The 71,564-nt window shown below is 46.3% G+C and overlaps 3 protein-coding genes across 3 annotated transcripts; 2 read left to right on the top strand and 1 right to left on the bottom strand.

Annotated features, from left to right (window-relative positions):
* The first annotated feature begins 44,100 nt into the window (after nt 1-44,100).
* LOC123113589 (syntaxin-121) lies at nt 44,101-45,560 on the top strand. The gene has a single exon (XM_044534880.1). The coding sequence runs from the start codon at nt 44,428-44,430 to the stop codon at nt 45,388-45,390; it is 963 nt and encodes a 320-aa protein (XP_044390815.1). The 5' UTR covers nt 44,101-44,427; the 3' UTR covers nt 45,391-45,560.
* A 2,621-nt stretch (nt 45,561-48,181) lies between these two features.
* Nucleotides 48,182-66,791, bottom strand: LOC123113587 (trafficking protein particle complex subunit 8). The gene is made up of 28 exons (XM_044534877.1): nt 66,434-66,791; nt 66,225-66,319; nt 66,041-66,140; nt 65,498-65,602; nt 65,253-65,415; nt 63,869-63,989; nt 63,713-63,775; nt 63,272-63,352; nt 63,114-63,205; nt 62,879-63,029; nt 62,438-62,524; nt 61,616-61,735; nt 61,393-61,524; nt 61,209-61,306; nt 61,018-61,141; nt 60,831-60,938; nt 60,467-60,608; nt 53,159-53,263; nt 52,991-53,054; nt 52,816-52,888; nt 51,598-51,774; nt 51,411-51,521; nt 51,083-51,250; nt 50,839-50,994; nt 49,939-50,172; nt 49,647-49,805; nt 49,322-49,422; nt 48,182-49,233 (listed from the first exon to the last, which is right to left on the bottom strand). Exons 1-28 carry the CDS (start codon nt 66,591-66,593, stop codon nt 48,705-48,707), a joined length of 3,819 nt encoding a protein of 1,272 aa, XP_044390812.1. The 5' UTR covers nt 66,594-66,791; the 3' UTR covers nt 48,182-48,704.
* Nucleotides 66,792-67,041: 250 nt separating this feature from the next.
* On the top strand, nt 67,042-69,704 carry LOC123113588 (mitochondrial metalloendopeptidase OMA1-like). The gene is made up of 3 exons (XM_044534878.1): nt 67,042-67,753; nt 67,840-67,925; nt 69,137-69,704. The coding sequence occupies exons 1-3, from the start codon at nt 67,055-67,057 to the stop codon at nt 69,483-69,485; spliced, it is 1,134 nt and encodes a 377-aa protein (XP_044390813.1). The 5' UTR covers nt 67,042-67,054; the 3' UTR covers nt 69,486-69,704.
* The last annotated feature ends 1,860 nt before the right edge of the window (nt 69,705-71,564 follow it).

Here is a 71,564-nt window from a genome sequence, read left to right as displayed (position 1 = left end):
AGTTCATGTCGATGCAAAACATGGCTAACTATGGGAGACGCAGGATGCCCAAGCCGGGCATGCCAATGGGACGTCAACGTGCGAACAGCAGTGAAGGCCTCCGGAAGAGATGGCGCCTCCAACGCATACAGGCCCTAATGGATGCGACCTCTAAGCAGAACCTCTCGTGTGGCTTGATCCTTAACGAAGAGATGAAACGGGTGAAATTCACAAAACACATCATTATCATAAGTAAACTTACGAACAGATAGTAATGGACGAGTGACATGCGGGACGTGAAGGACATTACGAAGACGAAGGCGACGAGAGGAACTAGACAGAAGGGAGGCCTGACCAACATGAGTAATGGGCATACCTGAACCATCAGCGGTGCGGACCTTGTCACGGCCGCGGTAGGGCTCCTGCGCCTGGAGATGACCAGCCTCATTGGTCATGTGCTCCGTGGCACCCGTGTCGAAGTACCACGCGGGGTCGATCGGACACGACGGCGTGTACCCGCCTCCGCCGGGGTGGCTGGTGGAACTCTGTTCGGCGATGGCAGCTTGCTTCTCGTTGCCGCGCCCGTCGTTGCCGATGCCAAGGAAATCCCTCTTGAAGCGACGGTGGCAGCGGGAGGCATAGTGCCCGTGGATGCCACATAGCTGGCAGTCGACGTTGGGGCGGCCGCGGCGATCGATGGTCACAGGAGGACCACGTGACGGCTGCGATGGAGGAGGCTGGCGGCCACCACCTCCCGTGGACGGGCCAGCACTAGGGCGAGGTGGACGATGGCCACCAGTAGAAGCACCACGGTAGGCGGCGTGGGCCTGAGGATCGTTCAGCTGCATCGCGGCATGGCGGGCATCAACATGTTGCTCGGTGGAGAGGAGGCGTGCATACAAGTCCCGAGAGGACAGGGGCGTCTCACGACCCCGCACCGCCTCAACCAGATTGTCATAGTCCTGATCGAGACCTCGAAGAACGAAGTCAGTGAACTCCGTGTCACGAAGCGGCTCCCCGATAGCGGACAGGGTGTCGGCGATCGTCTTGATCTTGTTGAAGTAGACGTGCGCAGAGGAGTCGAGCTTCTTGCACCCAAGGAGTTGTTGACGAAGAGCCGACGCGCGAGCGGAGGAGTTAGCCGAGAAGCTGTCCACCATCGTCGCCCAGACGTCAAGAGACGTGGCGGCGAACACCACCAGGCCAGCAACTCCTTCCGTCAGGGAGGACTGAAGTGCGGACAGAATCGTCTGGTCCTGCGCGACCCAGGCGCGGTACGCCGGATTCTCGGCCGAGACCCGGGCTCCGGTGGCCGTGACCGTAGGGACGAGGCTGGGCGGACACGGGAGGCTCCCGTCGACGTAGTCTTTGAGGTGACGGCTGCGAAGGAGCGGCAAGATCTGCGCCCGCCAATACAGGTAATTGTCCTGCGTGAGACGCACCATGATGAGGTGCGTGAGCTGACAGGGGTCAGTGCCCGGGCCGTCGGCGACCGTGGATCCAGCAGGGGCGGCGACATCGGCCGCGGTGGAGTTGATCGAGGCCGAGGGCGCCGATGGAGCCGGTGGTGGCGCCGCACCAAAGGGCACCCGGGGGGCCGATGCGTAGGCCGGCGACGTAGGGAAGAACCCTGGGGCGAACTGCGACGAGCCGAGGTACAAGGGGCGCGAGGTGGTGGACGCGGCCATCTGGCTCGTGGTGCTGGCGGCGAGGAGCGCCGCAAGCTGAGGCGGGATGAAGGGCGCCGCTGCAGGTGAGGATGCAGAGGCGGGCAAGGCAGCGGAAAAGGCCGAGGGAGCGCCGGAGGAGCTCATGGCGAGAGGGATCTTGGCGGCGGCGCGGCGATCAAAAGAGGCGGCGGCGGCGGCCAAGGACTGGGAGCGGTGGCTAGGGTTGAGGAAACCTAGTCTGATACCATGTTAAATTGTGGTTTGATGAAAACTGGCTCAACGCATCTGGTGCGTGGCCTATCACTTTATATAAGATACCAAGAGGTATAATATAGATACAAATACAGTTATAGTATAATATACAGTCTAACAGCGAGGGACCGAACCAACATACCTACCTGCCTATTCGGCAATTAGGCGCTTGCTCGTCTTCTTGTACGCTTGGCGCAGCGCTTTCATGCGATCAGCAGACCGAGCACCTCCATGCCAAAAAAAAAAAAAGCAGACCGAGCACCTGTGGAGTATCCATGTGTCCAACTTTTCTTTTCATTTCTCATAATGCGTGACAGAAAGACAAAAGAAGTGTTCTAGTCAAGCTGGACACGTGCTCCTCTGCTTGCTTCGACGAATGATCGGGTCAAACACGACCAACCGTACATATGTATGAATATAATGAACGACGATGGCTCCGTCATTAGGAGACGGCCACCGGATTTACCGCCACCCAATCCAATCCCATCCAATCCCAGCAGTTCACGTAGAATTTGCCGCCACAACCTACGATTTTTACTCATACCAAATTTTTACCCCGCGTGGAGATGGTTTGTCCGGCGCGGTGCGCGGCAGAAATGGAATCCGTTGCACGGTAAAGTCTGAAAAAAAACCCTTTAAACTCGTAAAGCCAGTCGGAATTGAAGCTCGAACTTTCAATCCCTGAAGTTGGTACCTTGTACTTTGTGATCCCAGTCAATTTTAACCCTAAACCGAGGCAGTTTGTCGCATCGGAAAAGGCTCGATCCCGGCTGGGATTGTCTCTTCTTTGACTGACTGTGCGGTCCTACTTGTCATATTATCTTCTTTCCCCAATCTCCTTCATTTTTTCTTGCTCACGAGGTGTCTGTCTCCACCACGCGCGACATAATACAGAACCCCTTGTGTCGCATGTCCACAGCCGATATGACTCAGCTAGGAAGGGCGGACATTGTTGTCGCCATCGTCGTTATCATCATCGCTGGGATTGGGAATTAGAAACACGTTGGCGAAGAGCTCTTGCTGAAAGCCGTCGCTGGTACGACTCCGGCTTCGTCATGTCCATGGCGCTCAAATGCGCCATAGAGCTCGGCATTCTCGGCGCCATCCACGGCTGCGGCGGCACCGCCGCGCTCAGCGAGCTGGCCACCATTATTGCGCTCATTTCTTCCAGGCTCCCGCGCCTGCGCCGCCTCATGCACGCGCTCGGCGTCTTCGGCGTCTGCTCTCCGTGCAACACCAGCAGCTAGACGACTCCGCGGGCAGCGACACCACTGCCTTCCGCCTGCGAGCGCGTTGTCTTCTGCGGGATGCGCTCGATGTCTTCCGTGAGGAGTGGTTCGTCACCAGCGATATATTCGAGTACCTCCCTCCCCCCGGCCAATGCTGTTCTGCTTGCTGAATGTGCCAGGCTCGTACGTGATTAATAGCTTCAGCAAGACGTGCAAGTGGAAGAAGCTAACCAAGCAAGCAGCTGGATTGATTCCCAAGCTAGCCACGGAATTTGGTTGTGAGTTTACGGGACAAGTTGCTCCGATATAAACATAGCCGTCGCAGCAGGCTGCGCGGCCGCGGACACCAGATGGATCAGGTGGATGCAAGCGACTCGATGTGCTCGAGCGCGGTGTCAACGGCGTTGAGGCGCCTGGTCGCCTTGGAGTTGGAGGCAGTGGCAGGGCCGGCCCTGAGGGGGGCAGGGGGGGCGGCCGCCCCGGGCCCCCAAATTTCAGGGCCCCCCGCCCAGGTATGTAGGTAGGTTAGGCCTATGGCCCATAATGCAGGCAGACGCGCGCAGGGAGTAGCACAGGTCGATCGCCTGATCCCAGCGAGCGATTCGTTTTCTTAGAAAAGCACCAGGCAGCGATCTATTCCGATTTCCTTCGCATAAAAAAGGAGAGCGATCACGTAAAAAGGAAAAGAAAAGGAGCGATCAGCGCTCAATCCGAATCTGACGGTTCACTTCCTATTCTGTTCCATCATGCAGACGCCGCCCTATGCCGCCGACGCCCTACGCCGTACATGTATTCCAGCCTCGCCGTCGTCCCTTGGTAATTGCCTTACTAATCCGATTATGTCAGCCGCCTATTTCAATTCTGGGGCACCATCGTCAACAATAATTTGACCTTTGCTCAATTGCTCTTCTCTCAATCCTCTGCAAACTCGCGCTGCGCTGCTGCCGCGCTGTATAGGCAGACAAGCCGCACCGAAGTTTGACCATCAGGATCAGGAATTGAGGTATATTCATATAATATTGATACAATAATTTTCTTGGTTGCATAGCTGGCACCGTTCAACGATTGATGCAACAAACTGTTTTGTTTTCAACATTGTGTTGTTATCATGTCGTCCAGCAAATAGGACATATCCATCGGGTAGCCACCAAAGGAAAAGGAAAAAAGGAAGTGGATAACTCGATGCATCAAAAAATTTCAAGAAATTATAGAAGTTGAGAAGGCTTTCCGAGTTAAATATTTTAATGTTTTGATTGATATGGCGAAGGATAGATTTAAAGAACTCATGGTGTTTAAAGATATATTTGGATTTTTACTGAGCTCGGGCACCCTGAAGTCACTAAGTGATAATGAATTTGAAGAGTGTTGCACAAAACCTGCGGAAACTTTCTCTCTTGATGGTTCATCTGATGTTGACGTATATGATCTTATTTCCGAATTGAAGATTATGAGATTTACATCGAGAAGAAATTATTGGATGAGATTGACATCTACCCCAGCATAAGTGACTTTGCATCGAGGAGTGTTATAAGAAAATTTTAAGGTAATTTTGACGTATAAATTATTTGATACACGTACTGATTTTGGATGCATTTAAATATTATTGATAACACTATATATATACGTATATCATTTGCTATTACTATGATGTGTATATTAAGGGCCCCGAGTTGTACGTTCGCCCCGGGCCCCCAAAACCTTAGGACCGGCCCTGGGCAGTGGATGAGAACCCTCCCTGATTTGAGGAGAACGAGAGAGAAAAGGACTGGGAAGAAGATAGCTATGACATGTGGGGTAGGGATGTCAGTGGGAGCAGTCTACGCCGGGCGGGATGAATCTTTTCCCGGTGCGCCAAACAAGTTCAAGGTTTAGATTGACCGGGATCAACAAGTACAGAGTGTCGATTTCAGGGATTAAAAGTTTGAGGTTTAATTCTGACGAGCTATAAGAATTCAAGGTTTAAAATAGACTTCACTCTCCGTTGCACATGCCTGGTGAACTTTGTACAGCCAGCTGCCTGCCGCACTTACGCGGTTAGGTTCGAGATTTCCGTTTTCCAGACATGGGTAGCCGACGCAAAGACCGCGTGATCCAAAGACCGAACCTGGGCCCCCGGCGCTTGAAATATCGTCGTCTAATGATGAAACGACGTAAAAATCGGCTTGGGGCTGGTCGGGTTCCAGCCAACGCCACCGGACTCGGTTTTTGAAAAATAAAACTGGCCAAAACACATTGATGAGACGATTTCATTGATATTTTACAAAAACTTAAAAACACACAAAAAAAACTGAAACCACGCTTAGCTACCGCCGCCGCCCGCCTTCTACATGTCGAGGAGCCTGTAGAATCGGGTGTAGTCGCCACCGTCGTCATCGCCATCATCGTTGCCGTCGTGCTGGGTTCCGCCGCCGTCCCTGCTGCACCCCTCACCGGCGTAGCCGATGCGCGGGTGGCTAGATGGCTCCAGCGCATCCTCGTCATCGCTGTCGAGGACGATCACGCCGACCTCCTCGCGTCTGCGGCGCCAAGCGGCGATTTCGTCGAAGGCCCGGCGCTAGCGCTCCATTTGCTCGTGGACGTAGTCCTCCTTCGCCCACCTGAGGGCGGTTTCGTCATCGACGGCCATGGCCTGGTGCTCCTCCTTCATGGGGAGCAGACCCGGCTCGGGCTTCGGGCGGACGAGGTGGAAGGAACAAGGAGACGGGCGTCCGCCCTCGTTGATGACGAGGGTGCCGCTGCGGGCGCGGCGCCCAAGTTGCGTCTTGGGCGTCTCCTGTGGCTCCGGCTTTACGGGGCGAAGCGCCGGCGAGCCGGAGGACATGGAGCCGGAGCCCGACGACGTCGCTGTCTCCATTTGGCGCGGCGTGTTGCCGGCCTCGATATGCTCGAGAACGGCTTCGAGAGTGTGGCCTGGGACACCCCGCCAAAGGCGCCGTCCGTCGGAGTTGTGGCGGCCGCGGGGCTCGACGCTGTTGGTGGCGACCACCTGCTCCTCATGTCGCCGCTCGAAGTAGGATGTCCACAGGGGATTGTTGTCGGGGGCGAACCTCGGCTGGTTCCGCTGCGGATCCGACAAGGAAGACCAGATGCGTGTGATTTCGGCACGCCGGGCCGCTCCGGTGGGCGCGGGCGGCACTGGGATCCCGCCGACGCCGAGCCTCCAGGTACCCGACACCCGCATGTCCGGGGGCGCCGGGTAGTCTGCCTCGTAGAGGAGGCGTGTATCATCCTCGCGGAGGTGGCAATGGTTGAAGCCATTCGCCGGTGCGCCGTCACCTGGGAAGCGTTCGGCCTTTTTTTGTCGGCGGGGAGAGGGTAGGAGAGAGAAGGGCGTCGGTGATAGTGTGGAGAAGGCGAGCTTGTGCGTTCACCGGCGAGGGAGGACGCCTTTTATAGCCGCAGATGGGCGGTGGGAGAGCTGCCGCTGCGTGCCGCGGGGCGGGAGCGGGCGGGACGCGAGTCGGCGCGCCTTCACTGCGCCGCCCATGAGGCATCAATGGAAGGTTGACCGGCGCGACAGCGCAGCAGTCTTGGCATTGATTCCCGTGGGAACCGAGGCGATGAGGATGACGAAGCGGCGTGTTGCTGACTCAGCGAGCCCATTCCTGTTCGCGCCAAAATCAGTTTCCCCGATGCCCCCAACGCGCCGGGTTCGGCCTAGGTCCGTCGGCGCCAGTTTTGGCCCAAAACTGGTGAAAAACGGGCTCCTGGGGACACGACTGGGCTGATTTTTCGATGTCGGTGCTAAAAAATGGCCTGGGGCCCTGTTGGGGGCGCGGCTCGAGTTGCTCTAACTATTTGATCCACTTGCCGTAGGAAGATGGGTCTGGGTCGCCGTCTCCTTCATCCCACCTTCCAAGAGCCTCGCACGAGACGAGACGGTAGACCCCTTCAACCCCCAACTCCGCGTCCTTGCCCCGAACAATACCAGTTAAGTAACTAACCTCTTCTTCCTCCCTTGTCCACTCTGGTTCTCCCCATCCAAGAAACCGTGCCAGGACCTCCACCGATCTAGGAGAATCAAGAAGCCAGCGTACAGATCGATCGATCGACCCTTGCCGCCGACAGCAGCAGCCATGAACAACCACTTCTCGAGCTTGTGGAAGCGCGCGGGCGCGGGGGGCGACGGCGGGGACCTCGATTCGGGCGGCGTGGAGATGACGGCGCCACCGGGATATCTGGATCGGATAGAATCTGGTGGTGTGTGTCCATATCAACCTACACGGCTCCATGAGGGCGTGTCGTGAAGCACTATTGTTTGTTGACACCATGGGGCATGTCCGTATCTCGATTTTCATGGCGCAAACAGCGGTGAGGAAAAGTCATGGTGGCTGAGATCGGCAGATCAGTAAGGCGGAGGGGGCTTTGTAGGTGATGGAGTCAGCCAAGTGTTTGATAATATTCAAAAGTAGTCGTGACCCTTCAGGGTGAAAACCTAATGTCTAAGCTTTATTGGTTGTGTCTGGCAATTGCTTTGCCGAAGGTATTGTTTTGAGAGCTCGTACTTTCTCCGGGGTGAAAAACTAAGATCTTGGATCGGGTGATGATGACGTTCGTGCACTGTTTTCTTTTTGAAGGCGCAGTTTTTGCAGACCTAATACATTTTTGGGTGTTGTCTTTGGTGATGGTTTGTGTGCTGCTGTTTAGAGGAGTTGATCATTGTGGTGGGGCCTTTGTTTTTTTTCCAGGTTGTGTGCATCCTGAATGTCTCTGTGGCATTTTGTTGGTGCAAAGGCGGAGTGTAGTTGACACCTAGCCACATGGTTTCCATACTGGTCCCTCCCGCATCGGATCCTGCGGTGGGGGCGTTTTGGCGGGATTGGAGGATTTGGCAGCAGGGGCCCCGGATGGGTCCATTCCGCAGTCCGCGCCGGATCTGGGGCCACCAATGATTGCTGATATTCTGCCTCTAGGTGGTGATACTTGCGACCTTGGACAAGTGACTAGCGTGGAGGTGCGCACTGGAGTTCGGGATGATTCGCACGTACAGTTGGCCATGCAAAGGGAGTTCCAGGCATGCACGAGCAGTATGAAACCCCAGGAGGCAGCGGCGTTTGGGAAGCTTAAGTGGTTTTGCAACGCACTTGTGCGTAAGCTAGCGCCCCCACTCCTCTTGGAGGTTCAATCCACGTTGAGGCCGGAGGGGGAGCCTTTCACTCCAAAGCGTACGAATATTTTTTTCTATTATAGATTGAATATTTTGGAAATACATGGTTAAAGTTTTCTAATGACAAGATGAACATTTTCAATATGTGTTAATATTTCCACGTTCAAGCAGCTAATCAGTAAATGACTTCTCCGTAACAGGGGCTCCAAGCGCGCCCCGGCGAGCAAACCGTCCAAGGCAACCCAAGCGGAAAATGTGCTTATGAGAGCACTTGGGATAGTGCCGGAGGATTTGGAGGGCAATGAGGATAACATCGCGGAGGTGGCTGAAATCTTTGATTCGCCTTTAAGGGAGCAACATATAAGGGTCATAGCTGCCCTATTTGGCAAGGAAGTGCCACCGGAGTGCGAGATGACCACCGGGACGACGGTGGCGGTTGCTTGATCATCCCGTTTGGTTGTGGTTGTGGGCGGTTCCTTTGGTTATGGATAGGAACTCACAAATTCTGTGCTGGAACGTGAGGGGGTTAAACAACCCTGCCAAAAGAAGCGTGGCTAGGGAGTTCGTTGTGTCGGCGAAGGTGAACCTGATACGTCTCCAACGTATCTACTTTTCCAAACACTTTTGCCCTTGGTTTGGACTCTAACTAGCATGATTTGAATGAAACTAACCCGTACTGACGCTGTTTTTAGCAGAACTGCTATGATGTTGTTTTATGTGTAGAAAAGAAAAGTTCTCGAAATGTCCTGAAAATCCACGGAGGCACTTTTTGGAATTAATAACAATTATTGGGCGAAAGAAATACACCAGGGGCCCCACACCCTATCCACGAGACAAGGGGGCACGCCCCCCTATCTCGTGGGCCCCCTGGACCTCCACCGACCTCAACTCCAACTCCATATATTCACGTTCGGGGAGAAAAAAAATCAGAGAGAAAGTTTCTTCGCGTTTTACGACACGGAGCCGCCGCCAAGTCCTAATCTCTCTCGGGAGGGTTGATCTGGAGTCCGTTCGGGGCTCTAGAGAGGGGGATTCATCGCCGTCATCATCATCAACCATCCTCCATCACCAATTTCATGATGCTCACCGCCGTGCGTGAGTAATTCCATCGTAGGCTTGCTGGACTGTGATGGGTTGGATGAGATTTACCATGTAATCAAGTTAGTTTTGTTAGGGTTTGATCCCTAGTATCCACTATGTTCTGAGATTGATGTTGCTATGACTTTGCTATGCTTAATGCTTGTCACTAGGGCCCGAGTGCCATGATTTCAGATCTGAACCTATTATGTTTTCATGAATATATGTGTGTTCTTGATCCTATCTTGCAAGTCTATAGTCACCTATTATGTGTTATGATCTGACAACCCCGAAGTGACAATGATCAGGATACTTCTCGATGATGACCGTAGTTTGAGGAGTTCATGTATTCACTATGTGCTAATGCTTTGTTCCGGTTCTCTATTAAAAGGAGGCCTTAATATCCCTTAGTTTCCAATAGGACTCCGCTGCCACGGGAGGGTAGGAGAAAAGATGTCATGCAAGTTCTTTTCCATAAGCACGTATGACTATTTACGGAATACATGCCTACATTACATTGATGAACTGGAGCTAGTTCTGTGTCACCCTATGTTATAGCTATTACATGAGGAATCGCATTCGGCATAATTATCCATCACTGATCCATTACCTACGAGCTTTTCACATACTGTTCTTCACTTATTTACTTTTCCGTTGCTACTGTTACAACTACTACAAAAAACCCAAAAACTATTATCTTTACTTTTGCTACTGTTACCTTTATTATCATACTACTTTGCTACTAAATACTTTGCTGCAGATACTAAGTTATCCAGGTGTGGCTGAATTGACAACTCAACTGCTAATACTCAAGAATATTCTTTGGCTCCCCTTGTGTCGAATCAATAAATTTGGGTTGAACACTTTACCCTCGAAAGCTGTTGCGATCCCCTACACTTGTGGGTTATCAAGACTAATTTATGGCGCCGTTGACGGGGAGCATAGCTCTATTCTGTGAGTCACTTGGGATTTATATCTGTTGATCACTATGAAGAACTTGAAAGATGACAGAACTAAGATTTTGCCCTCAGCTATGAGGGGAGGTAAGGAACTGCCATCTAGCTCTGCACTAGATTCTCCTTCCGTTATTAGTAACCTTGCGACACCTAAACCTGCTACTGCTATGAATTCTGATATGTCGCATGTTATTGATGATGCCACTTCTGCTATGCATGATGAAACTACTTCTGTGCGTGATACTAATTTGTCATTAGGTGAATTTCTTGATGAACAAGTTGCTAGAGTTAGGGGGAATGAAAATATTGAAGATGCTATTATTGATGATAGTGATGATGAAAATTCTCCCACTGATTGTTCCTGAGGGTTATGTTATGAATGAAGAAGCTGCTAGAGCTATCTTTGCTTGCAATGATAGATATGATCTTAAGAAATTATTAGCTAAATGGAAGCAGCAGTCTCTTAATGCTAGAATGAAACTGACCCTGCTTTTGCTACCTCACCTCTTTGTGTACTGATAAGGATTATGAATTCTCTGTTGACCCTGAGATTATTACTTTAGTTGAATCTGATCCTTTTTATGGCCTTGAATCTGAAACTGTTGTGGCACATCTTACCAAGTTGAATGATATAGCTACCCTGTTTACTCATGATGAGAAGTCTCGCTATTATTATATCCTTAAGATATTTCCGTTCTCATTAAAGGGTGATGCTAAGACTTGGTATAATTCTCTTGCTCCTGGTTGTGTGCGTAGTCCCCAGGATATGATTTATTACTTCTCTGCTAAATATTTCCCTGCTCATAAGAAACAAGCTGCCTTACGAAAAAAATATAATTTTGTGCAAATCAAAGAAGAGAGTCTCCCACAAGCTTGGGGGAGGCTTCTCCGGTTACTTAATGCTTTGCCTGATCATCCTCTTAAGAAAAATGAAATACTTGATATCTTTTATAATGGACTAACCGATGCTTCCAAGGACTACTTGGATAGTTGTGCTGGTTGTGTTTTCAGGGAAAGAACAGTCGACGAAGCTGAATTACTATTGAATAATATGTTGACTAATGAAAATAATTGGACTCTTCCTGAGCCAATTCCTGAACCAATTGAGCCAACTCATGTGCCTATTCCTAAACCCACTCCGAAGAAGAGAGGTGTTTATTTCTCAGTCCTGAAGATATGCAAGAGGAAAAGAAGTCAATGAAAGAAAAAGGTATTAAAGCTGAAGATGTTAAGAATTTACCTCCTATTGAAGAAACACATGGTCTTAATATACCGCCTATTGAAGAACCACATTGTCTTGATAACCCGACACAGGTAGTAAAGGTAAAGTCTCTCTATAGATATGATAAAGTTGAAATCCCCTCTACTAAATTTCATAGCCCATGCTTAGATGAATTTGATGACTTTATGGCTAGACAAGAAAGTTTTAATGCTTATGTTGGTAGAGAGTTAAAGAATAATGCTTTCGAGATAGGACGTGTGAGCGATAACATGGCTAGAGTTAATGGTGAACTCAAACTCATTAGCAAATATACTTCTATGGTTGCTACTCAAGCTGAGCAAGTACTCAGAGCTCAAAATGATTTGCTTGATGAATTAAATAATAAAAATGACTTTGTTGTTAGAGTGGCTACTAGAACTGGTAGAATGACTCAGGAACCTTTGTATCCTGAAGGCCACCCTAAGAGAATTGAGCAAGATTCTCAGAGAAACAATTTAGAGGCACCTAGTTCTTCCAAAAAGAAGAAAAAGAAAAACGATAGAACTTTGCATGCTTCTAGTGAACCTACGATAGAAACACCTGAGAATCCCAATGATATTTCTATTTCTGATGCTGAAACACAATCAGGTGATGAACATGAACCTAGTGATAATGTTAATGATAATGTTCATGTTGATGCTCAACCTAGCAAAAACAATGAAGTAGAGATTGAACCGGCTGTTGATCTTGATAACCCACAATCAAAGAATCAACGTTATGATAAGAGAGATTTTGTTGCTAGGAAGCACGGTAGAGAAAGAGAACCATGGGTTCAGAAACCCATGCCCTTTCCTCCTAAACCATCCAAGACAAAGGATGATGAGGATTTTGAGCGCTTTGCTGAAATGATTAGACCTATTTTCTTACGTATGCGCTTAACTGATATGCTGAAAGTAAATCCTTATGCTCAGTATATGAAGGATATCATTACAAATAAAAGAAAGATACCGGAAGCTGAAATTTCCACCATGCTTGCTTATTACACTTTTAAGGGTGGAATACCAAAGAAACTTGGAGATCCGGTTGTACCAACTATACCATGATCCATTAAAAGAAATTATGTTAGAACTACTTTATGTGATCTTGGAGCCGGTGTTAGTGTTATGCCTCTCTATTTATACCGTAGACTTGAATTGAATAAGTTGACACCTACTGAAATATCGTTGCAAATGGCTGATAAATCAACTGCTATACCTGTCGGTATTTGTGAGGATGTGTCTGTTGTGGTTGCAAATGTCGCTATCTTAACGGACTTTGTCATTCTTGATATTCCCGAGGACAATAGTATGTCGATTATCCTTGGTAGACCTTTTTTGAATACTGCATGGGCTTCTATTGGTTGCAACAAAGGCAATGTCACTTTTCATGTTAATGGTAATGAGCATACGGTACACTTTCCGAGGAAACAATCTCAAGTTCATAGCATCAATTCTATTGGAAAATTTCCAACTATTATTATTGGAAGTTTTGAATTTCCTCTCCCTACTGTCAAGAAAAAGTATGATATTCTAATTGTTAGGGATTTTCATATCCCCGTTGAGGTAACTTAGTGTTATTCGAAATTTCTCCGGTTCCGTGTTATTCGGAATGAGTTTGTTAACAAGACTTGATCAACCTTGTTAGTGGATTCATTTTGATGATCATGAGAAGGATGAAACTAGAAGGCACAACCTTCTGTACCCTCTTTTTACTTTCTATTATTTATAATAAATAAAGTAAAAATAGTATTATATGTCTATTTTCTGAATTATCCGTGCATTAAAAAAATATCCCGAAAATAGAAGTGCTCCAAATGCCCTGCAAATTTAGTATGATTTTTTATGGAATATTTGAGGATTTTAGGCACTGAAGACACTGCAGGAGGGGCAAGCACCAGGTCACGAGAGTGGAGGGCGTGCCCACCCCACCTGGGCGCGCCCCCTGTCTCGTGGGCCCCTGGTGGCCCCCCTCCACTTATGCCAGCACCCACACACTTCATCTTCTACCCAAAAAAATCCCCATCTAGCTCAAGCACGAGTTCTAGCTCATTTTGCTGCGATTTTCGATCTCCTTACTCAAAGCTCCATTCACAAAACTGCTTAGGGAGATTGTTGCTTGGTATGTGACTCCTCCATTGGTCCAATTAGTTTTTGTTCTAGTGCTTTATTCATTGCAATTTTTTGCTGCATAGGTGACCATGTTCTTCAGCTTGCATGTTAAATTTATGAGGTCCCAAGCAATTCTGATGCATGATATAGGCTCTAGGCACTTGTAGGAGTAGTTGCTATCAATCTTGTTTAGTTTTATTCACTTTTATTTTAAAGTTACTAAAATTTCAGAAATTTTTCAGAAAAAGAATTATGTCTAGGAGAATGTACCAAGGTGGTTCCTCAGTGAAGAAAGGACCCAGGATTGCTATACGTGAGCAAGATGTTGAATTGCCGAGGGACGCGGATGTACGAGCTTGTGAGTGGCCATCCGATGATTTTATGGTCGAAGCGGGCTTCAAGGAGGAATTTGACGCGTATGTGCGTAATGCCGAGCTGGAGGAGTTCTTACAAGATAAGTGTCTGCAGTACTATCAATTGACTGATTCTTTTGTGCGGAGGTTCAAATATAACTGTGCGCGTAATTCTCCTAGTGTCATATTTGATATTTATGATACATCTTATACCATGGATTTAGAGGATTTCACAACTGCTTGCAAACTCCCGCAGTGGGGTAATATTAATGATCCTCACAAATCTGAATTTAGAGATTTTCTTGCTAGTATTACTGTGGGAGAATCTAGGGACATAGCACAAGCTACTATAGGGAGCATTCATTTTCCTGCTATACATTATTTTGCTCTCTTTATTGATAGATGCATTAACGGTAAAGACGAAACATGTCACATGTGTGTTCCTGATCTGTGTGTCCTCAAGAGTGCTATGTTAGGTTATAAATGTTATAACTTGGGGGCAATAGTTGCACGTAGGTTGCAGAATAATAGTAGAAAGGGAAATTTATTTGGAGGAATTTACGGAACCTGTGTGGCTAATTATCTTGGTATAGCCCCACGAGAGGGAGATATGATAATACCTCCTATTTATTTGGATTCTGAAGCTATGGTCAATCATCAATTTCTTGGGAGGAATGAACAATTCCTCCAATATCGACTAACCTATGACAGACGCAACGTCGTCCATGTTACTCTTCCTGCTCCCTACCTTTTTGATTATCAGGCAAAAGGAAGATATGTTGTCACCAGGGAGGAAGCAGCTGAACACAAGAGGAGAGCGGGGGCAGCTCACCAACACGCTGCAGCTCAGGAGGCAGTTGTCGCTGCATCTCAGTACGACCCCAGTTTCACTTATGGATATCAGCCAGGCGGTCCTTGGTACTAGACCAACTTAGGCCAAAAGCCTAAGCTTGGGGGAGTACGTATTTCTCACCGACTTTACATTCATGTTTACACACTAGTCGTCGGTGCTCATACTCTTTCAATGTATTATCCATGCTAGTTTAAATTTATTTTTCTAGTTTTCTTCTTGTGTGTTTGATAAACCTTAAGAAAAACCAAAAAAATTAGTTAGTTTTATTTCCATGCTTGTAGTAGCATTTAAAATGAAAACCCAAAAGATTTCTAGTTCTTCTTCTTACTTGTTGGGAGCTTTCCCGTGAAAATAGTTTTCTTTTCTTTTCTTTCCTTTGGGGGTCGAGAAGACCATATTGAAAATGTTTAGTGGCTCTCATATGCATGATTGTCTATTTAACTTAGAGCCCATATTACTTGTCTTCTCTCTTGAGTTGAATGCTTGCAGATTCCAGCTTACTCCAATGCATGCGCACTCTTATTATTATACACATCGTTCGGTCGTGCAAGTGAAAGGCAATAATGACGATATATGATGGACTTATTGAGATGAGAAAAGCTGGTATGAACTCGACCTCTCTTATTTTTGTAAATATGATGAGTTCATCATTTCTGAGTCAGCTTATTATGAAGTAAACATATTTGCAATGACATTTAGAGATTATAGTTGCTTATGCCATGCTTGATTAGCTATGAGTTATAATGGTTTACCTTGCGTGCCAACATGCTATTGGAATGATTATGATGTGGTGTGATGGGATGGTATCCTCCTTTGAATGAATTGAGTGACTCAGCTTGGCACATGTTCATGCATGTAGTTGAATCAAATCAACATAGCCTTCATGATATTTATTTTCACGGTGGATTATATCCTACTCATGCTTGTATTCGGTGTGAATTAATTTTAATGCGTGTTTATGACTGTTGTCGCTCTCTCAGTTGGTCGCTTCCCAGTCTTTTGCTAGCCTTCACCTGTACTAAGCGGGAATACTGCTTGTGTATCCAAACCCCATAAACCCCAAAGTTGTTCCATTTGAGTCCACCATACCTACCTATATGCGGTATTTACCTGCCGTTCCAAGTAAATTTGTATGTGCCAAACTCCAAACCTTCAAATGAAATTCTGTTTTGTATGCTCGATCAGCTCATGTTACAACTAGGGCTGCCTATATCTTCCATGCTGGGTGGGTTATTCTCAAGAGAAGTGGACTCCGCTCCTCATTCACGAGAAAGGGCCGGTAACCGGGATGCCCAGTCCCATGATCCAAAAAGATCAAAGCAAATCAAAATAATTAAACAAAACTCCCCCAGGGCTGTTGTTAGTTGGAGGCACTCGTTGTTTCGAGCAAGCCATGGATTGATGCTTGTTGGTGGTTGGGGGAGTATAAACCTTTACCATTCTGTTTGGGAACTGCCTACAATGCATGTAGTATGGAAGATACAGCCATCTCATAGTTGTTGCGTTGACAACAAAAGTATGCCGCTCAAAATGTTATTCAATCTCTATTTTAAAATCGAGCTCTGGCGCCTCTACAAATCCCTGATTCCCTTTGTGAAGGGCCTATCTATTTACTTTTATGTTGAGTCATCATCCTTCTTATTAAAAGCACCCACTGGAGAGCACACTGTCATTTGCATTCATTACTATTGGTTTATATTGGGTATGACTTGACTGGATCTCTTTTACCATGAATTACAATGTTTAGTCAGTCCTTCATCTTTAAAGGTGCTCTGCATTTATGTTTTGCGGTCTCAGAAAGGGCTAGCGAGATACCATTTTGTTATGTCATGTTATGATTATTTTGAGAAAGTGTTGTCATCCGACTTTTATTATTATGGCTCGCTAGCTGATTATGCTATTGATATGAGTAATTGTGAGACCTAAGTGTTATTGTGAGTATGGTTAGTTCATAATATTTGCTGAAACTTAAATGCTGGCTTTTCATGTTTACAACAACAAGAGCAAACAGAGTTTGTAAAAGTTTTTCTTTATCACTTTCAGTTTATCAACTGAATTGCTTGAGGACAAGCAAAGGTTCAAGCTTGGGGGAGTTGATACGTCTCCAACGTATCTACTTTTCCAAACACTTTTGCCCTTGTTTTGGACTCTAACTTGCATGATTTCAATGAAACTAACCCGGACTGACGCTGTTTTCAGCAGAACTGCCATGATGTTGTTTTATGTGTAGAAAAGAAAAGTTCTCGGAATGTCCTGAAAATCCACGGAGGCACTTTTTGGAATTAATAAGAATTATTGGGCGAAAGAAATACACCAGGGGGCCCACACCCTGTCCACGAGACAGGGGCGCCCCCCTCCCCCTGGGCGTGCCCCTATCTCGTGGGCCCCCTGGACCTCCACCGACCTCAACTCCAACTCCATATATTCACGTTCGGGGAGAAAAAAATCAGAGAGAAAGTTTCATCGTGTTTTACGACACGGAGCCGCCGCCAAGCCCTAATCTCTCTCGGGAGGGCTGATCTGGAGTCTGTTTGGGGCTCCGGAGAGGGGGATTCATCGTCGTCGTCATCATCAACCATCCTCCATCACCAATTTCATGATGCTCACCGTCGTGCGTGAGTAATTCCATCGTAGGCTTGCTGGATGGTGATGGGTTGGATGAGATTTACCATGTAATCAAGTTAGTCTTGTTAGGGTTTGATCCCTAGTATCCACTATGTTTTGAGATTGATGTTGCTATGACTTTGCTATGCTTAATGCTTGTCACTAGGTGTCGGTGTCAAAATCGGCGGATCTCGGGTAGGGGGTCCCAATCTGTGCGTCTAGGCTGATGGTAACAGGAAGCAAGGGACACCATGTTTACCCAGGTTCGGGCCCTCACGATGGAGGTAAAACCCTACTTCCTACTTGATTAATATTGATGATATGGGTAGTACAAGAGTAGATCTACCACGAGATCGTAGAGGCTAAACCCTAAGAGCTAGCCTATGATGGTATGATTGTAATTGTGATCGGCCTTCCAAGGACCAACCCCTCCGGTTTATATAGACACCGAAGAGGGCTAGGGTTTACATGGAGTCGGTTACAAGGAAGGAAATACAACATCCAGATCGCCGAGTTTGCCTTCCACGCCAAGGAGAGTTTCCTCCGGACACGGGACGGAGTCTTGAGTCTTGTGTCTTCACGCTTCAATAGTCCGGACAATGTATATAGTCCGGCTGTCCGGATACCCCCTAATCCAGGACTCCCTCAGTAGCCCCTGAACCAGGCTTCAATGACAATGAGTCCGGCGCGCAGTCTTATCTTGAGCATTGCAAGGCGGGTTCCATCTTCGAATACTCCAAAGTACCTGTTACGACAAATAGTGTCCGGCTTCCCATAAATGTTGTGCTCCTCGGCTTCAGTGCCTCAATAATGACCATCTCCACATGTCGAGCGAATGCGAGGAGCCGGGGCATTTTTGTATTCGCCACCCTCAATCCTTCGGGCTGACCATCTATTTGAAGAGACGGGGATTCTTAGATCCAAACCTCACTCTCCCCCCTCGAGCAAGCATCCAACAGAGCGTTTCGGAAGAAACCATTCCAACATGGCCGGTCGTCGCAGCTCTTCTGCTCGCTCTCCTTGCTCCAAGCCAGGGGATTGGGAAGAGTGTTCAGTTCCACATAGCTGTTTGATAGAGTTTCAAACTCAAGGGTTTCTCCCACTGGCGTTCATGGTCCCTGTCTGAGCCGGAATAGCCACCTATAATGGCGGGGAGCAAGTGGAGAGATCTCCCAATCCATCTCCAGAGGAGTGAATGTGCCTCATCCCGTATCTGCTAAGGGGCATTGGATTTCCCATCCACCCGTTCCTTCGCAGGCTCCTGGAGTTCTACGGCCTCCAGTTACACAACTTCACCTCTGCCTCTATTCTACACATAGCAGGGTACGTTGCCCTTTGCGAGCTATTTTTAGGCTGCGAGCCTCACTTCGGGTTATGGAAGAAACTGTTCTACCTTGTCCCCCGCAACCAGGGAGAATCCCTATGTCAAGTGGGCGGAGTCGAGGTATGGCGCATTGTCGAGACCGGATACCTATCCGGTACTCCCAAGAAGGCACCAGAGAACTGGCCTTCGGAGTGGTTTTACATTGACGATGTTCCCCTTCCCGGATCCAGTCCGGACAGGTCTCCCCCAGTTCAGTGATGCCCCATTGAGGGCACGTCTAGGCTGGCGCCCCCGAAGCCCTCAAGAGGAGGATACCAAGGAAGTGCACTTCCTGATGAGCAGGATAAAGTTGCTGGCCAAGTCCGGACTGACGATAGTCGAGGTCATGGCAATATGCATAATACGGGGGGTGCAACTGCTTCAATACCGGGGGAAGCCCATGTGGCACTTCAACGGGGAGGATGATGCCACCCGCTGTGGCCGTAAGGGTCCGGACTCCGCCATCGCCCTGCCAAGGATATTGTCCGATTTATACAAAGGGGAAGAGGAAGAATTCCTTCACATTAAACCACGGGATGGATTCTCCATGTACAATCCCCCAAACTGGGTAAGTCGTTATTCCTTCCCTAGCTCCACTCATCGCGGCGTTCTCCTCTAAGACTATTTGTTTCAACATTTCCGAGCAGGAACTGAGGAGGGCCATAGAAGGAATCTCCAGCCCCTCCCCGCAGCCAGAGGACCCCGGGAGGGCCCTAGATCCAGGACTCGAAGAGGATCCGGATAGTACCGTGGAGCTTGTCAATGGGACATTTTATCAAACGAGCTGTGATGGCGCCTCAGTGGCCATTACTGCTGACTATCCCGGACTGCTACCTACATCGCGTGTAAGCCAAACTGAAAGACCCTATCCTCCGAAGAAGACTCCCTTCATATGTCATGCCTTACCCTTGAAGTGTCGTGTTTTTTTGCAGAGACAACGGTTGGAGCGCGGGGCCGAGCCCCTGGGGACTCGTCGACCACGGGCGACCGGATCGGGCAGGCTCAAGAGGAAGGCGGTGAGGGTCGACACACCGCTGCAGAGGTAAAGCAAAACCCTGTCTTGTGATTATGGTATTTGAAGTATAACAGTGCCCTTCGTGTCCTGGCAGGAAAAGGAGCAGCCGGACTATATCCTGGGATCCTGCCGATCACGCCTCCACCAGCCGGGTTCCAGAACCGGCTTCGAGGGCGGAGGCGGACACGGGGCCAGTACTGCATAGTTCTCTGACAGAGGACATGGATATGTTTTCGGCCACGAACTCCAAAGTGGAGAGCGCCATGAATCACTAGCGCCAGAGGGCCATGCTTCGGAACAACATCTTTTCCGAAGAGGCATTTGATGCCTTCAATTCGGGGGATGCATACATCCGAGCAGCTCAAGGCGGGCTTGCCCGAGCGACGGACCAGTATACCAAAGATATACGGGTAAGAAATTTTGATAAGCATGTATAGCAGTAGCCCCTGAGACTTGAAATGGTTGGGACAACTGTTTTAAGGATCAATTTATGCACATGTCCTTATAGATAAGAATGAACAATTGGCTCGGGAGCTAGAGGAATGCAAGGCCCAGCTGCGGGACACGGTTGCCAAGTTAGAGGAATCCCAGAAGGCCTCATCTGGTAACATTTGTCTTAATTGTATGAAGATGCACCAGTTAGTAAATGGCTGATATGACAAATCTAACAGAAAATTCTGCAAACAATCCCGGGGTGAATCCGGAGGGCGTAAGAGATGAAGACTCGCATCTCAAAAGGCAGCTAAAGGCTGGCGAACGCATTCTCATGCAAGTTTGGCAGGAGAAGAACAATCTTCAAGATGCCAATGTCCGGCTGGATGTAGAATTAAAAGACGTCCACGCCCAGCTGGCGGACTCCCTGAAGGATAATAAAAGGCTTCGACGCGGCATTTATGGTGAGTGCCTAGACGAACTGTATGATAGTTCGGCGAGGAAGTATATTGAAAGAATTTTGCTTGCAGGAATGTTAACGGGTCGCCCTGAGGAGGAGATGCCCTCATCTGCAAGTGATTTACTGTAAGACCTTTTGCAACTGCACGAGCGTGCTCGGCAAGTGATGCAGGGTGTTGCTCAGGCCTTGTGGCCATCAAGCTTGTTGCCGAATGGCATGGGCGAGCTTGTGGATATGCTTCAAGGAGCACGGCGGCGCTTCCGACTGTGGAAGATGTCCGCTTGCCGGCAAGGCGCAAGAGAAGCCTGGGCTATGGTGAAGACGCGCTACACTAAGCTGGACCCGAACCATATGGCCGAAGTAGGACCGGCGGGGCCCGATGGGCAAGAAATTCCTGTGAGTCTGGTATATGACCAGGTAGCGTTAGCCGCTAAGTATTTTCAACAGGATTGTAAGCTATATAGCCTATTGGATGGTATAGAGGAGGAATATAGTCAGTCCAAGTGACTGTGTAATTCAATGGACATAATTAGTCCCTAGCCGGATTAAAATCATTTGTCATGGCGGACCTTTTCGCTTTAGCCCCCGGATCCTACAGTCCGGGGTGTGTCCGAATACCCACTCAGTTATACAAAACCAGGGTATGCGTGGAAACAAGGCGTAGGGGTCATAAGTGCTTGAACAGACAAATACCCAACTAGTTATGTTATATTACATAGATAGTAAGAAACATCTTCCAGGGAGAATAGTTCCGTTAGGGGTTCCTTTCCCTGGGTACGCATGCGACAATGCACATGTCCGAACTGCGAATGATGGTGCAGGATACAAGACTTCTAGGGATTTACGTTGTAATAAACGAATACATCTTTTGTTCACCGATCGAATATTCTCTTAAGGAAACTAGCTTTCGGCTTCACCCAGTCTGAGGTGCACATCCGGCTGAACCGGCAGTAACAATCGCAGAGGTGCTCCCCTTATGTCCTAGCCGAATTAACGGGAACAAAGGGCATAAACACAAGAGCCAGGCAACCCAGCTTGGCCACATCTTAAGTCATATCGATGCATATAATGGTGAAGAAAAGGCACATATGAAAAAAAGAAACGCATATGTGATGGGCGAAAAGCCATTTGAGTAATTATTTTTAGCTTCTGTATAGGAAGCCCCCAGGTATTGCTGACACACATAGTGCGGCCGGAGTGATCCGGGAGTCCGCACTGTATTTAATACTTTGTGTGAAGAGGAAAAAGGTCGAGAAAGGAAAAGGGGTGGAGCATAATTAAAAAGGAGGGGTAAGGAGACGAACACTGAGTTCGATGTTAGGCGTAGAATCTCCGGAGTCTGGCCGTGCTCCATGGGTTCGGCTCGAGTCTGTTATCGGATGCATTACGTAAGCGGTACGCTCCTCCTGAGTACTTTGTCAATGACGAAAGGACCTTCCCACTTGGTTTTGAGCTTGTCCTTCTTCTTCTCCGGTAGGCATAGAACGAGCTCGCCAATATTGTAAGTTTTGGCCCGCACTTCTCTGCTTTGATATCATCGAGCCTGCTGCTGATAGAATGCAGAGCGGGCTTTTGCGACGTCGCGCTCCTCCTCCAGGGCATCCAGGTTATCCTGCCGATCTAACTCGGCTTCTAATACGTCTCCGTCGTATCTCCTTTTTCAAACACTTTTGCCCTTGTTTTGGACTCTAACTTGTATGATTTGAATGGAACTAACCCGTACTGACGTTGTTTTCAGCAGAATTGCCATGATGTTGTTTTATGTGTAGAAAACAAAAGTTCTCGGAATGACCTAAAACTCCATGGAATATCTTAGAATAAATAATAAAAAATCCTCGCCAAAGATGAAGACCAGGGGACCCACACCCTGTCCACGAGGGTGGGGGGCTCGCCCCCCTCCCTCCTGGGCGCGCACCCCTACCTCGTGGGCCCCCTGGAGATCCTCCGACACCAACTCCAACTCCATATATTGGCTTTCGGGGAGAAAAAAAACTAGAAAGAAGAAATCATCGCGTTTTACGATACGGAGCCGCCGCCAAGCCCTAACTGTTGGGGAAAGTAGTAATTTCAAAAAATTTCCTACGTACACGCAAGATCATGGTGATGGCATAGCAACGAGAGGGAAGAGTGTGTCCGCGTACCCTCATAGACCGAAAGCGGAAGCTTTAGAACAACGCGGTTGATGTAGTCGTACGTCTTCACGGCCCGACCGATCAAGCACCGAAACTACGGCACCTCCGAGTTCTAGCACACGTTCAGCTCGAGGACGTCCCTCGAACTTCGATCCAGCCGAGTATCGAGGGAGAGTTCCGTCAGCACGATGGCGTGGTGACGATCTTGATGTACTACCGACGCAGGGCTTCGCCTAAGCACCGCTACGATATTATCGAGGTGGATTATGGTGGAGGGGGGCACCGCACACGGCTAAGAGATCCAAGGGATCAATTGTTGTTGTGCCTAGAGGTGCCCCCCTGCCCCCGTATATAAAGGAGCAAAGGGGGAGGGGGCGGCCGGCCTAGTAGGGGCGCGCCAAGGGGAGTCCTACTCCCACCGGGAGTAGGACTCCCTCCTTCCTTGTTGGAGTAGGAGAAGGGGGAAAGAGGGGGAGAGGACGAAGGAAAAAGGGGCCACACCCCTTGTCCAATTCGGACCAGAGGGGGGCTGCGCGCCTCCTTCCTTTCGGCCTCTCTCCTCTATTCCCGTATGGCCCAATAAGGCACATATACTCCCCGGCGAATTCCCGTAACTCTCCGGTACTCCGAAAAATACCCGAATCACTCGGAACCTTTCCGAACTCCGAATATAGTCGTCCAATATATCGATCTTTATGTCTCGACCATTTCGAGACTCCTCTTCATGTCCCTGATCTCATCCGGGACTCCGAACTCCTTCGATACATCAAAACTCATAAACTCATAATATAACTGTCATCGAAACCTTAAGCGTGCGGACTCTACGGGTTCGAGAACAATGTAGACATGACCTAGAACTATTCTTGGTCAATAACCAATAGCGGAACCTGGATGCTCATATTGGCTCCCACATATTCTACGAAGATCTTTATCGGTCAAACCGCATAACAACATACATTGTTCCCTTTGTCATCGGTATGTTACTTGCCCGAGATTCGATCGTCGGTATCCAATACCTAGTTCAATCTCATTACCGGCAAGTCTCTTTACTCGTTACGTAATGCATCATCCTGCAACTAACTCATTAGTCACATTGCTTGCAAGGCTTATAGTGATGTGCATTACCGAGAGGGCCCAGAGATACCTCTCCGACAATCGGAGTGACAAAACCTAATCTCGAAATACGCCAACTCAACATGTACCTTTGGAGACACCTGTAGTACTCCTTTATAATCACCCAGTTATGTTGTGACGTTTGGTAGTACCCAAAGTGTTCCTCCGGTAAATGGGAGTTGCATAATCTCATAGTTACAGGAACATGTATAAGTCATGAAGAAAGCAATAGCAATATACTAAACGATCAAGTGCTAGGCTAACGGAATGGGTCATGTCAATCACATCATTCTCCTAATGATGTGATCCCATTAATCAAATGACAACACATGTCTATGGTTAGGAAACATAACCATCTTTGATTAATGAGCTAGTCAAGTAGAGGCATACTAGTGACTATATGTTTGTCTATGTATTCACACATGTATCATGTTTCCGGTTAATACAATTCTAGCATGAATAATAAACATTTATCATGAAATAAGGAAATAAATAATAACTTTATTATTGCCTCTAGGGCATATTTCCTTCACTAACCTCTCTCGGGAGGGCTGATCTGGAGTCCGTTCGGGGCTCCGGAGAGAGGGATTCGTTGCTGTCGTCATCATCAACCATCCTCCATAACCAATTTCATGATGCTCACCGCCGTGTGTGAGTAATTCCATCGTAGGCTTGCTGGACGGTGATGGGTTGGATGAGATTTATCATGTAATCGAGTTAGTTTTGTTAGGGTTTGATCCCTAGTATCCACTATGTTCTGAGATTGATGTTGCTATGACTTTGCTATGCTTAATGCTTGTCACTAGGGCCCGAGTGCCATGATTTTAGATCTGAACCTATTATGTTCTCATGAATATATGTGAGTTCTTGATCCTATCTTGCAAGTCTATAGTCACCTACTATGTCTTATGATCCGGCAACCCCGAAGTGACAATAATCGGGACCACTCCCGGTGATGACCATAGTTTGAGGAGTTCATGTATTCACTATGTGCTAATGCTTTGTTCCGGTTCTCTATTAAAAGGAGGCCTTAATATCCCTTAGTTTCCAATAGGACCCCGCTGCCACGGGAGGGTAGGACAAAAGATGTCATGCAAGTTCTTTTCCATAAGCACGTATGACTATATTCAAAATACATGCCTACATTACATTGATGAATTGGAGCTAGTTCTGTGTCACCCTATGTTATGACTGTTACATGACGAACCGCATCCGGCATAATTATCCATCACTAATCCGGTGCCTACGAGTTTTCCATATACTGGTTCTCGCTTATTTACTTTTTCGTTGCTACTGTTACAATCACTACAAAATACCAAAAACATTATTCTTGTTGTCTTTACTTTTGTTACCGTTACCACCACTATCATATTACTTTGCTACTAAACACTTTGCTGCAGATACTAAGTTTCCAGGTGTTGTTGAATTGACAACTCAGCTGCTAATACTTGAGAATATTCTTTGGCTTCCCTTGTGTCGAATCAATAAATTTGGGTTGAATACTCTACCCTCGAAAACTGTTGTGATCCCCTATACTTGTGGGTTGTCAAGACCTTTTTCTGGCGCCATTGCCGGGGAGCATAGCTCTATTCTTTGAGTCACTTGGGATTTATATCTGCTGGACACTATGAAGAACTTGAAAGACGCTAAGACAACAATTTATCCCTCAACTACGAGGGGAGGTAAGGAACTGCCATCTAGCTCTACACTTGATTCACCTTCTGTTATGAGTAAGCTAGCGACACCTAAACCTGCTTCTTCTATTCGTTCCGATATGTCGCATGTTATTGATGATGCCACTTATGCTATGCATGATACTTATCATGAAACTACTCTTATGCTTGATACTACTGTACCCCTTGGTAAATTTCTTGATGAACAGATTTCTAGGTCTAGAGAAAGAGAAATTATTGAATCTGAATACGATGATGAGAGTGATGATGAGAATATGCCTGCTATTCCTGAGGGTTATCTTTTTGATGCGGAATCTTCTGCAGCTATTTTTGCCTGCCGGAATAGATACGAACTTAAGAGGCTGCTAGTTAAATGGAGTAAAGAATCTCTTAGAGATAGAATGAAAGCTGACCCTGCTTTTGCTACTTCACCTATATGTGTTCCCGATAAGGATTATTATGAATTTTCTGTTGATCCAGATATAATTACTTTGGTTGAATCTGATCCTTTCTATGGCTATGAATCTGAATCTGTTGTGGCACATCTTACTAAGTTAAATGATATAGTCGCCCTATTTACTAATGATGAGAGATCACACTACCTTTATATACTCAAAATATTTCAGTTCTCATTAAAGGGTGATGCTAAGATATGGTTAATTCTCTTGATCCTGGTTGTGTGCGTAGTCCCCAGGATATGATTTATTACTTCTCTACTAAATATTTCGCTACTCATAAGAAACAAGCTGCTTTGAGGGAAATATACAACTTCGTGCAAATTAAAGAAGAGAGTCTCCCACAAGCTTGGGGGAGGCTTCTCAAGTTACTTAATGCTTTGCCTGATCATCCTCTTAAGAAACCTGAAATACTTGATATCTTTTATAATGGACTAACTGATGCTTCCAGAGATTACCTGGATAGTTGTGCTGGTTCTCTTTTCATGGAAAGAACACCGGATGAAGCTGAAATTCTATTGAATAATATGTTGACAAATGAAAATAATTGGGCACCTCCCAAGCCACCTCCTGAGCCAGCTCTAGAGCCAATTACTGAGCCTATTCCTAAACCAACTCCGAAAAAGAGAGGTGTTATATTTCTCAGTCCCGAAGATATGCAAGAGGCAAAGAAATATATGAAAGAAAAAGGTACTAAAGCTGAAGATGTTAAGAATTTACCTCCTATTGAAGAAATACACGGTCTTAATTTACCGCCTGTTGAAGAAGTATATGATCTCAATTCATTATTCACTGAAGAACCTCCTGATCCCGATACCCCGACACAGGTAGTAAAGGTAAATTCTCTCTATAGATATGATAAAGCTGAAGTCCCTCCTACTAAAATTGCTAGTCAGTGCTTGGATGAGTTTGATGACTTTATGTTTAAGAAAGATGACTTTAATGCTTATTTTGGTAGACAATTAAAACAGAATACCTTTATGATTAAACGCTTGGGTGATTTTATGGCTAATATTAGAGGTGAACTTAAACTTGTTAGCAAACATGCTTCTATGGTTACCACTCAAGTGGAACAAGTACTTAAAGCTCAGAAAGAAGTGCTTGATGAAATGAATAGTAAGAAAAATGATTATGCTGTTAGAGTGGCTACTAGAACTGGTAGAATGACTCAGGAACCTTTGTATCATGAAGGCCACCCTAAGAGAATCGAGCAAGATTCTCAGAGAAATAATATTGATGTACCTAGTTCTTCTAAAAGGAAGAAAAATAAAAATGATAGGACTTTGCAAACTTCTAGTGAACCTATTGCTGAACCACCTGAGAATCCAAATGATATCTCTATGTCTGATGCTGAAACACAATCTGGTAATGAACATGAACCTAGTGAAAATATTAATGATGATGTTCATGATGATGCTCAACCTAGTAATGATAATGATGTAGAAGTTGAACCTGTTGTTGATCTTGATAACCCCAATCAAGGAATCAACATTGTGATAAAAGAGACTTTGTTGCTAAGAAACATGGTAAAGAAAGGGAACCATGGGTTCAGAAACCCATGCCTTTTGCTCCGAAACCATCCAAGAAAAAGGATGATGAGGATTTTGAGCGCTTTGCTGAAATGATTAGACCCATCTTTTTGTGTATGCGATTGACTGATGTGCTCAAAACAAATCCTTATGCTAAGTATATGAAGGATATCATTACTAATAAAAGAAAGATACCGGAAAGCTGAAATTTCCACCATGCTTGCTAATTATACTTTTAAGGGTGGAATACCAAAGAAACTTGGAGATCCAGGAGTACCTACTATACCATGCTCCATTAAGAGAAATTATGTTAGAACTGCTTTATGTGATCTTGGAGCCGGTGTCAGTGTTATGCCTCTCTCTTTATATCGTAGACTTGACTTGAATATGTTGACACCTACTAAAATATCTTTGCATGGCTGATAAATCAACTGCTATACCTGTTGGTATTTGTGAGGATGTGCCTGTTGTAGTTGCGATGTTACTATTTTAACGGACTTTCTTATTCTTGATATTCCCGAGGATGATAGTATGTCTATTATTCTTGGAAGACCTTTCCTTAATACTGCAGGGGCTGTTATTGATTGCAACAAAGGCAATGTCACTTTTCATGTTAATGGTAATGAGCACACGGTACACTTTCCGAGGAAACAACCTCAAGTTTATAGTATCAACTCTATTGGAAAAATTCCATCGATTATATTTTGAGGTTTTGAATCTCCTCTCCCTACTGTCAAGAAAAAGTATGATATTCTTATTGTTGGGGATTTTCATATCCCCGTTGAGGTAACTTAGTATTATTCGAAATTTCTCCGATTTCGTGTTATTTGGAATGAGTTTGTTAACAAGACTTGATCAACCTTATTAGTGGGCTCATTTTGATGATCACGAGATGGATGGAACTAGAAGCACAACCTTCTGTACCCTCTTTATATTTTCTGTTATTTAGTAAAAATAAAGTAAAATAGTATTTTTCTGTCTATTTCCTGACTTATCCGTGCAATATAAAAATATCCCGAAAATAAAAGTCCTCAGAATGCCATGCCAACTTAATATGATTTTTTCGGGAATATTTGAGGATTTACTGTGCAAAAATTACCGCGGGGGGAGCTGCCACCTGGCCACGAGGGTGGAGGGCGCGCCCTACCCCCCTGGGCGCGCCCCCCTGCCTCGTGGGCCCATGGTGGCCCTCCTCCACTTATCCCTGCACCCATCTTCTTCCTCTGCCTCACACAAACACGAAAAACCAACTCAAGAACGAGTTTTAGCCCCTGTTGCTGTGATTTTCGATCTCCTTGCTCAAAGCACCTCTCGCAAAACTGCTTGGGGAGATTGTTCCTTGGTATGTAACTCCTCCATTGGTCCAATTAGTTTTTGTTCTAGTGCTTTATTCATTGCAAATTTGTGCTGCATAGGTGACCATGTTCTTGAGCTTGCATGTCAAATTTATATGGTTCCAAGTAGTTCTAATGCTTGATATAGGCTCTAGGCACTTGTGGGAGTTGTTGCTATCAATTTTATTGAAGTCGGTTCACTTTTATTTGAAGTTGCTAAAAATTTTAGATTATTTCAGAAAATAATGAAGAGACTTTTAAGGGGCTCGTCGAGCCGAAGCTCGAAGGAAAAACAAAAGGAAGAAGAGCAGAAGCCCAAATTTAATTTGCCTCGCACCGCGGAGGTCCGGCCGTGTGAATGCCCTTCCGATGACTTCTTGAGGAGAGCCAGGATTTATGAGGATTTCTATTTATTGATTGACAATGTTGGCCTCACCGACTTCCTCCGCGACCAACGTCATCAGTATCTCTTACTCACAAATACTTTTGTGCAAAACTTCTACTTTTTCCCTAAGAAATCACCTCCATCAGTAGAGTTTCATTTATATGACGTTGTTAAGGAGATGCCATTAGCTGAATTTTGTGAGGTTTGCAAAATACCCTTTGAGGGCACCTTGGATGAACCACACCGTAACGAAGTAGAAGCTTTTATTAACACTATCACTGTGGGAGAAACCAGGAAGGTTTCTGATGCAAGGATTACTAGCATACATTTTTCTGTTTTACGCTACTTTGCCTTATTTGCTAGTCGTTGCTTGATTGGACGCGGGAACTGTGGAAACCTTAGTGTTCCTGATATTATTATTTTGTTCCATGGTTTATACCGCAATAACTCTTTTAGTATGGGTGGAATTGTTGCTAGACGGTTAAGTCTGAACCGTACTAAGGGCCCTATCTTTGGAGGCATTTATGCTACGCGCCTAGCTGAATATTTTGAAATACCTATTAGGCACGAGGAGAAAGAAGAAACATCGTTGCCCCGTGCTTATTTAGATTATAAGAGTATGCTAGCGCATGACTTTCTTGTTAAGAGTCGTGAAGAGGAGCTCAAATATAAATTATACTTTGATAAACATCACCCTGAGACTATTACTTTGCCTGCTCCCTCTTTGTTTAACTTGTCTGCAGGTCCTCACATCGTTCCATGGGCGGGCGTTCAAGCCTATCGGAATCCTACACCAGACCCGGAACCGGAGCCACAAGATGAGCCTCCACGATAGTCTGTTTGTTCTTGGGATCCAGAGGTGGTTGCCAGCCAGTGGCAGTCAGAGTCCTCTTCATCGCAGTATGACCCCAGCTACACCTACGGGTATCCGCCAGGCTATCCCTCGCAATAGACCAACTTAGGCCAAAAGCCTAAGCTTGGGGGAGTACGTATTTCCCACCGACATTACATTCATGTTCACACACACTCATTGCTAGATGTGGGTGCTCATACTCTTTCACTGTAATATCCATGCTAGTTTATTTTCTTTTTCCTGCTTTCTTCTTGTGCATTTAATAAACCTTAAGAAAAAACCAAAAAAAATGTTAGTAGTAGTTTATTTCTTTGCTGTAGTAATTAAAAAGAAAACCCAAAAATATTTCCCGTTCTTCTTTTGCTTGTTGGGAGCTTTCCCATGTAAATAGTTTTTATTTCTTTTCTTTTCTTTGGGGGTCACTAGGAGAAGACCATGATTAAATTGTTGAAGTGGCTCTTATATGCATCATTGTTGACTTAACCAAGAGCCTATATTGCCTTGTCTTCTCCTGTTTATTGAATGCTCGTAGATTCCGGCTTAGTCCAATGCACGTGCACTCTTATTATTATTCACATCGTTCGGTCGTGCAAGTGAAAGGCAATCATGATGATATATGATGGACTGACTGAGATGAGAAAAGCTTATATGAACTCGACCTCTCTTGTTTTTGTAAATATGATGAGTTCATCGTTCTTGATTCAGCTTATTATGAATAAACATGTTTGCAATGATAATTAGAGATCATAGTTGCTTGTGCCATGCTTGATTAGCTATGAGTTATAATGGTTTACCTTGCGTGCCAACATGCTATTAAAATGGTTGTGATGTGGTATGATGGGATGGTATCCTCCTTTGAATGATTTAAGTGACTTGACTTGGCACATGTTCACGCATGTAGTTGAAACAAATCAACATAGCCTTCACGATATTTATGTTCATGGTGGATTATATCCTACTCATGCTTGTATTCAATGTTTATTAATTTTAAATGCATGTTCATGACTGTTGTCGCTCTCTAGTTGGTCGCTTCCCAGTCTTTTGCTAGCCTTCACTTGTACTAAGCGGGAATACTGCTTGTGCATCCAATCCCTTAAACCCCAAAGTTATGCCATATGAGTCCACTATACCTTCCTATATGCGGTATCTACCTGCCGTTCCAAGTAAATTTGTATGTGCCAAACTCTAAACCTTCAAATTAATATTCTGTTTTGCATGCTCGAATAGCTCGTATATCATCTAGGGCTGCCCTTATCTTCCGTGTTAGGCGGGTTATTCTCAAGAGGAGTGGACTCCGCTCCTCATTCACGAGAAAATGGCTGGTCACCGGGATGCCCAGTCCCATGCTTTATGCAAACTAAATCAAAATAATTGCAAACAAAACTCCCCCTGGGACCCGTTGAATGTTGGAGGCACTCGTTGTTTCAAGCAAGCCATGGATTGATGCTTGTGGAGGAGGGGGAGTATAAACTTTACCATTCTGTTTGGGAACCGCCTATAATTTGTTTAGCATGGAAGATATCGTCATCTCTCAGTTGTTATGTTGACAATGAAAGTATGTCGCTCAAAATATAATTTATCTCTATTTCAAAACCGAGCTCTGGCACCTCGACAAATCCCTGCTTCCCTCTGCGAAGGGCCTATCTATTCACTTTTATGTTGAGTCATCACCCTCTTATTAAAAGCACTAGCTGGAGAGCACAACTGTCATTTGCATTCATTACTGTTAATTTATATCGGGTATGACTGTGATTGGATCTCTTTTACCATGAATTACAATGTCTAGTCAGTCCTTGATCTTTGAAGGTGCTCTGCATTTATGTTTTGCGGTCTCGGAAAGGGCTAGCGAGATACCATCTTGTTATATCATATTATGATTATTTTGAGAAAGTGTTGTCATCCGAGATTTATTATTATGGCTTGCTAGCTGATTATGTTATTGATATGAGTAAACATGAGACCTGAGAATTATTGCAAATGTGGTTAGTTATAATCCTTGGTGAAAACCTGAATGCTGGCTTGACATAGGTACAAAAACAAGAGCAAACAGAGTTTGTAAAAGTTTTTCTTTTTGTCTTTCAATTTGTCAACTGAATTGCTTGAGGACAAGCAAGGGTTTAAGCTTGGGGGAGTTGATACGTCTCCCTCGTATCTACTTTTCCAAACACTCTTGCCCTTGTTTTGGACTCTAACTTGTATGATTTGAATGGAACTAACCCGGACTGACGTTGTTTTCGGCAGAATTGCCATGATGTTGTTTTATGTGCAGAAAACAAAAGTTCTCGGAATGACCTAAAACTCCACGGAATATCTTAGAATAAATAATAAAAAATCCTCGCCAAAGATGAAGATCAGGGGGCCCACACCCTGTCCACGAGGGTGGGGGGCGCCCCCCCCCCCTCCTGGGCGCGCCCCCTTACCTTGTGGGCCCCCTGGAGACCCTCCGACACCAACTCCAACTCCATATATTGGCTTTCGGGGAGAAAAAACCCAGAAAGAAGAAGTCATCACGTTTTATGATACGGAGCCGCCGCCAAGTCCTAACCTCTCTCGGGAGGGCTAATCTGGAGTCCGTTCGGGGCTCCAGAGAGGGGGATTCGTCGCCGTCGTCATCATCAACCATCCTCCTTCACCAATTTCATGATGCTCACCGCCGTGCGTGAGTAATTCCATCATAAGCTTGCTGGACGGTGATGGGTTGGATGAGATTTATAATGTAATCGAGTTAGTTTTGTTAGGGTTTGATCCCTAGTATCCACTATGTTCTGAGATTGATGTTTCTATGACTTTGCTATGCTTAATGCTTGTCACTAGGGCCCGAGTGCCATGATTTCAGATCTGAACCTATTATGTTTTCATGAATATATGTGAGTTCTTGATCCTATCTTGCAAGTCTATAGTCACCTACTATGTGTTATGATCCGGCAACCCCGAAGTGACAATAATCGGGACCACTCCCGGTGATGACCATAGTTTGAGGAGTTCATGCATTCACTATGTGCTAATGCTTTGTTCCGGTTCTCTATTAAAAGGAGGCCTTAATATCCCTTAGTTTCCAATAGGACCCCGCTGCCACGGGAGGGTAGGACAAAAGATGTCATGCAAGTTCTTTTCCATAAGCACGTATGACTATATTCGGAATACATGCCTACATTACATTGATGAATTGGAGCTAGTTCTGTGTCACCCTATGTTATGACTGTTACATGACGAACCGCATCCGGCATAATTATCCATCACTAATCCGGTGCCTACGAGTTTTCCATATACTGGTTCTCACTTATTTACTTTTCCGTTGCTACTGTTACAATCACTACAAAATACCAAAAACATTATTTTTGTTGTCTTTACTTTTGTTACCGTTACCACCACTATCATATTACTTTGCTACTAAACACTCTGCTGCAGATACTAAGTTTCCAGGTGTGGTTGAATTGACAACTCAGCTGCTAATACTTGAGAATATTCTTTGGCTCTCCTTGTGTCGAATCAATAAATTTGGGTTGAATACTCTACCCTCGAAAACTGTTGTGATCCCCTATACTTGTGGGTTATCAGCTTCCTTCTCTTCGTACACGCGTACGCGTGGTGAATCATGTATTATGTCGCAGGGTAGTACCGCTTCCGCGCCGTATACCATAAAAATGGTGTATATCCCGTGGTGCGATTCGGCGTGGTCCGCAACCCCCAGAGTACGGAGTCGAGCTCTTCGACCCAGTGCATATCCGACTCTGTCAAGGATCGCACTAGTCTGGGTTTGATGCCGCTCATGATGAGACCATTTGCCCGCTCTACCTGGCCATTTGTTTGGGGATGGTAGACGGAAGCGTAGTCAAGCTTAATGCCCATTTTGCCGCACCAAGTTTTCACTTCATCGGTTGTGAAATTTGAGCCATTATCAGTGATGATGCTGTGGGGGACACCGTATCGGTGTACGACCCCGGATATGAAGTCTATTACTGGCCGGATCCGGCCGTTTTGACTGGTTTGGCTTCTATCCATTTGGTGAACTTGTCAACCATGACCAGCAAGTATTTTTTCTTATGGCTTCCCCCTTTAAGAGGTCTGACCATATCCAGCCCCCAAACCGCGAAGGGCAAAGTTATGGGGATCGTTTGGAGAGCGGTAGGGGGCATATGACTCTGATTGTCAAAGAGCTGACAACCGACGCAGTGTTGGACAAGGTCCTGTGCGTCTGCTTGGGCCGTCGGCCAATAGAAGCCTGTACGGAAGGCCTTGCTGACTAGTGCTCGAGCCGTGGCATGGTGTCCGCCTAGTCCGGAGTGGATTTCAGCCAAGAGCTGCCGCCCTTCCTCTTCGGAGATGCACCTTTGGAGCACTCCGGTCGCACTTTTCTTATAGAGTTCCCCTTCGTGGACTTTGTAAGCTTTAGACCGCCGGACGATGCAGCGTGCTTCATTTTGGTCTTCAGGGAGCTCCTGCCTATTTAGGTAGGCCAAGAAAGGCTCAGTCCACAGGGAGATTACGGCCATGATTTCGTGGGCCGAAGATGTTATTTCGGTGACAGAGCCTCCGATTGTGTCTGATGGTTCGGAATCTGGGGGTGTGTTCGGATCCGTGCTAGTATTGCCGGACTCCCCTTCCCATACTATGGATGGCCTGAACAACCTTTGCAGGAATATGTTAGGTGGGATGGGGTCGTGTTTGGCGCCGATGCGGGCGAGGACGTCCGCCGCTTAATTGATTGTTTTCTCGAGCCACATGGTGGAATTTGAGCCCCTCGAACGGAGCTGGCATTTCGAGGATGGCATTATGGTAGGCCGCCATTTTCGGATCCTTGGCATCAAAGTCTCCGTTTATTTGTGATATTGCGAGGTTCGAATCCCTGCGCACTTCTAGGCGTTGGATGCCCCTAGAGACTGCCATCCGAAGACCGTGCAACAGAGCCTCGTATTCGGCTGCATTGTTGGAGTCTGTGTATAATATTTTAAGGACGTACTGGACCGTGTCTCCGGTGGGAGACGTCAGGACTACACCTGCTCCCAATCCGGCCAGCATTTTAGAGTCGTCGAAGTGCATGATCCAGTTTGAGTATGTGTCGTACTCTTTAGGGAGTTCGGCTTCTGTCCATTCGGCGACAAAGTCAGCCAATACTTGCGATTTAATGGCCCTCCGTGGTTTGTATGTTATGTTGAACGGAAGGAGCTCGATGGCCCATTTGGCAATCTGGCCCGTAGCGTCGCGGTTGTTTATGATGTCGTTGAGTGGTACTTCGGAGGCCACCGTGATCGAACACTCTTGAAAGTAGTGTCTTAGCTTCCGGGATGCCATGAAGACCGCATATGCTATTTTTTGATAGTGTGGGTATCGGGATTTGCATGGGGTTAGGACCGTGGATACGTAATAAACCGGCTTCTGGAGCGGGAATTTGTATCCGTCAGCCCCTCGTTCCACGACGAGCACTGTGCTTACAACTTGATGTGTTGCAGCTATGTACAGCAGCATAGGTTCACCAATAGTTGGCGCTGTTAGTACTGGATTACTGGCCAATAAGGTCTTTATTTCATCCAGTCCGGCCGCGGCTGCATCCGTCCACACGAAGTGTTCGGTGTGCCAAAGAAGGCGGTAAAGAGGTAATGCCTTTTCTCCTAACCTGGAGATAAAGCGGCTTAGACCAGCCACGCATCCGGCTAGTTTCTGGATATGCTTGAGGTCTGTTGGTATAGCCAACTGTGATAGAGCTCGGATCTTTGCTGGATTCGCTTCAATTCCTCTATTGGAAACAATGAAGCCGAGTAGTTTCCCTAAGGGGACGCCGAAAACGCATTTTTCTGGGTTCAGCTTGATGTCGTATGTCCGGAGGTTGTCAAATGTAAGCCTCAAGTCATCTATTAGGGTTTCGACGTGTCTTGTTTTTATGACCACGTCATCCACATATGCCTCCACTGTTTTGCCGATTTGCTTTTCCAGGCATGTTTGAATCATGCGTTGGTAGGTCGCTCCGGCGTTCTTAAGCCCGAAAGGCATAGTGTTGAAGCAAAAAGGGCCATATGGCGTTATGAAAGCTGTTGCAGCTTGGTCAGACTCTGCCATCTTTATTTGATGGTATCTAGAGTATGCGTCGAGTAAACACAGTGAATCGTGTCCAGCTGTGGCATCGTTGATTTGATCGATGCGAGGGAGGGGAAAGGGATCCTTGGGGCAAGCCTTGTTGAGTTCTTTAAAGTCGACACACAGGCGCCAGGATTTGTCCTTCTTTGGTACCATTACTAGGTTTGCCAGCCAATCCGGATGCTTGATATCTCTGATGAATCCGGCCTTGAGTAGTTTGGCTAGCTCTTCCCCCATGGCTTGCCTTTTGGGCTCTGAAAACCGTCTTAGAGTCTGCTTGACCGGTTTGTATCCTTTTAGAATATTGAGGTTGTGTTCGGCCAATCTGCGTGGGATGCCCGGCATGTCTGATGGGTGCCAGGCGAAAATGTCCCAATTCTCGCGTAAGAAATCTCGCAGTGCGGCGTCCATCGCGGGGCTCAACTGTGTCCCGATGGAAGCTGTCTTCGTGGGGTCCGTTGGATGGACTTGGAATTTGACTATCTCGTCTGCAGGTTTAAATGAGGTGGACTTGGGTCGCTTGTCGAGTATCACGTCGTCCCTGTCCACGGTGGCCCGCAGTGTTGTTAACTCTTTGGCTGCTAGGGCTTCGGATAATGCTTCTAGGGCTAGTGTTGCGGTTTTGTTTTCAGCGCGGAGTGCGACGTCCGGATCACTGGCTAGAGTGATGATTCCATTGGGTCCGGGCATTTTAAGCTTCATGTACCCGTAATGGGGTACAGCTTGAAAGCTTGTAAACGCGTCCCGCCCTAGAAGGGCGTGATATCCGCTGCTAAAAGGAGACACTTGGAATGTGATTTCTTCGGACCTATAATTCTCCAGGGTGCCGAATACCACATCGAGTGTGATTTTTCCCGCACACCGCGCTTCCCGAGTAGGGATAATTTCCCTGAAGGTTGTGCCGCTTTGTTCAATGCGGCTTTTATCAATTTCCATCTTGCTGAGTGTTTCTTCATAGATCAAATTTAATCCGCTTCCGTCGTCCATGAGTACTTTAGTGAGCCGAAAGCCGTCTATGATCGGGCTAAGGACCGGAGCGGCTGGTGCCCGGACAGTCTGGAATTGAGGTTCATCACTGGCATTGAAAGTTATAGCAGTGTCATTCCAGGGGTTTATTTTTGCCACATGGCAAATTTCAGCGGAGCTTCGATGAGCTTGCTTGCGCCTATTGTTCGAGGCAAAAGTCTCGAAGACTGTTAGTACCGTATTGTGTTCGTTGGCAGGATGTTGTTCCGCTTTATGGCTTGCAAGAAGATCCTTGCCACTTTTTGCTACCTGTCGGAGTATCCAACATGCCCTAAGGCTATGAGTTGGTGCTGTATCCGGAGTACTATGGAGCTTACATGGCCCGTCGAGCCATTTTTCCAATACGGTTCCCCGCCCTGGGGTGGGCTTTGGTTTCTTGGGGATTGGATCGACCGACTTACGAGAGCTCGCCCGTTTAGTTCAGACAAAGGTCTTGGTGAGAGCTGTACTGTCCCAAAATTCTGTTTGGGTTTTCCAGGCGCTTTCCATCGCACAGTACTTCTGTACTATGATTGCCAAGTCCGCGAAGTGTACTATGTCGCGGCGGCTTATAGCATTAAGGAGTCCCTTGTCCATGAAATTTTTGCAGAAGAGTGAGAGTACGTCCTCCTCGCGGCAGTCCTTGACCTTGTTAAGCGCAAGGAGGAATCTGGCCCAGTAGCGATGTATGGTCTCCTAGGGCTCTTGCCTGATGCGGGAGAGACGTTTAAGTCCAGGTGGGTGTTGTTAGCTGAATCCGGATTCTGATCCGATCTAACACCCAGGGGCGTGGGAGGTTCCGAGCCTGACAGCTCGGGATCCGGAGTGCTGCCCAATTTCTTCGGCCCAATGCCCGATTCTAAGTCCGGGACCCGCTTCCTTTGAGCAGGTGTTCGGCTCAAGGAGTTCGGTGATCCGTACATAATTCGTCCTCAAAGTTGAGGGGCAATCCGTGTGTGGTTCCTCCACTACCGCTATCTCATGGGTGGCCGGCGGGGATCTGATGTCCCTTTGGTCGGGTTTAAGCCCGATCAGGTCATAGTCTGTAGTGACTCCCAGAGTGGCGATGCGATCCAAGAGCTCATTAAGGGAGGAGAGCTCCATCGTATCCATCTGTTCGGCGAGTTCTAAACTGACGCGAAGGTTATGCTTGATGATCCGAGAGGCCATCATCGGTGCAACCGCCGATGGGGCAGCCATGATAAAGCCGCCAAGTCGGAGAGTTTGGCCTACAGCTAGAGCTCCCCTCGAGGTAATGTTGTCCTTGACGACGAGACGAGTCATCGAGCCTTGCGGCGATGACACAGAGGAACTCTCAATGAAAGCACCAATGTCGGTGTCAAAACCGGCGGATCTCGGGTAGGGGGTCCCGATCTGTGCGTCTAGGCTGATGGTAACAAGAAGCAAGGGACACAATGTTTACCCAGGTTCGGGCCCTCTCGATGGAGGTAAAACCCTACTTCCTGCTTGATTAATATTGATGATATGGGTAGTACAAGAGTAGATCTACCACGAGATCGTAGAGGCTAAACCCTAAGAGCTAGCCTATGATGGTATGATTGTAATTGTGATCGGCCTTCCAAGGACCAACCCCTCCGGTTTATATAGACACCGGAGAGGGCTAGGGTTTACATGGAGTCGGTTACAAGGAAGGAAATACAACATCCGGATCGCCGAGCTTGCCTTCCACGCCAAGGAGAGTTTCCTCCGGACACGGGACGGAGTCTTGAGTCTAGTGTCTTCACGCTTCAATAGTCCGGACGATGTATATAGTCCGGCTGTCCAGATACCCCTAATCCAGGACTTCCTCACTAGGGCCCGAGTGCCATGATTTCAGATCTGAACCTATTATGTTTTCATGAATATATGTGTGTTCTTGATCCTATCTTGCAAGTCTATAGTCACCTATTATGTGTTATGATCCGACAACCCCGAAGTGACAATAATCGGGATACTTCTCGGTGATGACCATAGTTTGAGGAGTTCATGTATTCACTATGTGCTAATGCTTTGTTCCGGTTCTCTATTAAAAGAAGGCCTTAATATCCCTTAGTTTCCGCTAGGACCCCGCTGCCACGGGAGGGTAGGACAAACGATGTCATGCAAGTTCTTTTCCATAAGCATGTATGACTATTTACGGAATACATGCCTACATTACATTGATGAACTGGAGCTAGTTCTGTGTCACCCTATGTTATAGCTATTACATGAGGAATCGCATCCGGCATAATTATCCATCACTGATCCATTACCTACGAGCTTTTCACATACTGTTCGTCGCTTATTTACTTTTCCGTTGCTACTGTTACAACTACTACAAAAAAAAAACCAAAACTATTATCTTTCCTTTTGCTACTGTTACCTTTATTATCATACTACTTTGCTACTAAATACTTTGCTGCAGATACTAAGTTATCCAGGTGTGGTTGAATTGACAACTCAACTGCTAATACTCAAGAATATTCTTTGGCTCCCCTTGTGTCGAATCAATAAATTTGGGTTGAATACTTTACCCTCAAAGCTGTTGCGATCCCCTACACTTGTGGGTTATCAGAACCTTGTGTGCTTGCAAGAGACCAAGATTGATGTGTTTGATCTGTTTAATGTAATGCAATGCATTGGTCCATCTTTTGATGGCTTTGACTATGTCCCGGCAATTGATACGCGTGGTGGTATCCTTTTGGGGTGGGATACAACGGTCTTGGAGCTAGATAATATCATCAGGGATACCAATTCGCTCACCGGGCTGGTTCACAATAAGGATGGGTCGGAGTGGTGGATTACTGTGGTCTATGGTCCGCAAGGTGACGAAGCCAAGATGCAATTTCTTCTGGATTTGCACAACACGAGGGCAGCGTGCCCGGGACCATGGGTGCTTCTGGGTGATTTCAACATGATCTTGCATGCTGATGAGAGGAGCAATAACAACCTTAATCGACGGATCAGGAGGAAGTTCAAGGATTTTGTGGATAATTGCAAGCTCAAACATGTCTACATGCATGGGAGGCATTTCACGTGGACTAACGAGAGGGAACAACTGGTTCTGACCAAGATCGACAGAGTGCTCATTTCAGTTGATTGGGAAGTGTGTTTCCCGGATGTCCTTCTACAAGCCCTCTCCTCCAATATTTCAGATGATGCCCCCCTACATCTCACCACGTCGGCCCCGTTCTGCTCTAAGAAAAGATTTCGCTTTGAGATGTACTGGACGAGACTAGAAGGCTTCAAGGAGGCAGTTAGGAAGGCTTGGGTGTGTGAGGACAGTATTATTGACCCTTATAAGAGGCTGGACTCCCTCCTTCGCAACACCGCGGTAGCTTTACAAGCTTGGGGGCAAAGGAAGACCGGGCACATCAAGACCCAGATGGCGGCGACCAAGTACATCAGCTTAAGGCTGGATCGTGCTATGGAAGATAGGGTGCTCACGACCGAGGAAAGATGGCTAAGGAGAACACTAAAGCATGCGTTGTTAGGACTGTCCTCCTTGCAACTCACCATCGATCGGCAGCGATCAAGATTACGCTGGATCCGAGAAGAAGACGCCAACACCAAGCTTTTTCAAGTGGTGGCTAATGGACAAAGATCAAAAAACTTTATCCCTCACATTAGACATAACAACGAGCTGATCACGGATCAACAAAGGAAGGAGGGGGTGTTTACGGATGCTTTCCAACAACTTCTGGGCCGCGCTTCCACTAGAGAGGCTGGCCTAAACCTGGACTTCCTAGAGCTTGACACACACGACCTTTTTGAACTGGATGAAATTTTTACGGAGGAGGAAGTGTGGGATACGATAAAGGAGCTGCCGCCTAATCGCGCGCTCGGGCCTGATGGGTTTATTGCTGCCTTTTATCAGAGGGCTTGGCCCATTATCAAGAGCGACCTGATGGCCGTGTTTATGAAGCTATATGTGGAGGATGGTAGGGGTTTTGGCAAGTTGAATCGTGCTCATATCGTCCTGATCCCGAAAAAACCGGATGCGGAGGTTGTGGGGGACTTCCGCCCTATAAGCTTGACCCACAGTGCTGCAAAATTATTTGCGAAGATGCTTGCGAATCGCGTTAGGCGCAGAATGTCAGAGACCGTGGCTGTAAATCAATCTGCCTTCATAAGTGGCCGGCACCTGCACGATAACTTCCTTCTGGTTCGGCAAGTTGCGAGGAAACTTCATGCTCGCAAGGAAGCTGCAGTCTTTCTGAAACTTGATATCTCGAAAGCTTTCGACTCGATCGCATGGCCTTTCCTCTTTGAGGTGATGAAGCAGATAGGTTTTGGGACCAAATGGCTGTCATGGATCTCCATCTTGTTAAGGACGACATCTACTAAAGTGATTGTCAACGGGATCCTAGGAAAAAGCTTCTAGCACTTGAAAGGGCTTCGGCAAGGAGACCCGATCCCCCCTTCCTTTTGTCATTGTTATGGACGTCCTCTCTAAGATCATGACTAAAGCTGCTGATTTGGGTGTGTCTAGTAGGATTGCTGGGGTCTCTGCTACCCAGACGATCTCAATTTACGTGGATGATGTGGCAATGTTTGTCAAGCCCTCTGAGGTGGATCTGAGATTTGTTAAAGAAGCTCTCAAGATGTTCGGTGGCGCGTCGGGCCTTCGAGTGAACTATCTCAAGTCATCTGCGGTGATGATCCATGGTGATGCTTCTGACAGGGACAGGGTGGTTGCTTTGCTGCAATGCAATATGGGAACTTTTCCTTGCAAGTACCTAGGTTTGTAGCTCGCAATTCACCAACTTAGCTGTGCGGACTGGCAACCGATGGTAGATCAAGCTAAGCGTTGCTCCCCGGCCTGGCAACGTGGGCTGCTCCAGAGATCAGGTCGTCTTGTGCTCGTTAAGTCCGTGGTGGCCGCTAAACCCATACATCATTTCATGATTGCTGAGGCGCCAGCCTGGGTGTTGGAGGATAACGATCAATGGATGTGTGCGTTTTCTGGGCTGGGAAAGACAAGGTGAACGGTGGGCAGTGCTTGGTGGCCTGGAACACGATCTGTAGGCCCACGTTCCTTGGGGGTCTGGGAGTTAGAAATCTGGAACTGCAGGGCATCGCTCTCAGAGTCAGATGGGAGTGGCTGAAACGGATGGATCCACAAAGACCATGGCAAGGCTTAGCTATGATTGAGGACAGACAAGCCCGCGCAGTGTTTGATAGCCTAGTCAAGATTGAGGTTGGAGATGGCACCAAGGTGCTGTTCTGGAGAGACAGATGGATTCACGGTTTTGCGGCCGCCGATATTGCTCCGCTTATTCATGCCATGGTGGCTACTCGCACGAGGAACAGGCGCACAATCAGTGAGGGTTTGGACAATGGCAAATGGTTGCAGGATGTGACTGGTGATCTCACATTCGTTGGGCATATGCAGCTTGTGCACCTCAACTTGGCTATTAGCACGATCGAGTGTGACCCGAACAGACCGGACTGCTTCTCTTGGCCGGCAGACCCCTCGGGTAGTTACACTGCGAGATCCACATATCTACCCGGCAGTTCCAGATTTCTGACCAAGTGCAAGATTTTTGCTTGGTTGGCCGTGCAGCATCGCATTTGGACCTCGGATCGACGAGCTAAGCATGGGCTTCAGGATAGACCCTCAGCTTGTTACACGTGCCTGCAGGAAGAGGACAACGCTGAGCATATTTTGATCCAGTGTGTGTACGCTAGGGAAGTTTGGCATGAGGGTCTCCAAGCCCTCAACTTGCAGGTCACGAGGCCAACTGAGAACGACAATCTGCTGGATTGGTGGCTGTTAGCGAGGAAGGGGAGTGTCAAGGCTAACAAACGGGCTTTTGACACATTTGTGATTGTGGTGACATGGGCCCTGTGAAAACAAAGGAATGCTCGAGTTTTTAATAGAAGAAGCCAACAGAGATCCCCGAGTGAATTGGTAGACGCGATTCTTCGTGAGCTGCACGAGTGGATTGAGGCCGGAGTTGGAGATGTTGGGTTGTCACGTTTCATGAGAGAGTAGGCTTAGGATCTTAGGTGTGGGGTGTTTCCGGGTGTTGCCGAGAATGGATGTGTGCATCCATTCGTAAGGCATCTCTTGTAAATCTTATTCTCTCTTTTATAAAAATATGGTACGTTATTGATGTACTCTCAAAAAAACATCTTCGCGATATTATTATTTTTTTCCAAGAAAAAGAAAAGGCTTGCTCTGTTGCTCAGCAAACAGAACATACGGTTCGCCGGCCACTCGCGCGAGACCTAACAACCGAACGAACATACCTACCCGGCAATGAGGAGGTTGCTCCTCTTCTTGTAGGCTTGACTCAGCCCTTTCGTGCGATCAGCAGACCGAGCCCCTCCATGCCCAAAAAAACAAAAAGAAAAACAGACCGAGCACCGGAGCACATGTGGAGTATGCATGTTGCCAACTTTTCATTTGATTTCTTAATGCGTGACTCGGCCCATTTGGACACGAGAGAGACCCAAAAAAAAAAGTGTGCCAGTCAAGCTGGGCACGTGCTCCTCTGCTTGCTCCGACGATTGATCGGGTCGAACACGACCAACAGCATTGCTACGACGGATGAATGTTGATGATCCAAGCAGGAATTCACCGCCGCCCAGTCCAATCCAATCCAAGCAGTTCACGTAGAATTTCCCGCCACATAGTACGAGTACGATCGAGTTTTACTATTCTTAATTTTACCCGCGGCGAGCTGATTTGTCCGGCGCGGCGCGGTGCGCTGCAAAAATAGAATCCCTTGCACATGCCCCCTGCCCGTGAACTTTGTACGGCCAGCTAAGCTGCGCGCCGCACCGCACTGACGCGGTTAGGTTCGAGATTTCCGTTTTCCAGACATAGATAGCCGACGCACCCACGCCACCCCGTGATCCAAGGACCGAACCTGGACGCCAAGCCAAGCCATCGGATCGGATCGGATCCACTTGCCGCAGGGAGAAGAAGGGTCTCTGGGTCGCCGTCCCCTTCCTCCCACCTTCCCCGAGCCCCGCACGAGACGAGACGGCAGACCCCTTCAACCCCCCACTCCGCGTCCCCGCCCCGATCAGTACCGGTTAAGTAACTAACCTCTTCTTCCTCCCTTGTCCACTCCGCTTCTCCCCATCCAAGAAACCGCGCCAGGACCTCCGCCGATCAAGGAGAATCAAGAAGCCGGCGTACAGACCGATCCATCGATCGACCCTTGCCTGAGCCGGCAGCAGCAGCCATGAACAACCTGTTCTCGAGTTCGTGGAAGCGCGCGGGCGCGGGGGGCGACGGCGGGGACCTGGAGTCGGGCGGCGGCGGCGGGGTGGAGATGACGGCGCCGCCGGGCGCCGCGGCGGGGGCGAGCCTGGACCGCTTCTTCGAGGACGTGGAGTCGATCAAGGACGACCTGCGGGAGCTGGAGCGGATCCAGCGCTCCCTCCACGACGGCAACGAGTCGGGCAAGTCGCTCCACGACGCCTCCGCCGTGCGCGCGCTCCGCTCCCGCATGGACGCCGACGTCGCCGCCGCCATCAAGAAGGCCAAGGTCGTCAAGCTCCGCCTCGAGTCGCTCGACCGGGCCAACGCCGCCAACCGCTCCGTGGCCGGCTGCGGGCCGGGCTCCTCCACGGACCGCACCCGCACCTCCGTCGTCGCCGGCCTGCGCAAGAAGCTGCGGGACGCCATGGAGTCCTTCTCCTCCCTCCGCTCCCGCATCACCTCCGAGTACCGGGACACGGTGGCGCGGCGCTACTTCACCGTCACGGGGGCCCAGCCCGACGAGGCGACGCTGGACACGCTGGCGGAGACGGGCGAGGGGGAGCGGTTCCTGCAGCGGGCCATCGCGGAGCAGCAGGGCCGCGGGGAGGTGCTGGGCGTGGTGGCGGAGATCCAGGAGCGGCACGGCGCCGTGGCGGACCTGGAGCGGAGCCTGCTGGAGCTGCAGCAGGTGTTCAACGACATGGCCGTCCTGGTGGCGGCGCAGGGGGAGCAACTGGACGACATCGAGGGCCACGTCGGGCGGGCGCGGTCGTTCGTCGACCGGGGGCGCGAGCAGCTCCAGGTCGCCCGCAAGCACCAGAAGAGCTCCCGCAAGTGGACCTGCATCGGCATCGGCATCCTGCTCGTCGTCATCCTCATCATCGTCATCCCCATCGTGCTCAAGAACACCAACAAGAGCAACAACAACAACAACCAGCAGTAGTAGGAATAGCTTGTGATGATATGATCCTGGCTTGCTTGCATGCTTGCTGGGTGTTGTTGATCGTTTTTTGTGGAATTTTTTGCGATTGTAATTACTCCATCCGTGCGGTTCGTTGAGCCAATCGATTATGTTATATAACTATATACTTTTCGGCGATTTATGAGTGGTAATTATGCAGTTGATTGAGTTTGGGTTGGAGTGTGGAGCCAAGCTTGTGTGACAGGTGAGCCAACTTTGACTTGGTCGGAGTCCATGTGCCGGCGCGGCTGACCGGCGACGCACTCAATCGGGAGAGAAGAAGAGAAGATTCATTCAGGTCCCAACTACCTCCAGCCTCAGGCTCCAGATGCGAGGCACCGCTCGTTGGTTGGAGTAATCTACGGCAGGTCGTCAAATCTCGAGCTGCCTGCGTGCTCGTCAACCATGGACATGGTGGTGCTAGTGGTAGTAGTAGGAAAATAAAATTTCGTTGCTTGCAAGCTTCTCGAAAGGCAGAACTTCCGTGTCATTTCGAGGCACGCTGGACTGCGACAAGATTGCGATGCAGTAATACAATTCTGCTCACTGGAATCAAGATTAGCTGAACCACCACCGGAATTGCGATGCAGTCCGGTACATGGCGCAATTATGTCCGTTCTAAGGGAACACATCCGCTCCATATAAAGCAAAAAACGCAACATGTGCTTCCATGAGAAGCACATCCGCTTCCGCGAGAAAGGATAATTTGTGCTTCCAAAAAAAGAGAAGCACAACTATGTTTCTCAAAAAAAAAAAAACAGTTGTGCTTCCCCGAAAAAAAGAAAAGCACAACCGAGGCTTGTATGAAAAGCACAAATGTTCTTCCGGGTTTCTATTTTTTTTCTTTTTGTTTTCTCTTCTTTTGTTTTTTATTGCAGGGTTTTCATGCTTTTTATTTTTTTTATCATTTTTGTTTTTTATTTCCGTTTTTCCTGACTTCCAGTTTCTTCGAATTTTGTTCGTGAAAACAAAAGTTTGTCTAAACATATTAATATGTGATGTAGTTTCAAAGATTTTGACGCAATAAATCTAATGATGAAAATGGTTCGACATTTGGACGCACGACTTAAAAAGATAAACCGTCTTGAAAAATCGAATCCATGAAAAAGAGGAAAAATTTCAGGTTACTACAACTGACGCACATGCAATTTTGACAGCACCAGAGAAGGTAAGAAAGTGACCGTTGCAAGGGTACCCCTTAACTAGTGATTTCGTAGTTCTCTGAAGACATTAGTCAAAGGGTATCTCTTGGAGAGGTACCTCTCACTTCCCATCGTGATGACAAGTGGCGCATTGGTTTTGCGACATTTGTCACATCCTAAGAGCTTTGTGTTTTTTTCATTCATCAAGTTTTTTAAAATGCTTTATCTTTTGAATCGTGTTCAAATCACTATTTTCACCATTGCGTTTCTCAAAACGAGATGTTCGAAACTGGATCACGTGTTGATAGGTTTGGATGAACTTCCTTTCAAAAAAAATCAGAAATAGAAAAATAGAAAAAGAAAAACAGATACCTGAAAAAAAATCATAGATAAATACACAATAATCAAAAGCGCAACTCTATTTTTTTAAAGTAGAGTTGTGTTTTTCACTTTTTGGGAAGCACATACCACTGCTTTACCGGAAGCACAACTGTGATTTTCACTTTACAGGAAGCAGAGTTGTGCCTCCCGGTAGGCACATGTGTGCTTTCACCGGAAGCACAACCGTGTTTTCACTGCTTTTCATGAAGCACAACTGTGTTTGTCGCATGGTGTGTTTCACGAGAGAATTTTAAAAAGAACATCACAAAAACCTAGAAAATAAAGCAAAATCCAAAACCGAAAACCCCCCAAGAAAAACGTGCAAAAAATACGTATTCGAGAGGGTGCACTCAAATGCTCGGCACGTGGCGGTAGTCGAGCGCCCTCAAAAGTGTCCGCTAGGACCACGTGACACATGTGGTAAGCATTCCAAACAATTCAAAAAAAAAAAGGTCCGCTGGGTTGGCCTTCCGCATGAGTACCCAGTAAATAGTTGCTCCTAAAAAACTATAGTTGCCCCTAGTTCTTCCACCACCACTGATCTCTTGCAAGCAAATTCTCTGAAGTATTCCCTCCATCCCATAATATAAGAGCGTTTTTAAGCTAACAATACATGTCGTAGAATTTTCTTTTCTTAGATGGGACGTGTCACGAGAATGTCTGGCATGCCATTAACCTCGCAGTCAAGCAGACAATTTAAAACTCATCTGCTCGTCCTCCTAACGAATGCATCTGAAAATGGATCGATCGGATCAATCAGGCAAACAATTTAAACCAAAGGGAGCTGCGATAAAGGTGAAGGTCTGTATTATCTTTCAGTTTCGGTCAGGGGCAGGCCGTGTTTGAAGGAGGGGGCGGAGAAAATCACTGCTCCTGGACGGACCTGGAGAAACTCGAGGTCGAAGCCGGTGCCTCCAGGCTCTGGTTGGAGTAATCTACGGCGTGACGGTCGTCAAACCTCGAGCTGCCCATGCGCGCGTCAACCATGTCACCATTTGGAGGTAGAAGATTGCGATGCAGCGAACGGATCGAGAAGCGTGAAGTTTCCACTCCCTCAGAGCAGACCGTCTTGCTAATTGGACAACATTTAAGAAAGGCGATGATCAAAACAATTCACACACTGGAATCATCTCTTAAATGTGCATAGCAAAATTGCGATTATGATTTACACCAATTCAAAACGTTACTGCCCAAGTATCACGACTGCCAAAAAATCATATACAGTACATACAAGAATACCCAAGCAGACATGAGCTCAACCTATTCATACAAAAGAACAGAAAATTCACGCTGGCATCAACGATTTAACATTTACCAGAGGAACAATTGTCACCCATAGAACAACAGTTTCAGGAAGATTACATAACCTCCTCGCAGAAAATGATACAGAGAAGGATGTACAAGAATAGCACAGCTATAGGATACACAAACTCGATAAATGTCTGTCAGCTTGCATCGCACCCCAATTTCATTGACAACAATGGTATACATCGTCTAATCACCTGAACTATCCTCATGATTCATCCTCAAAAAGGGCTCGTATAAATGCAGTCAGCACTGAAGCTGATAACAAAAGAATCCATGTATATGGGTGTCCTATATCCAACCTGGGAACTTACAGGGTACATCTGCACTTTGCCTGTCCGCTAGCTTTGGCTGGTGATATCGTACATCTTCAGTCTGCCCCCACAGGACAGGCTTCTGCACTAAACTACATGCAAGTTTTTCTGTGCTGAGCTTCATGAGAAGTATCTTTATCATCATTGTAATTCATCAGGCGCCTTGAAGAACATTAACATAGAAGGGATACCCTTGGCCACCACCTGATGTCACATTTTCATCCACATGTCCACTCTCAGATGAATGCACTTTCCAGTGCAACTCATAAGTTGAAAAATCGTACGTTCCAGGTGCAAATATGCACACTTTCAGGGGAATTTTGGCAGAACTGTCAGGTTTGAGATCAACTTGAGCGGAACTCAATGAGCACCAAACAAACGGTGAAATGCTTTCTGACGATTGTTTCTGAGAATGTGCCCCCTTCGTGCTTGCGATGGCTTTTATGTCGTTTTCCAGCGATACGTCATACCATCCACCCTGACCAGTGGCAGATTCATGTGAAGGGGCAGTCTTGGTTTTCTCTGCCATACAGTCAGATGTAACCACTCTCACGGTAGTGTTATGTTCTGAAGAATTGTGAATCACCAGTTGGATGTTAGCCTCACAGCATGACTTCGAGAAATCATGAGTAATGGTTCGAGGTCCCTCCATAAGCCACCAAACAGGATTCTGGCTGAGAGCACTGCAAAAGCAGACCAATATCAGCATATATGTGCAGGAACACCAAAAGTAACAAAGTTGTTACACTGTCAGAAGGTTCTAGCACTTGCCTGCAGTGGCAAGTGTGATGAGACAGCAGTTGTTCTGGCTTGGAAGAGTTAACAGCTACTGCCTTTGAGATCAGAATAAAATCAAGTAGACCACGTGGCACCTGAAATGAAGTCGATACATAGGTAAGCATTTGATTAACTAATGCTAAAATTTAAATATGCATACAGGAAACCAGCCACTGGCCCCATTTCGATCCAAGTGTTGTTGTGTTGAGGTTAAAGCTAAGGGCAAAAACACTACCCAGCTGGATAACACTGGTAAACAGCAAGAAAACAGTACCGCCAAGTGGTCTAGAATGGTATTACAACCTCAGGCAGCACTCACCTTAGCTAACTTCCCTTGTTGGTATCTTTCTTGATAGTGGAAATCAGTGATAGGAGTCCGAGAAACATCAAATACATCAGTACTACCCCCAGCAGATAAAACTATATCACTTCCACAGGAACCGTCTGCCGCCTCAATACATGAACTGGTACTTAAATCCTGGAAATAATTAATGCATGGAAAACCATATCACCTAGCCAGATATAACGGGCATGAAAATAAAATAAAGAAATGGAATACATAGGGCCCAAGTGTCTTCTATTTGATAGCTTGTTCAAACAGTGTCTCCAACCTTTATCTTGAAGAAGCATGACACAGCTTGGTTTGCTGGTATTGTTTCCACAAAGCTGATGGAATCGCGCGAGGGTAATGTTGAAACTGCCCATTTAGTGCCGACGCATGACAACTGATTAAGTGCAAATGAGTCTGATGGAGTCTTGTTGATTACATCCATTCGCACAATATACTCTTGCAATCTTGATGAACACATACTTATAGCAAATGATACATCAAGTGAAGGCAAGACCTGTAAATAAGAATTGTTTACAGAAAATTAATAGATTCCAATTCCATATTTATCAAGAACTGTGTTCAAACATACAGGTGCTGGCTAAGCAAATTTAAGATTAAATAATGCAACAGTAGCATCCAAAACCACGGTGCCATTTATATGGGTAGTAGTTCTACACACCGTAATCATGGGAGTACAGAACGCTATAATGTGAGATTGAAAAATAAAATAGAATCAATCACACATCATACTAGCTTCCTGTATTTTGGTCCAAAACATGACAAAGATATCAAAATCTGAAATCCAAGTCTTGGGACCACCGCACTTCTATAGAGCTATTACAACTTCAAAACAAAATTAACATAACCAGTGGCATCAAACAATGAACTCAAGACTTTCAGAGCACATCGGATTTCTGGCTAGCAGCCATAACCAGTTTCGCGCCAGCCACAACCTATATTTGGTAAACCGGCTGGCACAGTGAGGTTTTAGAGATTTCCGTGTGTCATAAATCTTGCCAACATATCTCATTAGATCAACTAATTACTGTAGAAAACTGGTGCCCCGAGAAGCAACTGGTGCAATACTAGTTCTCAAAACATGATTCCAAATAGAATATACTGTGCATGTACAATAAGGTAAATAATAAACATAAAACCCAATAAAATATTGCCAATTTACCTCCACATTGTAATGCATGCGCAATGTGCGATATGGAATGTCAGTGGTACTCTCCATTTCATAATAGAGAGACAAATAAAGAGAGAAGTTTCCAGGAGTTGCAGCATGAAACCAAATAGGCCAAGAGAATGTGGCACCGCCTTGAATTTTAATTCCCTGGTAAGAAAGGAATGTAAATATTGTAAAGAAATCGGTAACACAGATCAGATTAGTAAAACAAGACAGGGCCTTTGAACCACCTCACCTGAGGAAATGCAAATAGCGAACCCTTGACATTTTCCTTAGTACCTTCGGATACAGTATTGCTGTCTGACTGCACATGCTTTCTTAAGCACTGTGGGAATTCAAGGTCAAGGTCTGATGAATCACCGGGAATTACAAACCTTGGATGGCTAATTTTCATTTTTATATTCTGCATGGCAGGCTTGGAAATGGTTAACATACAAAATGATGCTACAAATACACATATATTTAAAATTTATATGCTCATTTCTGAAGAACTGAGAAATCCTTTGTTCATTATGAATTATTGAACAAGGCAAAGAGATAAATACGAGGATAAAAATTTGGACCTTCACAGCATGCTCTGATTGGTTTCTCAGATTCAGCGTGAGGAGTTGTAAATCACCAGTAAATGCTTTTGTTGGCAAGCACTCAATATAGCCCGTAAGTTTAGGTAAACCCTGGAGGCAAAGAACTTAGTTACTCGCACGTCACATGAAACAAGTATTTGAAAGAAAAACCCAGACAAATGAGAACCTTGATAACAATCAGGTTGGTGTTCAAAGAACGCCAGGCCCCTCTTTTCCCTTTCTTGTTTTTCTTTTGTGTAGCCACTTCGAAGTACTGATAGCCTACTACTGAATCTGACAGGGTCCACCTTATCCCAACTAACTTCAGAATACCTATAACTTTTGGAGTCACTTCAAGTTGTATCTGGTAGAATTAGAAGGGGTAGTTAGCCATTTGGAAAACTCTGCACATACAGTTATAACACCGATATGAAACAGCACTGCCAAATATAAATGAATAAAAATAAACCAATTCCACATGTCACAAAGGGCAACAAATTCGCTGCCCAAAACTTAATACACATATCCTACCAAAATATTTAAACTACGAACAACGGAGGCAATGATCAGTGTAAGTATTACTCGCTTGTTATGATTTCCATTAATGTTTTGTTGTAATATCAGGGTTTACAGTCAAACTAAAAAATGATAACAAATCCAAGTTAAGGCTTATATCTGGTTCAAAGGAATATCAAGCAAAAACAAATAATATAGAAACTGTACATGAGGCTCGCTCTGCACTAGCTATTACAACACCTTCATCAGTGGCGGAGGCAGAACTGTGCAGAATTAGAGATTTTTTACTTCTAAATATCTATTTTCTTAAGGTTTGGCCCTCCCCAACTTATTATAGTAGAACTTGGCCCCCCTAACCCAAAATTTCTGCCTCCGCCACTGACCTTCATCAAACTACTATTTGCGCATAATAAATAGAACCATCCTTGGTTGGATCCACAACAGCACACCACGCTGATAGCAAATAAACCGTTATAGCTCTTCCTGTTTTCTGTGTGACCTTCTAAGAAATATACTCCCTCAAAATGTAAGTTATGTTTGACTTTTCACAGTCTCCAACGCACAACTTTGACCATGATTTGCACTTAATGATATTATTCTTACATGCCAAATCCTTATAACCCTGCGTATATTAGTAGTCAAAGTTTCAAAACGTTGAAACACACACATGCTAATGTGACTTATATTTTAGGAAGAGGGGAGTATCATGGATTAGGGAGAATTATCTAATGGATAGTTCAAAATAGTATTCGTTGTTTCAAATAGTAATTTGGATATGCTACATACAGGTCTCACGATGAAGACCTTTTAAAAGCGTTTTTTACGTGACAACGGATACATTTTAGCAAGATTCTTTAAGGCACACGGATTAATGGCTATAGATGCTTACTCTTTTGGTTTCACCTCCTCCTAATACAATGTCAAGCTTCGATACTGTGAAATTGTTTCCATCACTTTCAAATCTGCAGCAATCAACCAGAAATAACAATAATGGTATTCAGAATCTTCAGAAGAACCAAAGGTATCTACATAAATACACCTCGATAGTTAGGGGGGGTAATTACGTCGAAATAGAGGGCTTTGTGTTAGCTATATCTTCCTCGGGAGCTGTTGTTAATGCACCAGTCTCTGCATGGCGAACACAATACATCGGTGAACAAAACAATCTCTCCATTATGGAGTCCTTAAGAAAGATCTTCTAATCTCAGAAAGAAAAACTCAAATACCCGCACCTGAAGCATTCAAATTGGTGGAAAGCTGGCATATCAGGGAGATGCCAGACACATTGACGGAAATTTGCAAAGGATTCTTCAGCTCAACGTTCAGTTTTACTGCCTCTGCACCAAATGAAATCAAGGATTCAGAACGAGAATATTATGAGATGCTCCAAGTGTCTTTACAGCGATGATATCAGATTGCTACATCCTAATTCCCGTCAACTCTCTCTCTCTTTTCTAGTTAAATAAATTACTAGCATCGTATTTTTAACTTCTATGGTCCCTAGAAATAGGGAACTCTCAGCATTCTGGGCTGCGGGTTCGATGTGGGCATCGCGCGTCATCGACCGGACATGTTTTTACCGCCTTAGCCTACACACCTCGGTACACCTGTCATTCTTCCGCTGTGTATTGGTTCGTGGGTCGTTGTGTCAGATGCGTCGCAGATCAGGGGAGGACGGAAAGGATCATGCTGTGGGCTGCGCATGTGGGGTGATGTCTACGGTTCCTCACGCTGTTGTGCTCGCTTTTGCGGGTACCTCCAGAGCGTTCTCCAAGTGGGAGTCGGAAGCATCGGTGTGCACAGAGGACGCCATTTCCACTCACCTAAGAACTAGGGACAGCTGAATATTTCTGGAGGAGGACACAACAGTAATACAAAATGAAACAAGCAAAGTGGAGCAGCGTCAGGTCTGCTCCTCTGTTGGATGTGTGCGCTGGCGGCACCCCATTGGCGGAGAAGGCTCCAGAACCCTCTCTTGGCTTAGACTCCTCGTCGCCCGGCGAGCGTGAGACCGCCTCCGATGGGTGCACAGCTCTGGCATGCCTAGCCACAACCTCATCAGGATCCGGGCACTTTTGCCTCTGTTAGTGCCAGACTCCCAGCCGCCCGGGCCACCCACCCCCCACAAAGGCGATCTCTACCCAAACCGTCAGCACCTGACGTCAATTTGGAGGCTTTAGCTGACCAGTCCTCCGAGCCTGCGACGACACCGGACAGCAGGGGCGCGCAAATTTCAAATAAAATCAGCCGCCATACCCCGACGCTCCCGCCAACAGAGCCAGTCTTGGCGGATGGGCCGCGAAAGCTAGCCATGCAGCCCAGCATGATCCTGCATCAGCCCATGACACCCATGTCTACTCCAGACCGCCCATAGCTGGTTCCAATCACGATGTGCAAAGGGCGTCACCCGATCACGCCTCTCCGCGTGCCGCTCCTGGCCGGTTTGCCTCTCCACCGGTCACCCTGTGCCGCTCCATGACTCGTGCCACCCCTGGCAAGGCATGGACGCTCGGTGACTTTGTGGCTGCTGCAACGAAGCAAATCGGGGCCATAATGCCAGCGCGCCTGGGAGAAGGCCACGACGCCCTATGAACTTCACCCACGGCGACGCCACCAACTGCGGAACGAAGGGCACAGGTTCACATCCTATGAACTCTTAGAATCGTGGGCACTAATCAGAGGATAACTGTCGCGGAGATGAAGACGTACGATGGCAACGACATCTTCCCCGCACCCGTTGGGTTCGCCGTCCTCTCGGCCATCGCTGCGCTTGTCGACCATGAACTCTTAGAATCGTGGGCACTAATCAGAGGATAACTGTCGCGGAGATGAAGACGTACGATGGCAACGACATCTTCCCCGCACCCGTTGGGTTCGCCGTCCTCTCGGCCATCGCTGCGCTTGTCGACCATGAGCTCCCTGGCACCTCGCCCCCCCCCCCCCGGACGGTTGTCTCCACGAGCAGTGTCGTCGCTTGCGAGACTTCCTCCTCGTCGAGCTGCAACCTTTCTCCCGTCAATCGCGTTTGTTATGGAACACAACCTTAAGATTGTTATTTGGAATGTCCGTGGCCTGAACACCCATGCGCGGCGATTTGACGTTAGATCGATGTTGGACACCACTGATACGACCATTGCTTGCCTCAAGGAAACAAAGATGGCCTTAATCTGCTCATCGGTGATCCTGGACACGCTGGGTTCAGAGTTTGACGACTATGCCTACCTGACAATGAACAGCACACGAGGCGGCAACCTTCTTGCTTGGAAGAGCAGGGTCGTGACTATGACGGACCCGAAGTTCTTCGCAAACGCGACCACTGCTGGTTCAGCTGCCCCTTGGTGGATGACAAGTGGTCTACGAACCACCGGTTGATGCGGATAAAATCGCGTTCCTTCAAGAATTGCGCGACATCTGCAGCGATTGCCAGGGACCTTGGATGCTCTGCGGGGATTTTAGGGCCTGTTTGGATCCTGCCCCTACTCGCCCAGCCAATTCGCGGGCACGCCAAAAAGTTGCCGCACCTTTCAGCCGCCAACAACTTGCCCATGATTTGGCGTAAAAATGAACTGCGGAAGCTGTGGTAGCCCGGGCATGCCAATTTATTGGTGTAGAACCAAACAGGTGCCCACGCTCTGGTCAATGACCAAAATTTTGGCTCGGCTGCTGTAGGCTCCCATCCAAACACAACCTTAACCTAATCTACCGCAACAAGGACAAGAACAATGACAATCTGCATAGACACATGATGGGCAGATCCCGACGGTTGATCAACAATCTTGCGTTGAAGGAAGTATGTCTTCCGTGCACCTTGACAGAGTGCCCTGCACTTCTAATTGGGAGGACGCCCATGCCGCCCGCCACCTTCGATGCCTCGCATCGGTGGTCTGTGACCACAGCCCATTGCTCTTGGACAGTGCCCCCATTCCAGCTGCACATCTGCGTTTCCACTTTGAGGATATATGGTTGCGCATGGATGGTTTCCACACGATAGCTGCCACGGCTTGAAGCTCTGTCCACGACGTCGGCCCCTTTTGTCATTTGATGCTTCAATTGCAAGCCACGGCACGGAAATTGACGAGTTGGAGTTCCCAATCTATCGGGAACATTAGGCATAAGATGGCCATCTCGCGCGAGCTCCTATCACGCTTTGACAAGGCTCGGGAAGACTAGATGTTGACGCCACATGAAAATTGGCTCCGTAAACAGCTCAAGATTTCCTATCTTGGCTTGGCTTCTATCTAGCGCACATTCGCTCGACAACGCGCCTGAATCACCAGTCTCAAGGACAGTGACGCCAATATTGCCTTCTTCCACCGGCAATGTTCCTTTCGTCGGCAGAAGAACATGATTTTTGGATAGCCCTATCAGCCGGAGCCAAAACGCGTTCATCGCCGCCCGAAGCCTGCATGACAACTTCATTCTTGTCAAGCAGTCAGCCCGGCTTCTTCACCAGTTGGGTGCCCCGCAAGCCCTGTGCCAATATGGCTTTGGGAACAGATTTCTAGAGTGGATCACTATGCTCCTCTCATCGGTGAGCACATGCGTCCTGATGAACAGCGAGCCGGGCCCCCTATTTGGCACCGCAAGGGGCTACACCAGGGTGACCCCCAGTCGTCGCAGCTATTTGTGCTCGCCGTCGACACATTAGGAAGGCTCATTAAGCACATGATTGGCTTCGGAATCATGGCAAAGCTGCACCTGAGGCATTCGATCCCCGCGATGTCCTTGTACGCTGACGACATGGTACTCTTCTGCCACTATTCGTCCAGTGACATTATCGCCGTGCGCAAAGTTCTGATGCTCTTTGGCCACGCCTCCGGCCAGATGGTTAATTACGCCAAGAGCTTCGCCCCGTTGTTGCACTGCGACATGGACGAGGCGACAGCTGCACTGGCGCACCTTGGCTGCCCTATAGTCGAGCTACCAATCACCTACCTTGGGATCCCACTCACAATATGGTGACCGACTGCCGCCCAATCTCTTGTCGATGGGATTGCCGGGCGACTCCCCGCATGGAAGGCCAGCCTGATGAACAAAACCGGGCGTCCCTTCTTCGCCTCCACCACGGTGACTATCGGGAACGGATTAACGACATCTTTCTAGGAGGACCGCTTGCTCAACGGGCAGTCCATAAGGGAGATCACCAAGCGTCCCCGCAAGATCTGGACCCCGTCGTTGAAGGTTTGCAGGGCCATAGCTAGGCTAGAGACATCCACGAGACCCTGGGCATACATGAGATTGGCCAGTACCTGCAAGTTTGGTTGGCGATCGAACATGTCATGCTCTCGGACACCCCCGGCCAGCTTGTTTGGAGGTGGACGGCCTCCGACACCTATTCTGCTAGCTCCTGCTACCTCGCCCCCTTCCAGGGATCCACGACTTGCTTCTCGTGGAAGCTCATCCGGATGAATTGGGCACCACCGCGTGTGAAGTTTTCCACTGGTTGGCCAACGAGGGCAGATGTTGGACGGCTGATCACCTTGCTAGGCATGGACTCCAGCACTAGCCACGCTGCCCACTCTGTGACCAACCCCCAAGACGATGCGTCACATCCTTCAGGAGTGCCCCTTCACCAGGCAGACTTGGCACGAGATCCTCTCCTAGCTAAGGATGACCACTGCAGGCCCAAATAAGGAAAAAAACACTCATGGATTGGTCGCTCCACACCAAGCAGAACACGCCGACACAGATGTGCAAAGGCCTCGCCTCCATTGCCCTCTTGACGCCATTGATGATTTGGAAGCAGCAACGAGTGCATCTTCGATGGCGCCCAACCTCTGGTTCATGTCCTTGTCTGCAAGATCAAGGCCGAGGCCGAGCAGTGAGCACCAATGATTACGAGTCGAGCGACTAGTCAACGATTACGAGTCGAGCGACTAGTCGAGACTAGTCGCTCGACTAGTCGAGACTAGTCGCTCGACTAGTCTACCAATCGCGAAGTGGTTGCCGACTCATTTTCTCGTGTAGACTACAAATACGAGTCCAACTGTGGATCGGCTAGTCGACGACTAGTCTGGACTAGTCGACATGTTCTAGTCGCTCGACTCAAATTTGGGAGGGGGAAATTGGAGAGCTAGGAGAACAAGCTGCCTGGACGAGGCTGCAGCCAGCACCCACTGATCCGCCGCCGCCGCTACCCACCGCCGGGACAACAGATGGCGCAGCAAGGCGCGGCGGCCGGCCGGAGTTCATGCTTGGGCGTCGGCCATGGCCGTGATCCGTGGGCACGCACGGCCTTGTGACGAGAGAGAAGGAAGAAAGAAAAAGGAGAGGAAGGGAGGAGGCACGGCGGTGGTCGGCGGGCTCGACGGCAGCAGCGACTGGAGGCGCGGGTCGTGCGTGCGCGTGCTCCTGGGCGTGATGGCGCAGGCGGCGGAGATGGGATCGATTGGGATTAGGGTTTCAGTGGTTGGGATGCAAAGTGGACTAATAGGCTGGCCACTTGGGCCCAAATGGGCCAACTGGGGGGTGGCGTTCTGAGCGGTGCTGGGCTGGGCCTGTGGCTGGATGGCAGCACGATAAGCATCTCCAATAGCATACCCATATTTTCCCTGTGACTACGTACTACTACTACTACGTATTTTGATTTTTTTAGTACTACGGTGTCATGTCAACTAGTCTAGCACTAGTCTAGACTAGTCACGATTAGTCTATGAGTCTCAATCTCGGAACGACTCGTCGACTCGTAAACCTTGGTGGGCACGCGTTGCGCCCATGGCCTTCGCGTCATCCTGCCGCCCACCTAGGATGTACACTAGTTTTCCTGTTTTTTTGTTTGAACTTAGCCTCCTAGGAGGATTGTAACTAAACTCTTATCTTTTCAATGCAATGAAACGCAAAAGTCCTTTGCATTTTCTCAAAAAAATATTGTGTATAGAGTTTGTTGGGCCAAACCAGTCACGTTTACTAGGAGTGAAGCTGGTAGCAGTTGACCGACCGTCAAAATGTGGGCTCTTCAAGCATGACTTCCAATTGATTTCACACCACGATCACCCCCACGAAAACCATGGAAACAATGACACAAAAGGCCCACAAGTGAATAAACAACCAACAGATAAACCGTACAAAGGAAGCAACATGGGAAAGCGCACGGCTGCTCCTAGTATACTTGCCAGAGTGGGTAGTTAGAATCATCAAATGGTTATTGAGTACTAATCAAATGAGCAGAAGATGAACTAAACATAGCATTTTAGTTATGTGATTCCTACATGTGTAGGTTTTTCATTCAAGTGATGACATGTCAGTCAAAATAGTTGGCAATAGGAAGGTAGTGACCAGTTTTGCCCAGTCAAGCCAGTATTGTTCAAAAAAGTATGGTTTTTTCAATAACAGGTCAGAGTAAAAACTATGGTTCATTTCCAAGTTATTTCACACTGGTTATACATATTTAGGTAATTTAAATGAACAGATGGGATATGTCTAGTTCAAACTAATATTTGAGCGTAACAGCACAAACTACCACATGGAGTCATGCTCTCCTAGATGAGAGTATGCAATTGGTAACTACGGGCCTATTCTGAACCTCTCCAACTTATGACTCCACAAAATTCAAGTGTGAAGCCGGCCTGAACGCCTGGGCTCCGAGAAGCTAGATTCACGAAGCTCAGCCCAATCGTTGTGTAAAAACGCGAAGCTCCCAAAGCCCAGCTCCACGAAAACCAGAATCAGGAGTTGCCCGATATTACAACCACATTGCCACCGCCAAGGAAAACATTTGGAGCCATGTGTGACCCAAACCGTAGTGCTCGACCTAACCCTCCTCCTGCCGCCGCCGCCACCACGGCGGCTCCACACAATTGGCGACCGGCACCCCCCTACACCTTCAGATCCGCCCGTTCCAAGACCATCCCCGCTAGTTTCCGTCCAGAACATGACCTCAACGCAGCATCCCCATTGGCACCCGAGTATCATCCCCATCGGCAACCAAGGCAGTAGGCAGGAGACATCGCCCCGATGGCATTGACACCGGTGCTCGTCCCGACGCTGTTGGCAGCCATGGTGCTGCTCATGTAGATGCCCATGGCAGGCCAAACTGGGCAGCCTCCAGCAGGCCCAGAGTGGCCCAACAAGCTAGCGGCCTCCTAGCTCGGCTGCAGCGTTGCAAGAAGCTAAGAATGCTTCCGAACAGTTTGGAATCTCCAGGTGAAGCGAGAAGCTGGCTGGAGAAGCTGAAGCTGTGGAGTTGGGAGAACAGGCCCTACATGTCATAAGTGGCTGTGGCACTGGACCTTGTTGGGCTGGTAACGTGCTAGCTAACCTCAAGTTCCTCGAAAATGATTGGTCCGTGTGTTTGCATAATTATACTCAAATAGTACTCCCTCCGTCCTGAATTACTTGTCGCAGAAATGTATGTATCTAGACGTAGTTTTAGTTCTAGATACATCCATTTCTGCCACAAGTAATTCGGGACAGAGGGACTATGATATACCACATTTTCAAGATGCAGTTCAGCTGTTGAGGCAACTATCAATTAACTCAAAATCAGTCGATTTTCTTACGGGCAGTTGTAGACGTATTAATACAATGATAACAAGATTTACCTCCAGCAACGCAAACACATGCCTTGTTATTTCTAAAAGGAGAAGACTTTGGCTGAGTGTCGAGCCAGTTAGTTCTAACAACAGATGACGATGGGATCAATTCTTCTTCCAGCTCCTGCCAAATGCTTTCATTAACATCAACCTGTTATACAAGGTAGCTGATACAAGTTAGAAGTGCCTTCATTTTCAATCACACAAGCGCAAACTGACCAAAGACCTGGTTAAAGTTAAGAAAAATGATAAATGCATGGCAGTGTTTGATCACAAATTGCTCTGGAAACACCACAGGTTCAATCTTTGATTACTCCAGAAATGAAATGGTGGACAATTAGAAATATGAATGCTATAGTTGTTATGACATTACATCTGTATTTGATGCGTAAGTGCGATGATCTTCATTTACAACTCTGAGTGATGACATGTTGAAAACAGGAAGTTGAAGCTTGTATACATCAAACTTTTCCCCTGTACTCTGTTTACAAAAAAATAGAAAAATTAGAATGGAAAATTCGGTACAGCTGATGCAAATCATAACTGAGTTGGTCAATAACCTGAACAAAATGGAAAAAATCATTGAGGAACATGCTTTGCGTTGTCAGCGACTGATGGCTACAAGCAATAACCTCCAGCAAGTGCTTGATAGCTACATCGAATATCCCAAGGACTCCATACCACCTAATTCGTACAAGTGTCAGAGATAGTTTACAAGCAAGGGCAAATGAGCAGAAAAACATGCAAGTACCTTCCAACATTAAAATGTACATGATTGTTGATGTAACTCCAAGGATTTTGTTTGTAGACAAACAGAGCATTTCTGTATGCCCGAACAGCATGTTGTTTCTGCACCATCAAGACAAACGCTCATTGTTAAGTCAAGTACTGTAGCATTGCTAAAATGTCACTGCAGTGGAGGAATTAATATAAACCTGATCAGACAAGTAGTAACTATTGCCAGCTAAGATTAGGTGAAATCCATACTTCCGAAGCATACGTGGACTTGACAACAAATAGCAACAAGCAGCTTGCTCAAGCAGCACAGCAGAATGCAAGGAAGGTTCCTGAATAGTAGAAGGTTTCATCATTCATAAATGTAACGAACTAAAAGAGAACTTAAAAAAACTTGAATAGGCCGCATGCTTCTAGGTATACCTCATTTGATATGCGGAAATAAACAGTTGATGCTTCCCTATGTTGTCCTCGTGTTTTAAGCATTTCTGCCCACCAAAGGCCACATCTAGTAGCATTTCTCTCACCAGAAGATCCAATTCTCTGCATATATGAATACTTATTGATACTTTGTATGAAGAAGAGCAAGACCAGACAAGTGAAGAAAAAAGAACAACGATAAATTCAAAACCAACCAACTGAAAGAATCGAACTAACACATAAGAATGGCAATCTCTACTTGAATGGCCCCACTGCTTTAAATTCCTTTCTATCATGCAAAATGGAAAAAAAATGCATCTGGCTAAATTCAGAGTTCAAACTTCCCCTTCATTATGCCCATGGCCCTACCACCTATGGGCGCACACTCCCAAAAATAACAAAGGGAAAAGCACGGGCCTTCTGTATATCTCATGATTTCACAAAAAAGGAAGGAAGTTTTAACATATTTATGGCTGGTTTGGCATGTCTGATTTGGGTTCTTGCTTATCTGCTTTGAAGAAATTTTAGTGTATTTATAGTTGTTATTGACTGCTTTGTGTTGCTGAGGAACTAGAAGACGAGAGTGCCAGACACATATTTCCAGATGCATCTGAAATAGAGTAAAGTGTTTCATGCAAAATGGAATTAGAAATCATTTTTCCTATGTCTTCCCACTTTTCAGATTCTACTTTTCTCTGAAGAACACGAGGACTAGGGCCACTAGCACAGAATAGAAAAGATGTATCAACCGGTCAACAATGTTAAACAATAATTATTTGTTCATGTGTGTAAACCTAAAAGTGGATTTCCAAAAGAAATAAATACCAAATATGTAGTGAAGGCATTTTCCATGCAATATTCAGCATCCTTCCTCGACTGATCTAACATGAAATAGCAAAGTCCACTCATCTCCTGCAAAAGACGCAAGCATACATCATAGGAGTGAATATCTGTTATAGATAAATAATGGGCCATCAGAACAAAGTATCAATTTCATTATTCACTGGAAAACAGTTCAGCAACTCTGCTAATGTGAAATGAATTTGAAAGCATATCATCTGGTCTATCGTATATGTAAGGCATAGCCTCTTGTCAGTTATTCTTATGGTAAAAAATATATCTTGATTTACTGAAACTACTAAGCAGGACATATCTCTTCAGAATTGCCACTAGCTGTGCCTTTAGTTCAAACCCAAAATCATTATACATGATGACCATGTACCCATGCATAAAGTACTTAAAAATAAGTTAAGGAAATTCAAGCACCTGAACACCAGCAAAACGCTTCCAAGCTTTATCAAGCTTATAATCTGTCGAAAGTAATCTGTAATTGGACAAGGCAAGCTCGTAGTCTCTTAACATGAAAGCATAGTCACTGAGAACTCTGATCTGCGACTCTATGGAGGTGAATGTATACCTGTTGAGAAAAATAGTGTTACTGCAAAAGGGCAGATTTGAAAAGAATAAAATACAGTAAAAAGTGTCAAGCATAAATACTTACATTGGGCCATTTGCAGCTTCTGGGACATCATCTCTCTTTCTCCACCACAAGTTCTTTATCTGATTTCTAAAGCCCTTTCTTGTTGCGGCTACCTAGAACGATACTGAATTTTACTAAACAATACATTTGAAAATGGTAAAAAAAAACTAAAAAGATACCTGCTGATTGAGCACACGGATCTTTTGCTCCATGTAGGGAATGATATGATTAGAAGCAAAATCTTGCATAAAATCCTTTATCTGATAAAGAAACAGCAGTTAAGACTCTTAGCTTGACTGCCAGCTCCAAATCTTAGCATGCAAAACTAAAGCCCGGAGGATGACATGACCTAATGCTAGAAACTAATAGAAAAACGATATGACCTCCCTGACATTAGTTCCTATAAAAACCTTGAATCAATCGACTAATAAGTCAGTCACTCACACTACTGTCAAAAGCACAATAGCTCTTCAACCCAACTAACAACATTCCTAATTGAACTGGTGAGTTGTTAGATACTGTGAAAAGTTGAACAATGCTTTACGAAACTTTATGTGCCAAGACAAGCTTAACAGAGATTGGAGAAGCAGTAACTTGCTATACTCCAGATGCTGCAGTACCTCATTCAAATCATCCATGTTAAGGAAACAAGTTCCTTCATGATTGTGCAAGCCATGAGCTTTCTGCAGTTAGTCAAGACAAGACTATAAGTAGATTGCATACCTGCTCAACTACGTAGACATGAACATAAATATTAAATAACTTGGTGGACTTACATAGGTTGACCACGAATTATCAGCATCACTGCCATCCGCTTGTGTAGAAGAGTTAATACTCAGCAATTTACAATCATTCAAGCCAAGGGTGGTCCTCATTTCCGCTAAGATGTTCACAGCTCTTGACAAAGGAAGTAACATGGGTCAACCAAAGAATGTACAAAATCAGAACTTAATAAGAAGACGCGGCAAAATCAGCAAATGACAGCAGTAGAGCAAAAATATGATTTAAAAAAAACAATGTACGGAATCCATTTAATATCACACTATTCAAGTGTGATGCACTTCCTTTTGCCTATGCAAGCAGTTAAAACATCAGCTATTACCTTAATTGCATGTTCCAACTTAGATAAGCATAACCTTGGGATGAAATAAGTAAGTTATTCCAAATGGGGCTTATATGGCAGCCTTGGGCCCTATTTGGCAAAGCTTAGCTTCTTCAACAAGCTGGCCTAACGAGACTCTTCAGGTTCCAATACGAACGGGGCTTAAAAGTTTCCGAGAAGGCACACTCACCACTCAGTTATGGGGACTAAAGCTTCTTGTAACTGGGCCCATAGCTGCCAGATGAAGATAGAGCTCACTATTCCAAACAAAGGTAAACAAGCGGACACCTACTGCAACCCTAAGTGCTCATGTGGTATATACTATAGCTTTGAGTGAAGCCCTATATGCCATTTAAATATTATATAATGGTTTGGGGTTTGTTCTAATTATAAGAACAAATGCATTAAACAACAAAACAGGACTTCAATCATTACAGTTCACATAAATATGCGGTTGATGTTGTTAATAGGTGGACATAAAAGGACTCGGTAGACTCAAGAGTTGAGATCTTAGACAAAGAGTCACACAAGCTAATTAATTGAAGAAGCCTCAAGTCCTGGACTACCTTAAAATACATTGAACTAGGGATGTCAGACTTTCTAACATCAGTGTGAAGAGAGAGCAGTCTGAAAGAATACAACATATTAGAAAGCTCACATCACTGACACAAGTTCACAAGATGTTTTTTCACTTCTGAAAAATGTTGGTGACCATTTAAGAAGAAACAAAACTCACTTCATTTCAAAAGTAAGTTGTATCTTTCCTGCCCAAATTTATGCTTCAGCCACCAATTAATCCAATCATATTTGGCTTATATTATACAAAATTGACACCATTGGATTCACAAATTTGAAAGGACATTCTTATTCTATGATTGTGATTTTGCAACTATTAACAACGTATTTTACGAGATCTATGGTCAAAGCTAATATTTGGACAGTTAAAATGTGCCTATATTTTGGAACACATGTATTACTTGTTAGCATTTCTCAATAGTTCATTTCACCAATGCAAGGAGGAGAGTGTGTTCCCTATTATGAGGAGAAAGGAATAGTACATCTCTTGTGGTCCATCTTGTTGTTCATGAAGTACAAGATAGTGCTTCAGAATCTGGGGATCCATTATGCCTTCATTTAAAAGAGGAGGCAACTGATTTGCATTGAACAGATCAGCGAATTTGCTAATTGGCTCTTTGTCCTTTGACGATACCACTAAAAGACCTGTTAACAATAATCAGAGTATGAGGAAGAATAGAAGATTCTGCAAACAAAAGAAACCTAAGAGTAGAGAGCCGAGACTCACATGCCACAGGGTGATCAAATGTTTCATGGTCTGAAAAGGACAGTGTCCGTATTAGCTCTCTGTTGAACTTCTTAATCCACAATGGGCACAACTCAGCTTCAGGCTCTGAAATTGTAGCAAACATGGAATTCTATGTAAAAACAATATGGAACCAATAAACAGCAAACACCAACCCTATGACTGAACCACATGTAACGATCCGCTTGAGTAAGACATCAATACGACCAAAGCATTCATCAGTCAAATAGATACATCAGATAACCAACCAAATGGAGGTTGACAGCAGATTGACACAACAAAACAGGCAATTTGAGCAACACAAATTGTGGCATGAATGCTTGCCATGTGCGCTCACTGTAAGATTTGGGGGAAAAGGTTGTGGCTGCTCATTAAAGGTTTCTAACATTAAGATTATTGGAAATATTTGAACAAATTAGCAATCTGGCTACTCTGGTTATAGTCCCTCATTTTACTCATCATTAGTGTTTCTTCGCAAGGATATCACATTATGATTGCATATAGAGGTAGTGCAAGGGTTCTCACTATTGAGTACATCTTTCAACTGTGGCGGATCTGAAAGCAAATCCGGAAGAGCCTTCTCGTTTGCCTCGGAAACCACCAGCTTAATTCTCGCATCCGCAACCTGTTCCAACACAAGCATGGTCAAGTGGTCATCATCAACAGCAGAAGGCATCTACAAGTGTATAGCACATTCCACAAGGTTCACCTCGCGGTCCTGCTTCCGGACATCCGACGCATACACCATCCGAATCTTGAACTGCTGGAGCCTGTAAGGCTGGTCACTCGCTGTGCGAACGGGCACTGCTCAAACCGACACACGAAACACCGGGTGAGGTCACACAGAACCGAATCAAAACGAAATGCGAAAAGCATTGCAGGGAATCAGCTGAGGCTGGCGTCGGGGAGGCGCATCACCGTCGATTTTTTTGAAGAGGGAGAACGGGGAGAGCATGTCGACGAAGCTGAGGCCGCTCTTGCGGCACGCGGCCTCGGCGAGCGGGGTGGTCAGCACCATCACCACCGGGGTGACGTCCTCGAGGAGGAGCCGCCCCAGGTAGCTCCGGAGCGGATCCATCCCGCCAAAACCCTAGCGGATCGAGCGGGGCCGGTCCGAGCGGCCGGCGATGCGAATTGCGTGATGCGGGGGCGGGGACGGGGCCGGGGGCTGGCTCTTCGTGGTGGGCGGCACAGCATGTACGGGGTCTCCGACGAGGGGGGGGGGGGGGGGGGGGTCGCCGGAGAGGTCTGCGGCGACGGCGACGCGGTGACGGTGGTGGTGTGATCTGGAAGGGCGCGAGGTAGGGGAGAAGACGACCAGTGGGCGTATCGTATTGGGTTGGGTTTGGGTAGTTAGATGGACGGGCTGGATACTTGGGCTTCAGAGGGCGGGTATGATGATGGGTCCGGTCTCCGGTGATATACAAGGCCAACGGTCCACTAGATTGGACTCCACCCTGATCTGAAAAAACAAAAGTCTCCCAGATTATTTTATTTTCCTCAGAGAAGATCGGAAGAAAGATGATTAATTAAGAAAACATGATGTTAGGGAATTCACGCCGCCGCATCCTCAGCTTCGAAGCCCGTGGCCGGCGTCCGCGCACAGCCGCCTCACGTTCAGACTACTTGCTCCGCCACAGCACCAAACCCGCTGCCGTTTGTCGATCGCCCCCCCTCTGCCGACGCTACTGCACCTCCCAGCCCGTCGGCCCCCGGCCCCGGTGGTACCACAATCCGCTCAAGGTCGCCTCCGCGGCAGTTCTCGCCTCCGGCGTCACGGGCCTCACGGCGTTAGCCTACTACCGCCCGTACCTCGACATCGAGGTCGTGTCGTACACTAACAGGATTCATGTGGTCGTCCTCTCCTCCCAGTCGGAGCGCGAGCTCTGTGTTCGCCGCTTCGACGAGGACATGAACAAGTACGCCGCCGAGTCCCGGATCGTTGACCCGCTCCACCCCGACACTGTCCGCGTCCGACGCATCCTCGAGAAACTCATCCGCGCCGCTCGCAAGGATGCGCAGGATCTGGATGACGGGACCCGAAGAAAGCAGCAGGGTAAGAAACCAAGCCGTCTGCAGCCGCACGCAGGACACCTCCATGGGGTCAAGTGGGAGCTCATCCTTGTCAAAGATGATCGGGTCAATGCAGGGTGCCTGCCCGGCAAGATAATGGTCACCACCGGATTGCTCGAAGTTCTCAAGACTGACGCTGAGATTGCCGTTGTTCTTGGCCACGAGGTGAGCTAGTAGGTTTAATACTGGATTACTGAGTTCACGTCACGCAATTCAAACTCTCATCCATGGTGCCATTATTATTTTTCTAGGTTGGGCACGTCATTGCAAGGCACAAGGCGGACATCGCCAGGCAATATTGGTTTCCCACTCTCTTATGGCGGCCTTTCTTTTCAATGTATGTCCACCTTTTGCATTTTCACATGTTCTTGTTCAAATTAGCTACTACTGCAATTAGTTAGTAGTACTGCATTGTAGCCGAAGGTAGACATACAATTAGTTCAGTACTACATTTTCATATGTTCTTGTTTAAGTTAGTTACTACTAAAATTTTCACAATGTAGCACTCTCTAGAGAAACTAGAGATGATACCGGCGCATTGTAGCGGGAGTTAGATGTAGGTAATTTCTATGAGATTTTGCGGTATGAAACTTTAGTATTCCGATTAGCAATATGAGAATTTAAAATCAAGCACATGTAATTTAATATATTTGATTATTATATAGTTATAGAAAAATTATTTAACATAAGTACCATGCATGATGCATGTTAAGCTGGGTCTTTTCCCATGCATGGAGCATGTTGAGTTGGCATAGCTGCGATGTGTTTAGAATTAAATTTTGTGAGGCATCCATGATGATATAATGAGTTGTCATACTTGCATGTCAAGATTATTAAGTCAGTACGGATCAACTATTTAGATGTAAAAGATACAGAATTTCCATATGCACTTGTAAGGAGGCCTACTGTCCATGTTACTCCCCAGTTCCTAAATATATGACGTTTTGGCAGTTCAATTAAACTGCCAAAACGTCATATATTTAGAAACAGAGGTAGTATATAAGTACAACTTTAGTTGTTTCTAAGCCGGCCTTTTAGTTAGTCATTTGTCAGTCCCGAAGTTGCACATCATGAAATCTCAATCAGCAAGGAGAAAAAAAATTGCATACAATTTTTATAGCGTGCAGCTACCTAATTTATGTTAAATGTAGAGTCAAACGATCATATTCCTATTGACAAATGTAATTTTGGGAAGACTTCGAATTTCTCGGTCGACTAGGTCCTCAACTGACAAAATTTTAGAAAAATGGCACAAAAATGCCAAACTAAAATAAAATATCCAAGATAATAGACAGTAGACTAATTTTATAGTGGTACAATGAAAATATGCATCTTTAGCACAGTGTGCCATGACGGAGGAGCCTTGCTTCTTGCGATATCAATAATAAAGGGCTTTCCTACATGTGGTTCAACGTTAATCTCTTGCTAGTGTACTCTATTATCTCTTCGGTCATTATTATTATTAAGTTGGTTCGACCCTTGTGAGTTGGTTTAGTTTAGCAAGTCTTAGGTTTGGTTCACCTTTGACGGTTTTGCTTATGTTTGTAGGATGGAGATAGAGGCTGATCATATTGGAATCATGCTACTCGGTGGTGCAGGTTTCGATCCAAACACAGCCCTTGTGGTTCTCTGGAAGCTAGCAAAGATTGATGCTTTAACAAAAGAGGAATCATTAGTGTCTCCATATCCTTCATATTTAAAAAGATCGCAATATTTGTCCCAACACAAGGTCATGCAGAAGGCAATGGAATTATACAAAGAAGCTACTCCAGATCAAGGTGATGACAAGCAAGCCGGCGACGGTAAAGGTCTTTCTTTCCGAGAATCCTTGAGAAACCAGTGCAACATTGTATCAACAAGATTGAAACGAGGTTTTGGAGGAATATCAACAAATTAAAATGCATGGTAAGACCGAAGCAAATGAGGGAAATGTTACCTGATGTCCTGCAAGTGCACATGGTTGATTGTAGTTGCTTTCGCAAATTCAGATTACAGATCCCACGAAGAGTTGAAGAAATGGCCGTTTGCCTCTTGTAGATGTTTATTGTGTTGTGATTGTAAGTTATTCTTCGATTCCAAGCGAGAGAGCAATGACGATGAAATGGTGCAGAGTGTTTGTGAGCAAAATACTAGAGTGTGAAGCAATCCTATATACCTAATAGTGTGATCCCACTACTATATTTATCTTGAGACATGCAACCCATCCACCTCATCATATGTGCCAAATTAGTAACGTCATCTTTACCTTTTTCCCAATTAGCTTTCCCAACACATCACGTTGCTAGCAATTACTTTTTGCCGAATCATTCTTCATGACGCACTGGTTTGTTTTCTATCGAATGCCCACTATGTTGGGCCTGACCGCACAACTTCCTTTTTCACATTAGTTCGAAATCACTAATTGAGGGATACCCCTTTCAGAGTTCACTCCCATCTCATTTGCTAGTGACAAGTGGGGCACCGCATGTGCGGCACCTATCGTAATGAGAGATTTTTTATGGGATTTATTCCCATACATAGGGAGAGATGGGTAGGTTTATGTGTGCTTTTTTCGATATGTGTAGGCGGTCAGTTGTAGGGGATCAGTCGTAGCCTTTTCGGTAAGTAAGAGTATTGAACCCAATGCAGAGCTAAAGGTAACATTAATACTCTTCTACCAACCACTGATACAACTCTACGCACACTAAACATTTGCTTTACCTAGGAACAAGAAATAAATTATACTTTTGCGGGTATGAAAAGATAACTTGGCAAGATAATAAAGAGCCCGTAAATAAAGTTAGTTGTTGACTTGTAAAAGAACAATAAAAGAAAGGATTGTTCGAAGGCAATTGGATATGAAACGATAGTGATAATCATATTGGAATCATGCTACTCGGTGCTGCAGGTTTCGATCCATACAAAGCCCTTGTGGTCCTCCGAAGCTAGCAAAGATGGATGCTTTAACAAAAGAGGAATCTTTCATGTCTAGATATCCTTCATATGTTAAAAGATCGCAATATTTGTCACAACACAAGGTCATGCCAAAGGCAATGGAGTTATACAAAGAAGCTACTCCTGATCAAGTCGACGACGGTGAAGGTCTTTCTTTTCAACGAGTAGAGACGGGTAATAAATTTATATATTTCATTATCATAACAGTCAAAATACAAGCATTTGTTTTTGTTATCAGTATTTTTAATATAACATTAATTTAGGAAATTCCAGGGATGTGTCTCACAATTTTGTTTTTCTTTATGCTCTGGTGGAACGTTAAACAATTGTTTTGCCTGGTTTGAATGGTGAGTATTCTCGGGTACACATTTTAAGACCTTCGATATGAAGTACTCCTACTAACAACATATATTGCTTATGTAGGATGAGTATGAATTGAAAAAGAAGTTTTTATTGTACTTGCTCAAATATCGTGCGAATAAAGCTAAAGACAACATTCATAATATTGTCCGAGAATTTCTTAAGTGCATCAAGTAGAGCTTAATTTGTGATGGATATTTAGTTGGATCATCACTCTATATATATGCATCGTCAATTTGCCTTTCTTTCATCAATTTACATTGTAAGTGAAGTGGGCTTCAATTATTACCTGATTGTGTCCGTGCTATCTTGTCTCTACATGTAGAATTTAACATGCATTATGTTAATATAACTCTAGCAAAATATTTCAAAATCCCGTGGCAACGCACGATCATTCTACTAGTATACACAAATTATGATACACAAAAAAAGTATTAAATAAATTGTCTCCAGACGATATTGATCTCAATAGTCAATATCAAAACACAGCGCATGGGTATGTGTTTTTTTTCTCCCGTTGCAACGCACAGACAGTTTTTCCAGTTTTTTTCATCATCAAGTCCTTTCGTAGGCCAGCTAATATTTCGTCCGTCATCTGCACCGGATTCTCCCGCCGTTCGGGCGTAGAGTACGAAAAACCAGTTTAGCTAGCTCTCAATTGTGATGAAATAAGAGTTAGCAA

The sequence above is a fragment of the Triticum aestivum genome, chromosome 5B (genome assembly GCF_018294505.1).
Source record: "Triticum aestivum cultivar Chinese Spring chromosome 5B, IWGSC CS RefSeq v2.1, whole genome shotgun sequence".
NCBI lineage: Eukaryota > Viridiplantae > Streptophyta > Magnoliopsida > Poales > Poaceae > Triticum > Triticum aestivum.
Note: the sequence above shows the minus strand (reverse complement) of the source record. Positions and strands in the feature narration are given on the sequence as shown.

What these genes read in the sequence shown, in the direction of transcription:
- LOC123113589 (XM_044534880.1), top strand. Translation starts at nt 44,428, where the DNA reads ATGAACAACCTGTTCTCGAGTTCGTGGAAGCGCGCGGGCGCGGGGGGC.
- LOC123113587 (XM_044534877.1), bottom strand. Translation starts at nt 66,593, where the DNA reads ATGGATCCGCTCCGGAGCTACCTGGGGCGGCTCCTCCTCGAGGACGTC. An exon ending in TCCGGAAGCAGGACCGCGAG is followed by an intron (nt 66,141 to 66,224) that starts GTGAACCTTGTG and finishes GTGTTGGAACAG; the next exon opens with GTTGCGGATGCGAGAATTAA. An exon ending in CACCAATTTGAATGCTTCAG is followed by an intron (nt 53,055 to 53,158) that starts GTGCGGGTATTT and finishes TTCGCCATGCAG; the next exon opens with AGACTGGTGCATTAACAACA.
- LOC123113588 (XM_044534878.1), top strand. Translation starts at nt 67,055, where the DNA reads ATGATGTTAGGGAATTCACGCCGCCGCATCCTCAGCTTCGAAGCCCGT. An exon ending in CCGTTGTTCTTGGCCACGAG is followed by an intron (nt 67,754 to 67,839) that starts GTGAGCTAGTAG and finishes TTATTTTTCTAG; the next exon opens with GTTGGGCACGTCATTGCAAG. An exon ending in TGGCGGCCTTTCTTTTCAAT is followed by an intron (nt 67,926 to 69,136) that starts GTATGTCCACCT and finishes TTATGTTTGTAG; the next exon opens with GATGGAGATAGAGGCTGATC.